This window comes from Manis javanica, chromosome 15 (genome assembly GCF_040802235.1).
Source record: "Manis javanica isolate MJ-LG chromosome 15, MJ_LKY, whole genome shotgun sequence".
Taxonomy (NCBI): domain Eukaryota; kingdom Metazoa; phylum Chordata; class Mammalia; order Pholidota; family Manidae; genus Manis; species Manis javanica.
The window spans coordinates 54988401-55059841 of NC_133170.1; the positions used below are offsets into that span (position 1 = coordinate 54988401).

The following is a 71441-nucleotide window of genomic DNA, read 5'->3' on the forward strand; positions in this document are numbered from 1 at the left end:
CTTATGTCCACCAAAAAACCTTACCAGAATGTTCGCTACAGCTTTATTGGGAACAACAGGATGAATCTCAGATGCATTTTGTTGGATGTTTTGTTCGTGAAAACAGCAACAATGAAAAAGAAACAAAGGCTTTTACTTGGAGTCTCAGAATTGCCATTCCCAGAGCACAGATCTGGCACAACCAGAAAACGTGTCCTGTCTGTATGGAAAAAGCAAGGGTTTTTTATGGGGTAGGGGGCAATACATGATTTGGGTAGAGGAGGAGGAGAAAAAGAATTATGGATTGGTCCTAACACGCTGAGCTGTTTGGTTTATACTATACTTTGTTGAACTAATTCATTATTATTATCAAACGAACTGCACTTCATAAAGTTCATGGTGACAGTCTTTTATGATTCCAACATCAGTTGCCCTGTTGGTTTTGTGAGCAATCACTTTTAAAATAATTGCCATTTCTGGCCCAGTTCAAATGGCCTTTTAGCCCAGTTCAAAAGTTCATTAGTCAGAAAGGAAATAGGAGCTTCAAAGTGGAATGGTCCCATACCCAGAAAATTTACACGCCAGTGAAAGAAGCCAGATGCAAATGAAAAATTCTTGATTTCTTCAAGTATATCAAGTCCAAGAACAGGCAAAACTGATCTATACTGACAGAAAGCAGAATGTAGTGGTTGCCTGCGGCTTGGGGGCAGGGGGTGCCGTGAGGTAAGGCAGATTGGGGAGCAGCACGAGCGAACGTTTGGGGTTCTGGCACGTTCTATGTGGCGATCCGGTGGTGGTTACACAGGTGTACACAAAGAAAAATCAGTGGAGCCAAAGACGGACGGTTAGGGCACTTTAGTGTACGTAAGTTATTTTTCAACAACGTACTCAGCACACATACGCAGCCACACCCACACGCGACCCCACAAGGCTCAGATCCAGCTGCGGTCCGGCCGTGCCACTTCGGGGAGGCCACGGCCCGCGGCCCACTGTCCTCCGCCCTCGGGGCCCACTTCCGCGCGTCGCCCAGGGCGGGGACTGAGCCGGCACGGCCCATTTCGGCCCGGCCCCGCCGCCGGCGCGTGTCCAGCGATCAGGGGACGCCTGCCCACCTCGGGCCGCCCCCGCCGCCTTCCCGGCCCGGCCCCGCCCACTCGCAACCTAGCCCCGCCCCCGGCGCCCAGCGCCCCTGCCTTGCTGCTGCCCCTCCCGACGTCCCTGACGCCCACCGCTTCCCGGCCCCGCCCCGTCCTGCCCCGCCCCGCCCCCGCCCGCCCGACACCACCGCCCCTTATCTAGCCCGTCGGCCGCGGCCCCGCGAGGCGGCCGGCGGCGGGCAGCGGCCGCGCGATGTCGCCTGGAGCCGGGCTTGTCCGCACCTCGAGCAGCAGCGGCAGCGTGCTCGGACCCGGGGCCAGCGCGGGGCAGCCGGGCGCGGGCCCCTCGGAGGGGCTGCTGGACCCCGTGTACCCCCGCACCCACGCGGCCCTGCTGAAAGTGGCGCAGATGGTAAGAGAGGCCCGGGGTGCAGGAAGGGGTCCCAGGAGGTGACGCGCCAGGCGCCGGAGCATCACGCCGCGGGCGGGGCGGGTACCGCGCCGCGAAGTCAAGTTGGAGGAAGACGTCAGGCAGGGTGCCCGGGCACCCCGAGCTGTAACCCAGCCGCCAGCCCTGCTCTCCGGGGTCCCAGGTTTGTCCAGGCACCTCTCTCTGGGGCCTGGCCCAACGTCTGACAGAAACCGCAGGCAAACGTTCTTTTCGTCTTCCTTCCTCTTTGAGCCGCGCCGCCCTGACCCGAGCGGGGGTGGGAGAGTCGCCCCGCGCCGAGCTGAGGCAGCGCAGCCGAACTCCCCGCCCTGCGGCCTCTGCTGTGCTCCGAACGCGGGGGCCCTCCTGCTGTGGGGCGGTGTCCCCCGGAGAGGAGGGCCCAACTCCAGCCCTGTGGGGAAAAGAACGGGGTCCCCGGGCAGCCGTCGGTGTCCCTGTCCTCCCAAGTTCCAAGGGAGGGCCCAGGCGATCAGTGGCGAAGGTCTGTTTAGACGGGCTAGTTTTTGCCCCTTCCCCGAGGGATGCTGTTGAAGTCCCCCAGTGGAAGCCTGACACCCCGGCTTTACAAGCCCTGTATATACTGCTTTTTCTATTTATACGTACCTGTGATAAATTTTAATTTATGAACTAGGCATAGTAAGAGACTGACAATAATAAAATAGAACAATTCTAACAATATATTGTAATAAAAGTTGTGAATGTGGTCTCTTGCTTTCTCAAAATACCTTTGCTGTACTATATTCACCCTTCTTCCACTTGAGATGATGTGAGATTATAAAATGCCAAGGTGAAGACATGGAGTGAGGGGAGCGACTGAGCATTGATTGTCACTTAGCTTTAGGCTGCTATTGACTTTCAGGCGATTTATCAAGGGGATCATCTGCATCCGGACCTTGGAGCTCAGATAACTGAAACCACAGATAAGGAGGTACTACTACTGTACTTATTTTGGGGAGGCAGAGTTGCCTGAGTGGGGGTCAGCTCCAGAGACAGGCAGGTGACAGCCTGGGCTCTGAGTGTGACCAGCGTGGTGCAGGAGCTTCTCAGGGCAGACACTCTCTGGCCTGTTGTCTTGTCTGCCATTCATTTCTTTTCTCCCTTCTCATTTTTTTCCCTCTTTAAACAGTCTTACTCTCAAACACCTTTTCCCATTTGTCTGATGTGTTTTGAAACTGGGTTGGGCTGTTTGTAACTCTCCATTCATTGTAATGTTTGCAGCAAGAGTAGTGGATGGGGAAGTGATAGTTTTGAAAAGGGATGTGGACATAGGAATGTGGGGAGAGGAGCGAGGAAGGTTCCAGACCCAGAAGCTGGGGCCTGCTGAGGTGGACCAGCCCCAGGGTCTGGACCCCTGGCACCGTCATGCTGTGTGTAGAGGGGGCTCTTATTTCCTGTTTGGCCTAGATACGAAGGGAAACGGGACCGAGTTCCCTTTTCTCTATGGAGGGTGTCCAGATGGACCAAAAACTAGGAAGCAGAGGCATGTTAGCTACTACTAACAAAAAAAAATTGTGCTGACCAATGTTGACTTGAGCAAGGCATTTTTTGACTCAGGCTAAGACCGCTGATCAGCCAGGTAGAGGGGACCAGCCTACCTACCCATCCTTAAAAGGCGGGTTGGGGTGAGATCCTGCCTGAGTCGATGAGTATAGTGGACAAAGATCTGAATCAGAAACCTTCATTTGGTCCATGAGTTTGAGACAAAGGTAATGGGAGTGAGAAGGTTTCAGGTTGGTCCATGAGGTTGGTGGACAAAGATTGTGGAGAAGAGAAACCTCCATTTCATTTTAAGCTCCTCAGCTAGCCTCTTGTCTGTGGCCCTTGTGCCAAGTTGCAGGTGACAGTGATGGGGCCTGGATGTTTCAAAGAGAGAACAAAAACTTGGAGAATTGCTTCTCTGTGTGACCCTCTTAAAACCATTCCCAGAGGTTTCTTACACCTTCTTCCTTCCCTGGGGAACCCCCTGTGGCTGCAGGCTGGTTTGAGCAGAGCCCCGGGAGTGAACTTGCCCTTGCAGGGTGGTCATATTACAAAAGAGAGACTGTCACAAAATAGGGCTGTCTGCTCGGGCCCCTTGTGTACCTCTTCCCCATTCTCCTCTCCTCCTCTCTTCCGGGATGCCTGTTTGGGCATTTGCTGTTCTCTTGTATCCTTGGCTGGAAAACAATCACATAGTCAAGTTCTAACACTGGGGAAGCAGAAGCCGCTAAAGTGGTGCCACCCTTTGGGCACTCTATCTGTGGGTCTCTTGATTTTGAGCACTGATGTCTTATTTGCATCCTAAACAGACTGACCCTTATGTCCTAGACTTCCCATAAAGTTTTCATCATCATCTGATCAACAGACCTGTCAAAATATTACCTTAAAAAATCATTGCAAAGGATGTTCCCTTGGAGAACAACTTCTTTGCTTTGAGTTCCTCCTGAGTCCACCACTATCAGAGAAATGAGAAGGTGAGAAAGCAGGAAGAATTTCTATATTGTCATTCTACTTGTCATTTTAACAAATCCTTATAATCCTGTGGCCCTGGTGACTTAGTTTCTTTGGTCTTGCTCTTCAGACTAGACACAGTCACAGTTTTTGACCCCCAGGGACTAGTTTTGTGTGTGTGTGGTTTATAGCTATGTTTTTTGATCCCTGCTATTGTTTATGAAAATGTGCTAGGAATTGTATACTATATACCATGTATGTGCCATGAAATGTTTTTAAAAATCCAGCAAAGTAATATGTTTGGCAAATGAGGAAACTGGCTACTAAAGTCACACAGCTGTCAGCGGCAGGGGTGGGGCCAACCCAGGCCTCCCTGGCCTGGTGTGCCAGAAGACCCAGAGTTGTTGCTTGTTAAGAGATTCAGGGAAATTAGTGTCACAGCAAGACACCACTTCACACCCAGTAGGATGGCAACAGCATAAAAAATAAAGCAGCAAGCCTAAGGATGTGGAGGATCTAAAGAAATCAGACCCTCCTACACTGCCAGTGTGAACGTAAAGTAGGGTAGCCACTTTGGTGACTAGTCCGGCAGTTCCTCAAACCATTCAACAGAGAGCTGCTGTATGATGCAGCAGTTCCACTCCTTATTGTGTACTCAAGAGTAAATGACAGCATATGTCCACGCAAACATGTCCATCAAGGTCCATAGCAGCATTATTCCTGATTGCCAAAAAGTGGAAAGGGCCCAAATGTGATAGATAAAACATGGCACATCCATATAATGGAATGTTATTCAGCAGAAACAGGACTGAAGTACTGATCATGTCATGCTATAACTGAATGAACCTTGAAACATGGTAAGTGCAAGAAGCCAGATGCAAAAGACCATATACTGTATGATCCCATTTGCATGAAATGTCCACAGCAGGCAGATGAGTAGATAGTGGCTGCTTTGGGCTGGAGACTGAGGAGCAATGGGGAGTGGCTATTCATGGGTATAAGGTGTCTTTCTGGGGTGATGAAGATTCTACAATTGGTTGTGGTGGTGGTTGCCCAACTCAGTGACTAGACTAAAAACCACTGAATTGAACACTTTAAATATGTGAATTAAATCTCAATAAAGTGTTAGAAATAGATCCGGGCAAGAGTTGGGGATGGGGGGAACTACTTTGCATGAAGCCACTGGGTGTGGGAGGGCCACACCATACTTCTCTCTTGGTGACCCCCCACATCCACGGCTAGAGGAAGGAATGTCCACCTGCAAGCCTCAGTGGAAACTGCAAGTCTGAGCTGGAGAGCTGGTCTCCTGGCGTCATCTGGGTGCCTGAGGGGCCTGAGCTGGAAAGGATGTTCTGAGGTCTGAAGGGTACCTGAAGCCCTTGCTTGTGGCCTCACCAGCAACATTCCTCGTCAGTCTGTTTGTTCAGCAGACATTCATGAGGGCCACGTCCACCTCCATCTCTGCAGAAGCAGATGGCTGTGACAGAGCCCTTGCCTTTAGGAAGGCTTTAGTTCCACTGAGAAAACAGACAAGTCCCAAATTGTCAGGGACATAAAAGCCCTGATTGTTGACCGCATTAGGGAGGAAGGATGGAGGGAAAACGAAGGTATCATTTGAGTTAAATCTTCAGAGATGAGTGTGGTTTGTCAGCTTAGGAGTGCCCTGTTTACCTCACCAAGCCTTTATTCAGGGTGTGTGAGCTGGAGAGAAGTGATATGTTGCAGGTGGTGGACTGGAAGAAGATACAGCATGAGCCAATATCCGGGCAGTTCCTAACCTTCCTTCCCACGACATTGAGAGAGGCTTTCATCTCATTTATTGAGCATCTGCTGCATTCCTGTGGGAGGTATGTGCTGTGCAGCAGTTAACAAGAGAGACCCTTTCTGCCTGTGCAGGAAAGCAGAGACTGTGACATCTGCAGAACCATATGGAAAGAGAATCAGAATGTTGTTTCATACACAGCAAAGATGGAAGCCTAAATGTGTTCCAGAAGGTTAAGTTTTTTTTTTTTTTTTTTGAGAGGGCATCTCTCATATTTATTGATCAAATGGTTGTTAACAACAATAAAATTCAGTATAGGGGGGTCAACGCTCAATGTACAATCATTAATCCATCTCAAGCCTAATTCTCGTCAGTCTCCAATCTTCTGAAGCATACAGAAGGTTAAGTTTTTTATTCAGCAAATGTTTGAGCACCTATTGTATGCTAGGACACTTTGGAAACAAAAGGAAGCAAGACAGATCAGCCCCTGTCCTCATACTCCAATAGGGAACATAAACATTAATAAAATGATTGCTGATACATAACTATACAGTGGGACAAAAGCTAGGAAAGAGAAATATTCCATACCACAGAGAACTAATGAGGGCATCTGACTTGTCTGGGAGGTAAGAGGAATACTGAAGGATGAGGGAACAGCATTACTGGGAGAAGAGCACAGATAGTGGCTCTGAGACTGGAGGAAGGAGTATTGCTAGGGTTGGAGGGGAGGGGACAACCTTGTGTGGGTGAGAATGGAGAAACATGCAGGGACAAGAACCCACCATCTGCCAGATCCTGATGAGGGTCTGGTCCTTAATCAAAGAATATCAGGGAAGCATCATGTTAGTATCAACCCTCCGTTGACATAGTGGTTCTCTCTCAACTTGGGGCTGAACTGCCTGCAAGGGGTTATTTTGGAATTTCATGGAAGCATTTTTGGTTGTCACAGGGATTAAGATCAGATTGTGCATACATTTTATTTCAGGATAGTAATGGGGGCTTTGCAAATATTTAATATCCTAAAGAGATGCTTTGTGTGAAGTAGAACTGAAGGAGCCTACCCCAGCTGGATGCGCCCTGAGCGGATGTGAGTCTGGTGGGGAGCACAATGTTTTCTGGCAGGGAGGACATCCTCAAGTCCCTCCTGGAGGTCAGGGCAATTAGGGGCTTCACTTCAGGAATTCACAGCCCCGTTCCCAAACCGAATTAGACCACAGGGAGTCTCAGCCCCTCGTACAGCTGTAAATAGACCTGTGAGTGGAAAACGACCAGCCTAACCCAGAATGGTCCATCCCTCTGCGCTCTGATTTAGATCTGGGTCAGGCCATCCAAAGCAATGTGCACACCCAGCTCCTGTTTCCTGGAAGCTGGAGAGTTAAAGGCAGCAAAGAAACTCACTGCCAGGATTCTCTTGAGCCCAACCCAACCCTGATCCAAGAACGAGAAACTACTGTTTCTATCAATGGTAAAACAAAATGAAAATAATGAAACATCATAAGTATGGGCTTTATATCCAGTAACAGAAGTAATGTTTGTTCCTTGTAGAAATTTTGAGAAACACCTAGAGGAAGGTATACGCTCCCAAACTCCTCTCCCTGAGATTAATATTTAAAGTAAAATGTTATACTGTTTCATAGTAGACATGCATAATTTGGGAGTGTGTGTTTTACAAAATGAAGATCTATACATATTTTATGAAGTGCTTTTTTTGCTTTATATGTGATGAATGTTTTCTCATGTCACTTAACATTCATCTGCAATTTGGTTTTTAATAGTGTTACTGTATCCAGTCCTGGATGTACTGTGGTCTCTGTGACCAGCTCCTCTCCCTTACTGTGGCCCAAGGAGCTTCTGGTTCTGCCCAAGGCTGTGATGAACTTCCTTGTAAGAACTCCTAGTGTACAGATCTATAAAGAACTTCCTCAGGATACATGAGGTGACCTCTTACAGAGAGAGAAATGAAGTTCTTCTTGCCCTTCAGAGCATGGTGGCATTAAACAGTTATCTAAACTTTTAGCATCTAGAAATACAGGTATCTCTTTATCATCCAGAAATTTCAAGGAGCCAAATGTGATAGCAATATTTTAAGTTGTAATAGTGTTTTTGGTGTCTGAGAGTTTGGAAAAGGAACAATGAAATTGACAGGCTGGAGAATTCTGCAGTGCTTTTAAATGCACTTGCACTTCAGTCATGGCAATAGCATGTGCCTATGTTTAAAGAATCGTAGTTCTACACAGGTGTGAGGGCTTATTTATTCTGCCTGCAGAGTATGTGGATCTTAACTACTGGCAAGAAGTCCCCTCCAGGCCACCCCGAATAACTACCTGCCCCCAGATTGGTAACCACTGGCCAGAGGAGATGGTACTGATGAAGACACCAGCTGAAGGGTCCGCCAGGCTGCAGGGGCTGGGGTGGAGTGGGGTTCTGGAGAGAGTCCCATGGGTTTCTGTCATTAGAGTGGGTCCTAGAGACCCTCCAGGGCAGTCCTACGCCTCACTTGGGGGACTCCCTGTGTGGGTCAGTGTGTTTATTTAAGTTCTTGTGTTAGGGAGGCCCTCCTCTGCACCCCCTTCCTCCCTCCCCCGCTTCTCAGCACCACAAGAAGTCCATCTGTTTCCTCCCTGCTGCCATCTGCCTGCTCAGCTGGCCGGCATGCTGCCCACAGAGGCCTCTCTCTGACCTGCCGCCTGCCACATGCTCACTGTCTTTGTCACCAGCTCGGCTCAGTGGTTCTCTCACCCGCTGCTCACTCCCTGGCCATTCCACACTGGGGTCCTTAGCAACTCCTGGCATCAGCAGCCTGGCTCAAGGCCTGGCTCTGGCTGCCAGTTGCTCAGCAGCTCCGCTCTGGCCCTGGCAACAGGAGGATGGGTGGGAATCTGTCCCTCCTCCCTGCCCCCGCCCATCCCACGCTCCCTGGCGGAAATCATTAACAGAAGCTTCTTGGCCTCCTGCAGAGAAAGCCTTGCACCTGGCATGGCATGGACATGGCCCTTCCATTTCCTGGGGCAGTCACACTCATTTTAAAATTGTTATTTTGCTGCAAATAGATAGGATAAATTGAGTGATAAAGAGAAATTGCCTGTGAAGCAGTTTCCACATATTATCCACAGAAAGGATTGTTGTGAAACTTAAGAGAAAAACAGTATCATCCTGACTTTTAAAGATGGAGAAAATGAAACTCCTTCAGAGGGGAATGGGAAGTGGGAAAAGGAGAAAATAATTAAATGCTTTCAGGTACAGAGTAAATTGGAACCTTCTGGAAAATAGAATTAGGTCTAGTATGACCTCAATATGTTTTTACTCATTTCTTCCTCTTTGATTTTCTTTATTTCCCTCAGAAGGTAGAAACAACATTAATATTGTTTACAAAGAACTCTTTCTTGAACTTTCCTCTCAAATGATGGAAGTGTTATTTAATAATAATAAGGGCACCTATCACTGAGTTCCCATCAGGTGATAGCCACTGCACTAGGTGCTTTACATAGTCACTTCATTTAATCCTCCTAATAGGTAGGGCATTATCTGCATTTTACAGATGAGGGAACAGGTGCAGAGAGGTTAGGTATTTTGCCCAAAGTCACAGAGCCATAAATACTGAAGTTGGGTTTTGGGCCAGGCAGTTTGAGTCCAGATCCTGAGCTCATAAAAGGACAGTTTGGGGTCATTTCTTTTTCATTATCAATAAGCCATATGTATTTTCACATATCACTTAAACTTGCTTGGAGACAATGTTGTAATAACTGCATATGCGTCCAGTATTTGGTTGCACTATAATTTATCCATTTGGCTCCTCATTGGTGGGCAGGCTTCAGCAGACCTGAAAGGAGGTGCAGTGAGATAAGACAGCAGGTGCAAGTGACAATTTCACCCTTTGCCAGAGATGAAATCAGTAGGAGTGCGGAAAACCCCTCACCAGGGTATCAAACAGTGTGTGTATGGTATTTTAGAAAGTGTGCACGTTACCCACAGAGCTGCTGGAAGGCTTAAGAGGAAACCATCATTATTAATCCTCATTTTTAAGTTCTGAGTTCTGGAAGGATTGGAAAGAGAAATGGGAACTAAGGTTTAGTGTCTGCTCTACTATGTTAGGTGATTTTTATGTGCAGTTTTCCTTGGTTTAGCCCTTCTAGTGATTCTGTATGTTATTTATTTTCCCCTTCTTTTGGTTGAACAGGAGCTGGGAGGTTTTGTAACTTGCCCAAAGTTCAAAGTATCCATTCAATTCTAGAGCCAGCACTTGAACCCAGGTGTGGCCAAGCCTAGCCTTTTCCCACCGTGGTCTGCCATCTTTCCAAGTGTGGTGAGCAGGCTCTTAGGCTCACCCAAGATAGCAGACACCCTAGGGTGACCCCCAATGAGTTACAACCTGTGTAATTCCAGCCTCTTGAAAAGTGGGAGGGGTCATGTGACTTGCTTCTAACCAATAAAATAGAGCAAAGGTGAGGGGTATCGTTCCAATGATACGTTGCAGATGTAATTCAGGTCCCACATCAGTTGATTCTGAGTTCATCAAAAGGAGATTACCTTCCAGTGGGCCTTGTTCCATCAGATAAAGTCTTTAAGGAGGTACTGGGTTCTTCCCAAAGAGGGATATTCTCCTGCTGGCCCTGAAGGCATAACTCCTTGCTGGGAAAGGCCTAGCAGAAGGCCATGTGGCATGCACCTATGGGCCATATCTAGAGCAGCTCTCAGCTGACAGCAAGAAAACAGGGACCTCAGTCCTTCACCTGCAAGGAATTGAATTCTACCCACAACCATGTAAGTCCAGAAGAGGACCTCAAGGCTCAGATGAAACCCCCAACCTGGACAACATCTTGCTTGCAGCCTTGTGAGACCCTGGGCAGAAGACTCCTGGCCAGGGCTCCTGACCCTTGGATATTGTGAGAATGACAAATGAATGTTGTTTTAAGCTCCTTAGTTTGTGGTAATTTGTTACACAGTAGTAGATAACATCCCCAGAAGCCCCTGTATTCTTCATCAGCTCTGGCTGCCATGTGGCTGCTCCTCAGCAAGGAAAGATGGGGCAACAGTAGTGCAGGAGCCAGAAGGTGCTATGCCATTTTTATAGTGATAAAATTTTTATAGTCATATGTCATTGAATTCCTGTGGAGCAAATCTGTTGAGTTCTTGGTCTGGGCAGTGTACTGAAGGCATTATTTGCAAGAACTCACCTGTCATTATGACATCCCTCAGAGGTGCCGTATCCCCATTTTACAGATGAGGAAGCTGGTGTGTGGCCCTGTCTGCAGCCACTAGGCTTGTGAGAGCTGCCTCCATCTCCCAGCTGTCCCAGCTCTCCTCCACAGTCGCTTCCAAGAGCCGTTCTAAAAAACAATGGTTTTACAGTTGTTAACATTGTATTTACCTTCAAAAAATAGATAACATTCCCATGATCAAGATTTTAAAAGTACAAAAGACCCCCAGTTCTCACTTTCCCTCCCCAGAGGTTACCAGTGACACTAATTTCTTATATTTCCTTGAGGAATTACTTTGTGCATGTGTGTGTGTGTGTGTGTGTGTGTGTGTGTGTCTGTCCCCCACCCCAGTGAGAGCATACTTATCCTCGCTTCTCTGTATTTGCATTACTGAACTTTTCCAGCATGGAGAGAATTCCATATCCATTCAGAAAGAGTATTCTCATTCTCCCCATTCTCTTTAACAGCAGCATTGTTGTTCCAGAGAATGGATTTACCGTAATTTATTTGCCCAGCGCCTAGTGATAGCATTTAGGTTATTTCCCATCTCCTGTTATCTCACGGTGCTCTAATGTATACCCCTGCACATATCCTAGTTTCATGTGTGCTCAAGAATATCAGGAGAAATTCCTAGAAGTAGAATTCCTGGGCCATTTGTTGCCTGCTGTTGGAAATTTTTTCTTATGTTCTAAAACACAGATTCCCAAACATCACCTTGTGACCTCCACGAGGGCGTCAGGGGTCTTCCACATCACTGCCATTGGGAAAGACTAGTGTTCAGACGGTGTTGAGTTCCCCTGCTCTGGTCTCCCACTTTGCTTTAAGATACTAGGAACCAAGGTCTGGAAACATGACCAGGATTTTTCTTAGAATTTCCGAGCGTCCATCACAGGGAGTGTTGGAGTCAGCTTCCCTAGAAGTAGAACTAGAGACCAGGATTCTTGTGCAACTGGTTTGAGAGCAGGAAGTAGGCCAGGGCAGAAGGGGCTAGACAAAGGCTGGGTTTTGAAGTCTAGCCTCAGCCTGATCTTTCAGGGGACTCTGGAAAGTGTGGCACACCAGACAGTCTCCTGTTAGGAGGCAGTGAAGCTGGGATTTTGTATCCTTCATCGGCTACGGACCAGGGAAGGGAGCAGATAAACTCTTAGGGACCTCCCAGCCGGACAGGGGCAGCAGTCCCGGGGAAATTAGGTGGGAGGAGCTGGCGCAGCGCCCCCTGCAGGAGCTGGGGAGGGATGCACTGAGCTGGTGAAGCCCCAAGAGCAGGACACCAGTGGACTGCTGTGTTCCGCAGGAGCCGCTGGGATTGTTTCCGGCCTTTCTGGGCTCTGCTGAGGCTCGAAGCTTACACCCTCCGGGGACATACAAACCTGACTGCAGCCTCCTTCCACCCGCAAAACTGGTTTATCGGTATTCTTGTCCAGGCACACACACACACCCCCAGCTCTGCAATGCCAGGCAGCTGCCTGACAGACCCACAGGATTTTGGTGTTACCTTTTCCTGTCTACTTAAACAGTGATGTTATTTTTTTCAACTCCTATTTGAAACAGGGGAGAGGAAAACAATGTTTACTGAGTGAAAAATAAAATCAGTAAGGAGCAAAATTATTTCTGTAATCTTTTACAGGGAATTAGAAGCAGTATCACTGTAGCATAAATAATTTGTTTTAACTCTTCAGAAGGAGCTAAGATCATAACCACAGAAAAAGTTTCCTGGAGAACAATATTTTATTTCACAGATGGGGCTATATTGACACATACTGTTAAGAGTTTCACTCACACTTGGAAAAGGTAAAAGAGGACCACTGACATTCATTTTATGAGGGTTCCTGGAGTGTCACCTTTATTGAACAGTGTGTTCTGTTTACTGATTGTCACTTGAGGCAGAAGAAAGAGCTAATGCAGCCCCTGGGCCCGATAGGGGTCTCCTTGCCGACAGTCTACCATCACAGTTTGTGGGGACATCAGTCCTGTATTTAGAGATGAGATCGCTGCTTCAATATACAGTTGACTTAGTATGGCTTAGGGATGAAGAATTGCTTTTCAGTTGTAGAGGGTTGAATGGTAGCCTCCCAAAGATATATCCACACCCTAATCCTGAGAACCCGTGAATGTTACTTTATTTGCAACAAGGGTCTTTCCAGATGAAATTAAGCTGAGGGTCTTGAAATGATTATCTGGGAGGCCCCTAAATCCAATGACAGGTGTTTTTGTGACAGACACCCAAGGGAGGAGAAGGCGATGGTGCTGTGGAGTGTGGCAGAGTGCAGTGGTGCAGCCATGAGCCCAGGAATATCGGGACAGCCACCCGAGGCTGGAAGAAGCAAGGAGAGGTTCTCCCGAGAGATTCAGTTCTGTGGTGCCTTGACTTCAGCCCAGTGGTACTCATCTCAGATGTCTGACCTCCAGAAGTGTGAAAGAATAAATTCCTGTTATTTTTAAGCCACCAAGTTTATTGTAATATGTCACAGCAGCCACAGGAAACTAATACAACCAATTCAAGACTTCCCATTGCAGTCAGATGCTAAAAATCTATAGCATAGTAGACTGTGGACATTTAATGTCATCTTCTTTAAAAAGCACTTTGCTAATTTCCAGGAATGATGTTTCAGAGAGGTGATGGCCACTCTCTGCCACTCTGGATAGCGGTTACATCTCTGTCTTCTTTATTTTGCTACATCTTTTTCCTTAAGTGCTTATTCAAAGAGAGAATCAGTCATGAATTTCTGCTGAGAACAGCAGAACCATAAAGACAGCGCAAAAGTGAACAGGACATCAGAGTCATTCTCAGATGGCAGGGTGGACACAAACGATAAGATGCTGCAGCTCAAAATACATGTATTAAGGTGATCAAACTAGCCCTGCTTAATCTACTGCTAGTGAAATAGTTACTGTTTTTTTCATGGTTTGTAGAAGAGCCTGGTGATTTAAGTCTCTAAATTATAGATACTTTTATAACTTTTTATTTATGAATAATTCCAGATTTACAGACACTTGGCAGAAGCAGTGCCAAGAACTCTCCCTTTACCTTTCCCCCAAGTTCTCAACTGTTCTCCTTTTACCGCATTTGTTCATAATCACTTTCCATTTATAGACATACTGTTTTTCCTCTGAACCATTTGAGCGTAAGTTGGCAGACATAATGCCCTTTTGCACAGTGGTACCTCAGAGTGTATTTCCTAAGAAGAGGGACCTTCTCGTGTATAACTGCAGTACACTTACTTAAATCGGTAAATTCACAGCACCACGCCCCTGTTTAATCTACCAGCCTTATTCAGATTTCATCAGTTGACCCACTATTGTCCTTTTCCTGGCCTAGGATCCCATCCCAGATCACGAGTTGCATTCAGTTGTCAGATATCTTTAATCACTTTCAATCCGGAGCAGCTTTTCTTGTCTTTCATGACCTTGACATTTGTGCAGAGCCTAGGACAAAGCAGTACCACTGTGGGATATTGAAGTCGGTTTGGCAGGACCCTCTGATTCTCAGCATTTTGTAGCTACAAGGGAGGCAGAAGAGAAATGAAAGAGAAGTCCGGTTTGCATTATGAACACTTTATCTCAGTTTCAGTGCCTTCGTTTTTACAAAAGACCCTTCTGCAAACTTCCTATCTGAGGTTAATATTTAATAGTTCATGTTGAGCTTAACTGCATGTCCTGTCTTCAAAAAAATAAAAGTCTTAGCTCAAACGTCACATCCTTGGGATAATGGCTAAAATGTCTGGAGGGCTTATACCCCACCAAGTCCTATTCTGTAAACAACGACGTGAAGTACCTCATGTAATCCTCTGTCATTTAGGGACTCTGTCATTTAGGTATTTTATGCCAAGCATATGAACTCACGGCAATCATGCAGCCAGATTCTGCTGTACAGGGTTTAACTCCATGGCAGGGGTGTTTAGCTGTTCACCAAAAACTCGTGCTCTCTCTTCACAGTGTGGGGTTGTCTCTGGTTGGCAGCTGTGCGGCCACAGGCATTTCCTGCAGTCTTTTGTTTAAGGAGGGTCGTGCAGCTCGTTCTCACCAATGGAGTGAGAGTAGAAGTGACACTTGTCACTTCCTGTCTGAGGCTTTTCAAAGGCAGGATTCTCTTTCCTTTTCTGTCAGCTATATGCAGAAGATTGTAAGCCCCTATTTTTCATGTGTTATAGATAAGGAAACAGAATCACACCCAGGTCTAGCAAGTGCCTGCTGCCTGTCTGCAGCTCCCAGTCCTGCCTTCAGGGCCATGCCTTCTCCAGCACCCCCCCAACTAAAGTGTCCCCCAGCTCCACCCAACCCCATCACCCTCCCCTGTTGCCACTCTGCCTTCTTCACAGAAGAAGTCTGTAAATCTGCCTTCTTCTCTAGCTGACACCCCCTTGTTCACTTCTCTGTGATGTATTTTCAGTGGTCTTCTCCCCCAGGACCTGCACTGCAGAGGGGCAGCAGCCCTTCTCTGGGTTACTGCAGGGCCATGCCTCCAGGTCCCGACCTGGTGCCAGAACATGGAAAGCCCTCACAATATATCTTTCTTTCTTTTTTTTTTAATGAATGAAAGCATATTTTCTTTGCCAAAACCTCTGGTAATAGCACTCCTTTCAAAAAAGTCAGCCTGGATGGAATGCTTAAGAGACTTGGACCTTCCTCAGAAGATGTGAAAATGCCGAGTGTGGGCCACGGGCCCAGAAGGTGCGGTGGGCCTGGGGCACGGAAGTCCAGGCCTGCAGGCCAGGAAGCTGGGAGTCCCCGCAGAGCGGTGAGCGGCCAGACAAGATGCAGGGGACCCAGTGAGGAGAGGCTAGGATGTCCATCCTGGAGCTTCTGATTACGATACAGCTTCTGTGCCATTGCCAGTGCGAGGGCACCTTTCTGCTTTATTTAGTTGAGCTGACAAGTTGCCATAAACTGACTGTCAAAATAGCAGTTTATTGTGCCAAAGCAAATGGAGGCAAGCCAAGGGTGAGGGTGTGCTTGTCAGGTTGTCGGCTGTCAGGACACGGTTCCTAGTTTAAAACACCACCAGGAGGCACTGAAAAGTTGCATTACTGTATTGGATTAGAGGCCGAAAGAATTGAATGCCAGAGGTGGCAAGCTCACTTTGGGATTCCTATTTCTGGCTCAGGTGCTAACCCTCTGGTGTGATCCTGGTCACAGACCTTTGCCTGGCAGACCCTCCTTCAAGTCACTTCAATGGATAAGTGTTCAGTGCCTACTCTGTTCCTGCACTGTGCCAGCTGCTGGGGGTACAGTAAGGAACAAGGCAGATCCAGCCCCTCCCCTGTGGGCAGAAAATCTAGATACTGAGCGGGGGTCATTTCATCATCTCTAAGGTGCTACTGTTGTAGGCATTGCTAAGAAAAAGAAAACATTAATTATATATAACACAAATCTCTTTCAACCCTTAGAATTATCATTTGATGCTCATGGAAAGAATCCCTTTAGACTTAATTAAACAGATTTTTTTATACTCTTGTGAATACATAAAAAGAAAAATTGATGAAGGAAAATAAATTTGTTTGGATACTCCTAAAACTTCTTTATAGTCTGAGCTTTCCTCTTCTTTTTTTTTTTTTAATAGTTTAACACATGCTGTTATCTTCTGTTCCATCAAAGATGTGAGCAATGCAGCCATTCCTTAGGAGAATCCATAAAAACTGAAAGCCACTGGTGCTGGGCTCAGGAGCTGGCTTTTGACTCCCATGACAGGAATGATGCTAAATGTGCCACATTCACCAGCCCGCCATCTCAGCCCCACAAGCTTCTGGTTCCAAGGGCTTGTCTCTGGGATTTTCTTCCACACTGCTGACACCCACACCACAAGTTTTGACACTAGCACATTAGCACGTGGCAGGCGGAGGTAACCACTTTACAACTGCTGTCTGGTCTGACAACAGCAACCATAAGATTCATGCCTGACTGAGGGAAGTAAAAATGTGCATGAATGAGCATCTTTGAATCAGTTAAGTGTAGTCAGTACGAGGGTGCTAAGTATCACGAAGGAGGAAGAGCAGGATGCTGTGGGCACAGACAGTGGGTCCTCCTGCCTAGGACAGACCTTCATGGGGAAAGAGCCTCCAGGCTGAGACCTGAGTGTGGGAGGGGGCAGGGCAGGAGGAACAGGCAGGAGGAGTGTTCTGGAGGAGGGAACGGCCTGTGCAAGTGCCCAGAATGGAGAGAGAAGGTAGACAATTTGAAAACTTGGTCAGTTCACAAAATGGGCTTTTTGGTAGTGGTAGAGGCGGAAAGAGCTGTAGCCACAGGAATAAGTTAGTGGTGGGTCCGTTAGGCTTTGACAACTTCTCAGTCACTGTCAACTGTCTCATAGAAACTGTTAGAGAAATTAGTGATGCAGTGAGCATGTTAATTTACCTGTTTCACCTGAGTCTTCCACTGAAGACATGTTATAGTTTTGGCATTTAATTTTTGTTTTGGGGATTCTATTATTACACAAATGTGATTAGAGTGTGATTAATTTAATTAGACCCAACAAATTAATTTTTTTTTAAATTCACCACTGGGCCCACCATCCCACAGATTCCACAGATCAATTATTTTGGGCCTTGTCTAAGTGTCTGCCTGAAGTTTGCAGAGCTCTAATCCTACTGAGTACAATCAGGAATTCTCCTTTTATTTTTTCATTGCAAAATACAGTATTTAGTAACATATCTCTTTTGCTGTAAGTCTTCATAATTATTCATATTATGTACAATCATCTAAGTGGATATTCTTTAATTTAACCATTCTCTTTTGAACATGCAGGTTGTTTTTGAGCTATTAGCTACTATAAATGATACTATGTTGATCATTTGCAGGGGTTGGCAAACTATAGCCCACTGTCCAAATCTGGCCTGCCACCTGTTTTTATAAATAAAGTTTCATTGGAAACAGCCAAATGGGATTATTTATGTTTGCACATGGTTGCTTTATTACAAAGGCAGAGCTGAATAGTTTTAGTAGAGCTTATATGGCCCCCAAAGCCTAAAATACTTACTCTCTGGTCCTTTACAAAAAAAGTTAGCCAACCTACTTTACAGTGTGTAGTAGAGCTTTCTGACTAGTGTTATTTTCCTTAAGATAAACTCTGAGATGGGATTATTCATTCAATGGATATATACATTATTTTGTTGATTTCAAAATAATTTCCAGTTTACAGCTTGAATATGGTCCATATAGATAGTGAAATATCATGAGAACAAATGAATGAGCCAGTTCATCGACTATTAGGAGATAATAGTAACTGGAAGCTGTTAAAGCAACTTTGGTCCATTTTGTTTCTGTTCATAGTTTGCCAGTTTACATCTTCATTATACCCCTGTCCACCCCAGCAGCACCCAGTTCTTTCATTTGCAGCTGTTCTCATAGTTCTTACTGTATTAGTGTAATGCTAGCTGCTGTCACAAACACACCCTCACGTTTCAATTCAACACTCTAGCCTTTCCTCTTCCTAGTTCCCTGGCTAGGCACCAACCACTACTCGGCTACAGGTTTGTGCTTTGGAAGGAGGAGCACAGATTTTAATATCACTTAGCCTTTCCCTGCTACAATTACAATTAATTTTAATTTTAAATTATTTATAAAATAGATACTATGTATTGTATAATACTCAATAGATAATAGATATATAATGATATATATTCACATAGTTCAGTTCAAAATTCACAAAGTCTAAAAGGGTAAACTGGAAAAATTTTCCCCCACCTCTGTTCCAGCCAGTCTCTGGTGGCAACATTGTTTCCAGGACTTGCTTATACTTGCTGTTCTGTACCCTTGCTTTTTAAAGTTTTTATTATGGGCCATTTTCAACGTAAGTGTACTGAGATTATAATGACCCCACACCTACCCATCATCTAGCTAAAACAGTTATCAACACATGGCCCATCTTGTTTCATCTATGTCTGCCCTTTACTGCATGGCTTATTTTGAAAGCAAATTCTAGGCTCCATATTTCAGAATGCATTGTTCTTAATAATGACCACTATTATATCATATCTTATTTTACTATTGTCACAACTTAACTAACAATAATTCCTTAGCATCATCAAATATCCAGGCTGTTCAGTGTTTTCCAGTTGTGGGTGTGTGTATGTTTTTAAACAGTTGGTTTGTTCTAATCAGGATCCAAACAAAAAACACACGTATTTCACCCATGTCTCTCTCAAATCTCTTTATCTATGAGTCCCTCCCCACTTTTTTCCTTATAATTTATTTCTTGAATAAATCAGGTTCTTCATTCCTGTGGTTCATTCCCACTGAGTAGATGTGCCCGAGTGCTGCCTTGTGTCACTAACAAGTTCTCCAGTTCTCGTATTTCCCACAAATTGGCAATTAGACCTAGAGTTTCATCAGATTCACATCTGTTTATTGTAAAACCACAACCTGGGTGGTGATGTGTATTTCCATCAGGAGATACCTGATGTCTGTTATCTTTGCGTTCATGGTGTTGAGACTGGTCTTGGGCACGGTGTTGGTCAGCCTGATCCCTCCATTATACAATGGGCACCTTGTGTTTTTCATGATTTTTCACCTTGCTGTTTTTATTTAACAGTATATATTAGAAATCATAACATGGGGTTCTGTAATTTGTAATTATTTATTTGCTTCTTCCCTCCCTTAATGTCTGCCCCGTAACTATCATGAGGGCTGGGAACATGTTTCAGAGTCTATTTTCAGGGAAATTCCTCCCCACTCCCCATCCCATATTGTGAGCTCCAAACAAAAGTTTCTTGGTTCAGTTTTCATTGTTAATGCTACACTCACCTTGAAAGTTTGCACTTTCTTTGTTGATCTTCATAATGTTACTTCAGCACTGCATTCACAGCTCCTGTTTGGTGCAGATCTCTGCTCCTCTCTTCATCTTTGACATTTCTTATTAAGTCTCCTTTAATCCCTTCTAACTTGAGGGAGAGGTGAGAGGTAAAGTACCAGTTACTAAGATAATAAATATTCAAATTGCACAGACCATCTGTCCCTGAACAGACGTCTACTTTACGTCAGTCTGAATCCTTTGTGCCTCAGAGCCAGGGGGAAAGGTGAAGAAAAATAAAGGCAGGAAGGGCCCTCTTCACTGGGGGAAGAGAGGCCGATGAGGTGGTGGCTTCAATTTGGTTTTTAATTCATACACAAAAAGAAACTCCTTCCAGAAAATTCAGTTAAGGAAGAGCAATGGTAACACAAGAATGTTATGTTATGGGGCCTGTAGATTGTTTACAATCATAGAATTGTTCTGTGGACCTAATGAAGGTTTATTTTGCCTTTAGTACATGTGGAGCATGTAATATGTGCCAGGCACTCTGCTTGGTGCTTTTCAGGTATAATCTCAGATGAGGTGCCCCCTAAGTGGGTTACTATTTGTCATCTCCACTTTCCCAATGGGAAAGCTGAGGCTTTGGGGAGGTTATGTAGCTTTTCCAAGTCACACAGCTGTAGTCAGAGGTAGTGGGATTCCCATTGCTTGAGTGAGATCATGGGTAAGTCACCTAACTGCTCTGGGCCTCAGCTGTGAAATGGGGCTGATATTACATGGTTCTGAGGGTTACTGTGTAAATCCTATATGCAGTGTTTGAGCCTTGAATAACTGTTAGTTACTATTCTGTTACCTCCCTTTAGTGCCCTAGTGAGATCTTTCATCTTTTCTCCAGAAATTGACTGGATATATTCTTAATATGCATGATAGTCCTATTTCCTCCCAGGTCTTCATCCTCTCTCCCCTTTGCATGTCCCCATCTCATTTGGTCCTTTTACTAGAAGTGTTAGATGGGCACAGGTCAGTGTCTGGGTGAGGAGAGAATTCACCTTCATTCAGGGTTTAGCAGAGCTTCTGTTTTGCACTTTGCTATTAAAGTATAGAGCGTGTAATACATGCCCCATATTTTTGACCTAGCAGAAAGGTGTCGAGGTGACGAAGAGAGAACATAGCCTTAGCTCTTGCCTCTATTTCCCATCACCTAAGTGATTCTGGGTAAATCATGTCCCTTTTCTTGGTCTCAAATTTCTTTCCTGTAAAGTAGGAGGAAAATGTTCAAGATCACTGTTGTTCTAGTTGGTATATATACTGGGTCATACTGAATTGCTGGGCAAGTTCAAGAATGCCTGGGCACTGGCACAGAGGAGCTGGGAGTGCTGGGGGCTGTGCCATTCCTATACTGGGCATTATTAAGAAGCTCACCTGTTGGTATCAAGAAATTCCAGGGCAGAGAAAGTTCGAGTTCTGAAAAATGGCTGTGGAACTGCTTCCATGAGGTTTTGACCAAAGTGCTATGAGGGCTGAGCCTGTAAATGTTTGCTTATCTCAACCCCTCAGTCTGTGGTTTGATGGTATCATCACCTCTCTACAGGTGTCTTTTTTTTGCTTTTGTTTTTGTTTTTGTTTTAAGGTCTTTTCTGGTAACCATTTCACTGAGATAAATTTCACATACCAACAGTTCATCCATTTCAATTGTATAATTCAGTGATTTTTAATATATCCACAGAATATGTGCCACCATCACCACAAATAATTTCAGAGCTTTATAATAGTTCTGTGTGTGTTGGCAAATGCATGAAGTCAGGTATCTATCACCCACCCCATCACCCAAAAAGCTTACTGGATTTCGTTGGGATTGTGTTGAATCTGTATATCTGTTAGGGGAGAATTGGCATGCCAACAATATTGCCTCTTCCAGTCCACAAACATGTTATACCTCTGTAGTTTTATCCTACTCTAAAGTTAGATTTACAACTGATAAAGATTTCCTTTTTTTTTTTTTGCTGCTATTGTGAATAGTCCTATTTGATTCTAATATTTAATTTCAGTTGTTCACTGCTAAAATATAGAATTTGTTGGTTTTTGTATACTGATCATGCAACCTGTGACATTGCTATACTAATTTATTAGCTCTAGAATCTTTTTATATTGATTCCTTGGCATTTTCTACATAAGTAGTCATGTCTACAAATAAAAAAGTTTTGTCTCTTCCTTTTCAATCTATAGGTCTTTTCTTTTTCATACCTTACTGCAACTTCCAGCAGTGTGTTAAGTAAGAACAGTGAGAAATGACAGCCCTTCCTTGTTCCCTATCTTAGAGATAGATTTCACTAAGTGTTAGGTTAGCTGTAGTTTTGTTTTGTTTTGTTTTTTGTAGAAGCCCTTTATCAGGTCACAGAGGTTCCTGCTATTCTAGTTCACTTAAAGTTTTCATTGTTAATGAATTTTGTCAAATGCTTTTCTTGCATCAGTCCATAAGAATATCTGGTTTGTCTTCTTTGGTCTGTTAATATGGTGTATTCATTGATTTTCAAATGTTGAGCCAGCCACACATTCCTGGAATAAAGTTACTTGTGCATTTATGTATTTTTTATATATTGTTGGACTCCAAATGCTAATATTTTGTTGAGGGTTTTGATAGCCTGGAAAAAGTTTATCTGTAAGCTTGCTAATGACCCAGCCCACTTTCAGGCTTGCCTTTTGAGACATTCATAAGTCTAGTGTGAGTTATTCAAATCCATATCTCTCTTTCCTTTTCCTCTAGTTGCCATTCTTTTTGGCTTTACTTATTTCTCACTTCTGCCCACATGTTAGAAAAGCATGAATTTATGAAACTCAATTGAGAAACAGGTTTTAGGAGGAAGCATTTGAGATCAGAAGCTAGATTCTGATTGATCTGCCTCACCTGATTCCTGGCCCCATACTGCCCTGGAGGACTGTACTTGTGCTGGATTTATCTGAGAGGCCCGTCCCTGTTGCAGGTGCATGAGAGGCGGCTTTGTTTAGGACAAACCTTTTGTTTGTGTCTGTTTCATGTTCACATTCTCCTTGCTTCCTCCAAAGGCATCCAGACCCAGGGCAGGAGCCAGCTGCTTAGTGGGGATTGAAAGGCCCTCTTTGTCTCACCACCAGGCAGCTTTTGCCCCAGCAGGAGGCTTCAGGGTGACACTGCAGGCCAGGTGAGGGGAATGCAGGGAGGGGCTGGGTTCCAGCCTTACAGGGTTATTTTTAATAAGTTATTTTTACAGGGTTATTTTTATTTTATATTTCTCTACCCAGGGGTAGAGAACCTTCTGAAGGGAGGTCTGTATTTTTACCTGGCATGCAGATAACTCAAAAGTGAGAGAGCAAAGGAGAATACAGGCTTCAGAGAAGGTCCTACCCACGCCTCCCTTCTGAAAGGACCTCACTGAACCGCTGGGGACAGAGGTCACAGTGATTGTGCCTTTGACCTGAAGACAGGGTAGCTGGAGGAGAGGGGGACAGTGGGGAGGTGGTCACACCACAGCCCCCACAGTGTTGCCTGTCTGAAGGGGGTGGTTCAGCTTGGCAGGCTTTCTGCTCCCTGGAAGCACAGGCAGCCAGAGGGCAGGGGAGAGAGGTCTGCTCTGGGGGCTGTTCTCCAGAACTGGCTCAGAGAGCAGGAGAGGGGGCACAGCGGATGGCCTGAAGCTGGGAGGAGGCCTGGTGCATTTTGCTCCGATCTGTGGTTTCCTGTGTGGAAGTGTTTGGACAGACGGAATTACCCACTCATTTTGAGCATGTTGTCAGCACTCTGAGGAGTCCAAGGCAGCCACCTCCCTCCTGAGCCAGCAAGGGGAGAGTCCTGTAGGAACAGGCCCTGTGGCCAGAGGTGGCCTGCTCCCCCATCACCGTGCAGCCTTGATCCTCGGAGGCTCCCTGGGACACCCCTGCCCTCTGCACCCCCTTTTTCTCCCCATCTCTGCTGGCTGGGCTCTCATTCTCATCCCCATTGCCTTGCTAGGACCAGCACAGCCACCTTCTGCGTGGTCTCTGCGTCCCTTCTGCTGCCCATCTCCTTCTGGAGTGTGGTTCTGCCTGGGGCTCTTCTCTCCTCAGTAATACTCTCGGGCTCCCCGCTGCCCACCCATAATGTTGGCTTCCTCAGCCCGGAACCACATGCCCGCACCTCCCTGCCAGCTCTGTTCTCACCACACTCCTTCACACGCATGTGGGGTTTGCCTACAACGGCCAACTCACCTATTCCCAAATATTCCCACTGCTCTTCCACACCATGCCTTCCCTTGCTGTGTTCCCTCTGCTGGAAGTTCCAGTGTCACCTCCCGCCTCCTACAGGCCCCACACACAGGCCCCATCTACTCCTCACAGGACAGGCCTGATCTTCTCCCTCCTCCAAGCATCCTTCCTCACAAACTTTACCTCCCTGACGGCATTTATCCCGTTTTCTTTTGAGTTACTTGGTCTGGGTCTGAACCCCCTTGCCCGTCAGCACAGGGCCTGTTGTCTAAGCTGTCTCTCTCTTGTGCTCATCTCCTGCCTACAGCTTCCTGCACCGACAGACTCACCAGCAAGGGCTACGCTGCCCTGAGAGTTTCTCAGGCATCCCATGTAGTCCTCCCAGCAAACCTGAGTGGGGTGTAATGCCTAACTTTTGTTGAGTGTTTACTAAGCAGTACCAGGCTGTTATGAATTGCTCAAAGGAGCTCATTTAATGCTCATATCAACTCTGGCAGGTTTTATTATCCCCATTTTAAAGATGAGGAAGCTGAGGCCTAGGGTGGTTAACTGACATTGTGTTTGCTAAATGACTATTTGACCTGTCGGGGGTTGCTAGCCAGACTCTGTTGCTCCCATCAGTCCTGCTTATTCTGATTGGAGGCCAGCCTTTGGCCAACACTCAGACTCCCTTCTCCTTCCACGGGGTACCATATGATGAGCTCATGTCATTAGTAACTGTGGTTTTCCATCAGTGACTCATGCCTACAGTTCCTTAATGGTTCTTATGTACTGGCTTTGTTATTTTTTGCCCCAGACTAATTTCTCTCCTCCAGGCTGGCACTCTTCTGTCATTCTGCTGCCTGGGTTTTTAATCAAGGCATCCCACACCCACATTCTCAAATTCAAAACCACTTACTTATGGCACATGCCCAGGGCAGGATGCCAGGCCTCCTGCTGGGACTGGCCCCACAGCTTCTCCAAATATTTACTTCCCCAGGAGAGTGCCCAAAGTACTGAGCAGCATAATTATTTCTCCTGCATCAAGGTTTCCTTAAATTGGCAGAGTGGAAAGCAATGCGTAGTGCTGAGCACAGAGCTGGGAACATGGTTTGTACTCAGCCAGTCATCAGTGGATAAATAACTTTGTTCTTTCTGCTTTGAAAACTAGGACTGCCTGACCGGGAAACCAGGACATTCTGAAAACAGATGTATCAGTTAGCTTTTGCTGTGTGATGTAGTCATAAAACGGTGGCATATGACAATAAGTGTTTGTTGCTCATATGGCTGGTCAGCTGGGATTGGCACTGCTGATCATGACCTAGGCTCACCTCCCTGTCTGTGGGTTGGCTTCTGCCATCTGCCCCGGGCTGGGCTCAGCTCGGGTAACTGGACTGACTCAGCACTGTCCACAGGTCTCATCCTTCTGGAAGCAGAAGGCTAGTAGCTTGAGAAAAGTGGTAGGAGGATTGTGTTGTCGCAAAGCACACATCAGGCCATGGCAGAGCTCACCCAACTACAAAGAACCTTCTGGGCTGCAGCCCTGGAGAGTTGCCCCTATTTAATCTACAGAAAATCATTATGTAGATATATTTGGTAGTAGGATCCTCTTTGCAAATGAAAGCTTACCAGGAAGCATAAATATATGATTCTTGCAAGCTATAAAAATGATTCTTATAGGCGTCAGGTCTTTGTCCTCCTCCTTCTCCCTCTTGGATTGCAAGGCTGATGGGAAGCCAAAACCAGGAACTGTGGGAAGTTGCCTCTGTCACTGGCATTTCTCACTTGCCTAAAGCGAGCTCAGAGCCTCCTGGCCCAGCAGTTTTAGCCCATGTGAGTCTGTGGATGAATTCAGAATGAGTATCCACTCAGTGATGTGGGGCCCGGGGGTTAGGGGGATTTATGGAGCCATTCTCCCGTCATCCCCACCATGATGGTTTCATTGTATGTTTGGTGACAAGACTCTCGGAGGCAACAGCTGCCTTTCAGTTGAGCCTGCCTCAAGAGCATCTCTTTTGAGGGGCCATTTTTAAGCCAAAGTCCCAGGTGTGGGTCACAGATGTCTCTCTCACTTGGACCCATCACTTCCCTCTGGACAGATCTCAGCTTCCCCATGCAAAGAATCAAAACATGAAACCCAGAACAATTCATATGCTACTTTCAAAACAGATCGAGTAGGGCCTTTTTTTATTCAAGTGCCTGCCCCAGCTATTATGGTTGCATATCCGGTTACCCCAAAATTGAGTGGTATAAAACAACACCTATTCTCACAAATTCTGTGGGTCAGGAATTTGGGCAGGGCTTGGAAGAGGGCTTGTCTTTGCTCTGTAAGGACTGGGCCTCAGCTGGGAAGACTTGAAAGCTGGGCTGGGATGAGCTGAAGGAGCATTCCTCACCTGGCATGGTTGATGCTGGCTACTGAACGGGGCCCTTCGCCAGGCAGCTGGCTGCATGCCCACACATGTTCTCTCCAAGTGGTCTGAGCTTCCTCATAGCATGGTGGCAGGGTCCTGAGGGGGAGCGTCCTGAGCCAGTGGGCCAGAAGGAAGTCGTGCGGACCTGTGACCCAGCCTGGGCAGTCATGCAGTGTCTTTTTCACCACATTCTAGGTGACCACCAAGGCTGGCAGGTGCACAGAGAGGGGAAATAGGTTCTGCTCTTGATGGGGAATAGCAAGGTTCTGGAAGAGCCAGTGGGACTGGAAATGGTGCTATGGCCATTTTTGGGAAACACAACAACAGCGCACTAATAGGGTAGTGGGTGTTCTTTTTGTACCTCATCACTGAGGCCATAGGAATCAGAATCCTGGCTGCAGGAAGCTTGTTGAAACCTCTTGTGCCAGTCCCACCCCTCACCTCCACACCACTGAGCCCTCGGAGAAACCTTTACAGGTAAGGCTTCGCTGATGAATTCATCTGCACAGTTTCACAGCTTAGGAAAAATGTAAAAGAGGCAAGAAGCAGTGTCCTATGGTTGAGAACCACATTCTGGAGCCAGATGGAGAAGATGAATCCCATCTCTGCACATATAGCTCTATGGCCTGGGGCAGGTGCCTCTCTCAGGTCTCAGTTTGCTTGTCTGTAGAATGGGGAGAGTAATAGCACTTACCCCCCAAGGTTGTTGTAATCATTTGACAAGACTATGCCTGGCACATGATAAGTGCCTAATGAAATTAGCCATTCATGAAAACAATGATCATTATCAGTGTTATTTCAACACCTTATAAAAGCTCATGTCCCAGCAAGGGTCATAGGCCCTACACCTGCTCCCACCAGTCCTAGAGAAAATTTTATTTTGTTAATCACCTCATCCGGGAACCTCTGAGAAACACTAGCTTCTACTTCCAGTAAGACCCTGACTGAGTTACAGGGGAGGTTATCAGTCTGATTTTATCCAGTTCTCTAGGTCTTAGGATCTTAAAAAAGAGTATTTAATATATTTTCTCTGTTTTCCCATTTCTAAATGAATATGTTGTGTTTCCTCAATTCTAAGGTCCTACTGACCGTAAGACCCACCACTGATTTTAGAACCTGGGGTGGGTGGGGAGGGAGGTCAAGAGCACTAGTCTGTTGTAAATTACATTCCATTCTCAGCAACATTAAAATGCATTGGGGGTGGGGGGAGTATAAATTAGAATTAAGGAAACACATTAGGTTCATTAGAATTTAGAAATACAGAAAAACACAAATGGGCAAACGAGAGCCTTCTGTAATTAGGTCGAGTGTATAATTTAGCAGGATGCTTTTGAGAGCAAGGGGGATGCCAGTGGGCCAGCTAAACCAACATAATCCTGAACAAGTTAGAACAAGTCAGAACACCTGCTCCCTTAGCCGGAAGCCCAAAGTTAGAGTACGTATGCACCACCGTTCACATTCTGGGCACCTAAGGCTTCCATTTTTTTTCTTGGCATATATGCAGATATATTCTCACATTGCAAATCTTCCCTGGGATCTTTTTTGTACTTATTACTATGCGGCGACTGTCATCCCCTGTTATTAAACCAAGATTGTTTAAAGCTATGTTTTCATAATTAAGAAAGTAATAACACATTCGAAACAGATGTTTAGAAAAGCATGTAGGGGAAAAAATCTCTCTTGATGCCATCACCACAAAATATTCACAGTTAGCATTTTGTCTATGGTAGTTTCCTTGAAAAATATATTGTCCATAGTTTTGTTAGGTAGTGCGTAGTGGGAGGAGTTACAGCTTTTTTATTTCTCTTAGTTTGGTGAACATTTTTATTAATGGCTATGTAGTTTTTTGTCATAAAGATAAGTCATAACTTATTAAACCCACATATACTACTTTGTATTTAGGTTTTTCCTATCCTACTTTTATAATACTCCCTGGTAACTATTCTTGTAAATAAATCTTGGCTTACATCTGTGAATATTTCAATAGGATAATTTACTAGCGATGATATCACTGGGTCAAAGGATATACATTTTCTTTGTGGATAATTGATAATTTGATGTTAAGTCCCGAGGTGCCCCAGTTCAACCACCAACCCTTACATTGTTAGTTGGCTGCTATAATTTCACTGTTTATTACATACTTACTGGGTCAAACACAACACTGTACACGTGTTAACTGATTTATCCTCATGGCACCCTTGTATATTATACTATTATCTCTACTAATCTGGATGAGGAAATTGAGGCATGGGAAAGCAGGGCCACATAGCTAGAAAGTGCTACCAGCCAGTAGCCACTGAGCTGAGCCACATGCACCAAAGGTAAGCTGCCATCAGGAGTAAAATTGGGTGTACGTAGGAAAGAGCCGATGGCTGGAGCATCCACTCCCTGGCCAGTATCTGTGGGGAGTCACCATCTCTCCAGAACAGCCATTCCCAGAAACCCGGTACTCAGTCCAAGCGGGATCCAGGGTCCCCACTGAACAGGCCAAGCCCTTGGTGAGTTCTTTCACTAAGTAGTTGTTTTGTGAGACTGTCTGGACCTGCAAAGAAGTTTCTTCTCCTGAGGGGTATGGAAGGGGAACCTTCCATCTGGCAGGTTTTATTATCCCCATTTTAAAGATGAGGAAGCTGAGGCCTAGGGTGGTTAACTGACATTGTGTTTGCTAAATGACTATTTGACCTGTCGGGGGTTGCTAGCCAGACTCTGGAAGATGCTAGAAAAGGGGTGGGAGTGAAATGCTGGAAGAGGGAGAGGTCTCTTCAGTGTGGAGAACAGAAGGGCAGAGACGTGTTTCGTGGATGATCTAGAACTGTATAAGACGGTAGCCACCAGCCACACGTGGCTATTTAAATTTAAGTTAATTGAGATTAAATTAAGAATTTAATTCTTCAGTCACACCAGCCACATTTCTAGGGCTCAGTGGCCACATGTGGCCATTGGCTACCATATTGCACAGCACAGGGAGAAAATATTTCCATTGCCACAGAAAGTTCTACTGGGCATGGCTGGTCTCCAGGCAGGAGTTTGGCAGAGGGAATGGAAGTAAAGGATGGAAACGGCCAGTAGTCTGCCTCGATTTGAACATGGGTGTGCATAAGGAAGTAGAGGTAGACGTGCGAAAGAGAGCTTGGAGCTTCTTCTTGGCGTGACCCACAAGCCTCATTATAAATAGGGACTTTATGTTAGACCTCTTTTGTGTTTAAGATAGGCAAGTGATGGTAAGAAGGCATCCTCATCAGATCATGAATCTCTTAAGCATCCATCATGCCTGTGGCCTTTTGTTGGGAGGAAGCTGTCCGTTGTTCTGAGGAAGCTGCCTGTTGCGTCGCCACCCGGCTCCAATCACACTGGCTGAAGCAGAGGCTGCTGCGTGCATGTGACGGAAGGGCGAGGCAGCCTGGTTCCGGGAGGTGACTGGTTAACGCAGTGCTCCCTGTGGACAATGCAGTGGGAGAGGGGCTCAGTCCAGGGCACGTGGCAGGGACTAGAGAGGATACCCACCTGTGGGCTGGACCCTGAGTGTAAGAAACGCTGCCAGCTGCCCCCAGGCCTGCTGAGGTGACCTGAGCGGGTGGCCTGCTCCCTGCAGCCTCAGGGTCTGGCTGCCCTGGAGCCACCTGCCTTGCCTGGAGATTTCCCTTCTCTTCCTCACCTCAGTACCAACCCGGTAAAGGTGCCTTAAGGGAGGAGAAAAATAAATAAACAAACAGGAGTTCAGACAAATTGTCCATTTGTAAAGGGTTTAAGTGGCTGCTCAGCCTCTAGAGAGCAAACTTCTAGAAGTCAAGGGTGTCTGTGAGATGCAAGCCAAGAAAAAGTTTAAAAAGGAATGAAGCTGAGGCCATGTGGGGCAGCTGACCTGACCGGGTTTAGCTGGCTGGGTTTTGGCTGAAAGGAACCAGTCTCACGTTCAGTGATTCACTTCTTTCTCTGCTGGAAAAGGATCTTTGTTTGGCTTGCAAAATCATACCAGGCATTTCTGGACATCTCAGGGTCTTGGATATGCTTTCCACAGCCCCCTGCCAAGTTGATTAAGCGCCCTGGGTGTTTTTCTAGTCAATCCTGGAAAAACATTGCTCCAGAATGTTCTTTCTGTTCTTCTCTGAGGGGCAAGCTATGTTCAGCTTGCCTTGCACTGAGAGTTGTGAAAAGCTGCGGGCAGCCCCCGTCCACCTGGGGCCCACCTGGGCCCATTCAGACACCAGCATACTTGACTGCACCAGACACACACCCCCTAAGTCCTTGCACTGGTGACTTTTGTGAATGTAGATCCTGGTTGCTTGGGCTGCCTGTGATTGTGCACTTTCATTCAGTTTATTGGAGAGAACCAAAAATCGCTGGCTACACTTGGATGAAGGCCCATGACATCACACTGCCTGAATTGCTAATGAAATGGAATTACTGTCGTCCTGTTTTTAAGGTAAACCTAACGATCTCCTAAATTCCACCTGTGCCTTTATGGTAAGAACAATGACTGAAAATCTTAATTCACTTTTTCCTTCCATCCCCTTCCTTGTTATTAGCTGTTTCCCAGAGTTTATTGGGCATTATATTTTGAATTTTTTATAATGGCAGATTTCAAACCCCTCCCTGGCTGCAACAATGGCCAGTTCATGGCCAGTCCTGCTGAACTTATCCCCACCCACTTAATACCCCACATTATTTTTGTAGTAGCTTTACTGAGGTATAATGTAACATCTACTCATTTTAAATGCACAATTCAATGATTGTCAGTAAGTGGACAGAGTAGTGCAGTGTCCAGTTTTAGGACATTTCCATCATCCCCAAAAGACCCCTCATGTCCATGTACTCCCATCTTTTTGTGCAGCAAACCCTGTGCTGAGGGGTTCTACAGTCACAAAAGTCACCAGTGCAAATTCCAGAGCAGAGACTTGGGGGGAGTGTGTCTGATGCAGTCAGGCACACCCAGGTGGGGCCCAGGTGGGTTTATCACGTCCGTAAATATTCCAGTGTGTGTCTGCCTTGCCGGGCATTCTGTTTGCTCGTCAGGGAGGTGCCTGCTCAGGCATCCCCTCTTCTGCTGATGCCTAAGGAGAGCAAACCCCACATTCAGAGCTGCCTCCCCAGAGCCTCTGAGAGGCCGAGAGGAAATGCATACAGAAAAGAGGATGCATTATTACACTGGGGGTGCTGTTGAGAATCCAGTTTAACCCCAAATTCAGTATAAATTCTACATACGTTATTGAAGGTCTACTCTGTGCTGGGCACCAGGGATGCCCAGGGAATTAGTCGTGATCCCTGTGTGCCCAGAGGTAAACTGTGCACACAGGATGGCAGGGGGCAGAGGTGGCCTCGGCTAGGACATGAGCTTAATGATCAGCTTGTCTCAAACCAAAGCATCTCCCTGGCCTGATGTGCATCTGAACGTGTGGGTGGGTGTTTTACACTGCTTTCCTGATGACCCCTTGCCTCTGGGTTTAAAGCCACTACTTGGTTCAGGATGGACAGGAGAGCGAGCGTCCTGGTCTCGTCCCACATGTTAAACATAAGAACCCTCCCCTGGGATGGCTTTCTCTCCCTGTACTTGCCTGTCTCTCTCTCCTTTAGACACCGGGCAGAAGTGACAGGAATGTGGCCCACCACAGTGCCCAGAAAAGAGAAGGCCCTTAGGAATGGGTATAAAATTGCATTCATTCATTTGTTCTTTTTTTTTTAAATTCAACAAATATCTATAGAGAACCCATTCAGGCTTCCAGGCAACTGGAGAAACAACAGTGAACAAATATATGTGGAAAGGAAATACTCCAGAATGCAAGGATGGTGGTAATCTCTGAGAAAAAAGATCATGAGTGATTTTTGTTTTCTTAAATACTTTCATGACCTAATTTTCTATAATGAAGAAGTATTGATTGTATGATTAGAGTAACTTTTATTTAAGCGGGACACTTGTCATGAATACCATTTCTAATAGGCCCTCCCTGGATTTGAGTCCCAGAGTCCTGTTCTCCAGCACGTGGGGAACCTGAGGCAGGGCAGGCCTTCCCTTCTCTCATCTGGACACCCAGGGGCTCCCAGAGAAGGTGAGAGAAGGGGCTGTGAAGAGAAACAAGCAGGTCCTGCAGGCAAAGCAGTATTGTGAGGAGCAGAGACCACAGCAGCCTGCCCAGTTGGCTCCTCTGCCTGCCTGTGTGACTCTGAGCAAATTGCTTAAACCCTCTATGCCATTTTCCTTGTAAAAGGACAATGATAATCGTACTCACCTGCTGGGACTTGTGTGAGGATGAACTGGGTGAAAGTAGCAGCGCACTTTCTAGCTCCTCTGGCCCGGTGACTGGATGCAGGCAGCATTCCCAAGGGTAACAGCCACATCTGTACAGCTTCCAGTGGAGGAGGGCAAACACATCATCATAGAATTGTCCCCATCTCTGATTTTTGAACAAGCTTGGCTTTCATCTCTTCGGCTTTTCCAGAAAAGCCTCCTAGAGTTGGGTCTGAGGCCCTTTGATGTTGGCGTCCATCAGCTGCTTCCCCTCGTCCTGTCTCACTGAAACAGTACTCCAAGGTCAGAATAAAAACCCCCACGAGAGGGTGGGGCTGGGTGACCTACTGGCACCCACCCTGGGGTTCTCAAACAAAAGGCATCTGGTGCCATCTCCAGCCAAAGAGGCACCCTCAGTGGGCCAGGTGTGGCAGGGGCATGCAGAGGTCAGGCCTGCTGAGGGAAGGTTCCCAGGGCACAGACAGGCAGCAGATGACAGGGGCCCCCAGCTCAGAAGGCGTCTCTGCGAACTGCCTCTTGAGTCTTCTCCAGAAGTATTCCATCTTAGACACTAACATTTTATTTGCTCCTTGAGGGACACCCACCCAGGCTGAGAACCTGGCTGGCTGTGTGGCTCCTGGCTGTGGGGTGAGGACCAGGCTGTTGTAGTCCTGCAGTTCTCAGGGGACCGTCCTTTCTCTCAAGTCACACCAGCTTGCCTGATCTGCTGTGAAACTGACACCCAGTGCTGCCTTTACAAAAATCATCTCTTTTCTAGAAGAATTCTGCTAGAATGGAGTCAGAAAGGACACAGTGGGATGGAGAGGGGGGTGCTTTCTGATCTGAGGTCATGCCAGTGACTCTAAACAGCACCATGGCTGGTCTGTGAGACCCTTGCTTTGAGTTGAGGCTCTTGCAACATTACTTTTAAACCCCTGGACACTTATGTTAGCTGTTGTATTTTCAGTGTTCATGACAGGTCAATGTAAAAGAACAAACCTTTATGAGAGGAGCCAGAAGTACCAGGAAAAACAGGTTAGTCCTTTGGACAAACCGCATTAAAGTTGCTCTAAACAGAACCTCCATCTCCCAGAAATCCCCAGCATCCTTCACACAGTCCTGAAATCAGAACCCCCACTTTAGTTTCTCTGAATTCAGTCATATTTGTTGATTGGCTTTTCTAACTGGGAACAAGAAGAGGTCCTAGAGCCAGGTTGGGGGTTGGGGGAGGGGTGGGGTCAGCACCCCAGGGCATTTTCTCCACTATTGTCTTGCTCATTCTTTCTTTGGCTTTGCCTTTCTGGCTGCCCCCAGAGTATTGATGTAAAGCATTTAGGGGTCTCCAGCATTTGCAGAGGTTACCTAGAAAAGTCCCAGAAAAATTTAATGTCAGTTAAATCTTTTTTTTTTTTTTAGGTGCACTAGCTAAGATGCTGGCCATTTAAAGTAGAAATGAATGAATTAATGGGCAGAAATGGAGCTTTCAGTAGTATTCATTAGTACGTACCCGCTGCTGTCCAGATGAGATTTCCCAAAATCAGCCTTCCCCAAAAAATAGCACACAGTAGGAGGCCTAGACCAAACAGACAGAATTCGGGAAGTCCTATTTCACAAGGCAGTTTCCCAGAGAGGTTTGAGACGGTTTGTGGTAGAGCAATATGGACTTACCGCTACACAGGACTCAGGTCTGGGAGCTCAGAGGGGAAGACCTGCCCTGGCCCCTTTCATTCATTGGGAAACTCCCACATCTCTGTGCCACCACGAGAAAGAGCTGACTTCTGTCACAGATGAAGAATTGTACAAATTATTCTAATTTTTGCATTAAATAGGTATAAAATTGCTTCTCCACCTAGGGATCATGCTGCATAATCCTGAGTTATCTGCATTTTAAGACAGGCCTTGAATAAAAATTCCCCAGTGCATGAAGCGGGGAAGAGGTCAGCTCAGGACTGGGGAGAGCCAGAGTGTTTCCAGGTAGAGGAGGCCTGGAAGGGGGACTGAGGAGGCAACGAAGCTCTGGCAGTCACGGCACCCCCTGTGTGAGGCAGAGGCTCCCCTCAGAGGTTTCAGACAACCTCAAGGCCTGAATCATTGTATTACCAGGGCTGACTGGCTTGAGAGGAACCGAAAAAATGAAAATACGCACGTTGCTCATTAGCAAAGGGAAATAGGCAAATGTTGAGGGTCCCTTTGTGTCAGAGCCACACTCTTCCACTTCAGTCTGCTAAGCAGAGCCCTCTTCATGCCTGCGTGAAGCGTCAAGCAGAGTTCTTCTCTAGCTGTCATTACCTTTGACTGAGGCCCTTGCCAGTGTGCTAGAAATGAGGGGCTTTAGAAAATAAAGTATTTTGAGCATTGATCACTCTAACTGCCATTAGACCCATTTTGTGACTTGATCTCATTATAGACTCACATTTTTACAGCTGGGTTTCTCCACAGAGCACAAGAGTTTGGGCCACATTTGAGACCAGATAATTCTTTGTTATGGGGCCTGCCTCTTGTGGGGTGCTTAGCAGCACCCTGGGTGTCTACTCACTAAATGCCAGGAGAAGCCCCCTGCCCAGCTGTGGCAATCAGAAATGTATCCAGACATTGCCAAACATCCCATAGGACAGAAAATTGCACACACACACCCTTGAGTCACTGTTCCATAGGGAAGAGGCAGAGTAAAATAACCTTTGTCCTAAATTAGTTGTGCTTTTAAAATAAATCCTAAGGTTTTATACACATTTAGCATCTGTGTGCTGTTGGCTTGTTCCCTTGGTGGAGCCCACAAGATTCTGCTCTCTGAGTGACCTTCACAAAAACGACTTACTCTCCCACAGTGTTCATATGTTACTGCTAATTTACCTGACCTGTTAATGCATTGAGAGGTCACTAGCTGATGAATCCTGCAATTCATTCGCTTATTCATGCAGCAGTATACTCAGCCATCTCTCACCACATGCCCAGTGGTGAGCAAGTTCCCCGTGTAACTGGGAGTCCCACTCGTTTGAGAACGTCCACCGCCCACAGCTTGTGTATAATGAGAGCTTACATTTTTGGAAAGTAAAGCTGCATCTGACAGGGAGGAATATGGCTCCTGGAGTCAAATGGACTTGGGTTCAGATTCCACCTCTGAGGCTTACATGCTGGGTAGCCTTAGACTACTTATGGAATCTGTGTGCCTTGGTTTCCCCCATATGAACATGGGGTGATTTTTGTCTACCTGGCAGAGTTCTGTGAGGCCTCCATGAGATCATGTACATCAGGCATCAGTAAATGGTAACGTACTGTCTGCCAACTGGTAGTTGTAACGTATGAATCACCATATTTGTGGGTCTGTAAAACTAGCCAAATATTGGCAACTTCCTATATGTGATTTCAACCTAAGAGGTAGACCCAAGTCTAGTATCTTTGCCCTGTGGAGGTCTGACTGGTACTCTGTGGTTCTTACCCTGCACTTCTGCCCTCTCTGAGGAAGCATCCTGCGTGCACAACATAATGGGCTCCAGAGAGGACAAAGCCACCCTCTGCATTCACCACCGGCATGTATCTAAATAGCTTGAACTGTGGGAAATTGCACTCTTCCAGCTTCTGGCCAGTGTGTGAGGAAGTAACCAGAACTATAGCAGTTCCTCAATTCTCTGTGGCAGTTTGTGTTTCTGCTATTTTGTTTGTGCCCTGAGAGCAACATTTTATAAATATAAAAAGGTTTATTCTGATGAAATCGAATTGTTTGATTTATCTTTGCCTGGGGCAGACCCTTCTCTGACGTCTCTGTCTGTGTGTCAGGTCACCCTGCTGATTGCCCTCATCTGCGTGAGGAGTTCCGTGTGGACCAGCTACAGTGCCTACAGCTACTTTGAAGTGGTCACCATTTGCAACTTGATCATGATCCTCGTCTTTTACTTGGTCCACCTCTTCCGCCTCTACCGAATGCTCACCTGCATCAGCTGGCCCCTGTCGGTAAGGGAGAGACCTGACAGAAGTCCACCTGGCAGGTGGGGTCCTGACGCCCGTCTGCCCACCGGCCTCTTTCAGTATCCCTTGCTGCCCCAGCCCTGAATTCCCTTCTGTGGGGTGGACATCTCTGCCTGGGGTCCCACGGATTTCTAAAACTCACCTCCAGCTACAAGAAGGCTGTGCCTCCTACCTCAGCGTTTATTTTCTCAGTGACAGAAAATGGGCTGTGTGAGTTGGCAGGAAGAAGGAAGGATGGAAGGAATGGGAGGAAGAAGCTGATCAAAGGGATGGATGTTACACAGTCACGGATACTGAATGATAAGGCTCATCAGCTGAAATGGACTAGCAGAGTCTGAGAAACCAATGTCCTAAGTTGCTGGGGTAGTTTTTCTTCCTACCGTATTATTTTTAAAGAGAGCTTTATTGATACATCATTCATTCACATGCCGTGCAATTACTCATTTAAAGTCTACAATTCAGTGGATTTCAGTGTATTCTCAGAGTCGAGCAGCCATTCACCACAGTCAATTTTAGGACATTTTCATCACCTCAAAAAGAAACCCTGTGCCTTTTAGCTGCCACCTATCCCTCATCCCCTCCAGGCCAGAGCGACCACCAGTCTGTTTTCTGTCTCCGTAAATTTTCCTATTCTGACATTTCGTGTAAATGGAGTCATGCATGTGGTCTTCTGTGACTGGCTTCTTTCCCGTAGCAGAGTGCTCTCATGGTTTATCCATGTTGTAGAATTTATCAGTACTTCATTCCTTCTTATAGCCAAGTAATATTCCACTGAGAGGCTCTACCACATTTTGTTTATTCATTCATCATTGATGAACATGTGGTTTGTTCCCACTTCTTAGCTATTTTGATTAATACTGCTATGAACATTTATGTACAAGTTTTCTCATATAGACATGTCTTCACTTCACTTAGGAATATACCTAAGAGTGAAATTGCACAGTCATACAGTAACTTTGTTTAATTGTTTGAGGAACTGCCAGACTATTTTCCAAAATGACTGCACCATTTTGCATTCCGTAAGCAGTGTATGAGCGTTCCAGTTTTTCCACATCTTTGTCAATACTTGCTTTCCAACGATTTTAGTCATTCTAGTGAGTCTGAAGTGATACCTCATGGTTTTATTTGCATTTCTCTGATGGCTAATGATGGTAATCATCTTTTCATGTGCTTTTTTGCCATTTTTATATTTTCTTTGGAAAAACGTCTGTTGAGATCCTTTGCCCTTTTTTTGATTAGGTTGTCTTACTGAGTTGTAGGAGTTCTTTGTATATCTTTATCAGATATATGGTTTGCCATATTTTCTCTCCTTCTCTTGGTTGTTTTTCACTTTCATGATAGTGTTCATTAAAGCACAAGCTTTTATTTTTGTGAAATCTAATTATGTATTTTTCTTTTGCTGGCTCATGTTTTTGGTATAAATCTAAAAAGCCATTGCCAAATCCAAGACTGTGAAGATTTATTTTCTTCTAAGAGTTTCATGGTTTTAGCCCTTCCATTTAGGTGTTTGATCTATTTTGAGTTAATTTTTGCACATAGTGTGAGGTATGGATTTAACTCCATTCTTTTGTATGTGAGTATCATTGTCCCAACACCATCTGTTGATTGTTTTTGAAAAGACTGTTTTTTCCCATTGAATTGTCTTGGCACCCTTATTCAAAATTAGTCAACCATAAATACATGGATCTATTTCTGGACTCTCAATCCTACTGCATAGACCTTACCATAGTGTCATGATTACTGTAGATTTGTAGTAAATTTTGAAATTAGGAATTGTGAGTCTTATTGGTTTTTCTTTTTCAAGATTATTTTGGACTTTTGCAATTCCATATGAATTTTAGAATCAGCTTTTAAGTTTCGACAAAGAAGTCAACTGGATTATAACAGGAATTGCATTGAACCTGTTCATCAGTGTGGAGAATATTGCCATTTTAACCATATTAAGTCTTGTAATCCATGAACATAGGAGACTTTCCCATTTATTTAGATCATTTTTCTTTCAACAATGTTTTATAGTTATCAGAGTTGGACTTTTTGTTAATTTGTTCTATCTTAGTCTTTTTTATGCTATTTCAAATGTAATTCTTTTCTTAATCTCATTTTTGGATTATTCATTGTAAATGGATAGAAATACAATAGATTTTTTATATTAGTCTTGTATCCTCAACCTAGTTGAACTCCTTTATTAGATTAATAGATTGTTAGTGGATTTCCTTAGGATTTTGTAAACTGAAGATCATGCCATCTCTGAATAGAGATAGTTTTACATTTCTTTCCAATTTGGATGACTTTCATTTCATTTTCCTGCCTTATTAAAGAAATTAATTGAATGTTGAATTGAAGTGGCAGGAGCAGACGTCATTACTTTGTTTCTGATCTTATGAGGAAAGCTTTCCATCTTTCATCATTAAATATGATGTTAACTGTGGGTGTTTTGTAGATGCCGTTTATCAGGTTGAAGAAGTTGCCTTCCAGTCATACTTTGTTGAGTTTTTTTTTTTAACATGAAAGCGTGTTAGATTTTGTCAAATCCTTTTTCTTTGTCTATTAAGATAATCACGTGGGTTCCCTCCCCCTGCCATATTCTACTAATATATGATGTATTATATCAATTTGCATATGTGGAACCAACCTTGCCTTCCTGGGGTAAATTCTGTTTGGTCATGTTCTATAATTCAGTTTATATGTAGCTGGATTTGGTTTGCTAATATTTATTGAGGATTTTTGTATTTGTATTCAAAAGAGATATTATTGGTCTATGGTTTTCTTGTTACATCTGTCTGGTTTTGTTATCAGAGTAATTCTGGATGCAGAGTACTTTGGAAAGTGTTCCCTTCTATTTTTTAGAAGACTTGGTGAAAAGTTGATTCTTTAAATGTTTGGTAGAATTCCACAGTGAAGCCATCTGGTATGGGATTTTCTTGTAATTTTTTTATTTTTAATTCAAATTCTACTTGTTGTAGATGTATTTCATATTGCTTATTTCTATGTGAGTCATTTTCAGTAGCATGTGTTTCTAGGAATATGTCCATTTCAGCTAAGTTATCTAATTTATTGACATACAGTTATTCATAGTATTCCTTTAAAATCCTTTTTATTTCTGTAAGATTGTAATGATGGCCCCTCTTTCATTGCTGATTTTGATCATTTGAATCATTTCTTTTTTTTTCTTGACCCATTTAGCCAAAGGTTTGTCAATTTGTTGATCTCTTCAACAAACCAGCTGTTGGTTTCATTGATTTTCTCTATTGTTTTTGTGTTCTCTATGTCAGTTCTCTGTATCACTAATTTCTGTTCCAATCTTTATTTCCTTTCTTCTTGCTGTAGTTTTAGTTTGCTCTTCTTTTTTCTTGTGTCTTAAGGTAGGCTATAGTTTGAAATTTTTCTTATTTTTTAATATACACATTTACAGATATGTTTCTCTCTGAGTACTGCATTAGTTGCATGCCTTAATTTTGGTATGTTGTGTCTTCATTTTCATTCATTTCCAAGTATTTTCTAATTTCCCTCATTATTTCTTCTTTGACCCAGTAGTCAGTTAGGAATGTGTTGTTAAATTTCTATGTATTTGTGAGTTTACCAAATTTCTTTCTGCTCTTGATTTCTAATTTCATTCTGTTATAGTTGGAAAACATACTTCATATTATCTTGGTCCATTCACATTTATTGAGGTTTGTTTTATGGTTTTGTATGTGGTCTATCCTTGAGAATGTTTTGTGTGTTTGAGATTTATATTCTACTGTTGCTGGGTAGAGTGTTTTATAGGTGTCTGTTAAGTCTCACTGTGTTGTAGTATTGTTTGAGTCTTCTGTGTACTTGTTGATCTTTGCCCTAGTTGTTCCATACATTATTGAAAGTGGGGTATTGAAGCCTCCAACTATTATTTTTTAATTTTCTGTTTCTCCCTTCACTTTGAGGTTTTGCTTCATGTATTTTGTTGCTGTGTTTTTAGGTGCATAGAAGTTTTAATTGTGACATCTTCCTCATGGATTGATATTCTCATCACTATAAAATGTTCCTCTTTATCTCTGGTTACATTTTTTTATTTTAAAATCTATTTTGTCTGATACTAATATAGCCACTCTAGCTTTCTGTTGGTTGGTGTTTGAATGACGTATTTTCCCATCATTCTACTTCAGTTTATTTGTATCTTTGAATATAAAATATGTCCCCTGTAGACAGCATATAGTGGGGTCTTTTTTTTTTTAATCTGATCTGATAACCTCTGCTTCTTGATTGGATTATTTAATCATCCACATTTAATGTTCTTACCTACTATGTTATTTTGGGAAAAATTTCCTTTGTGTTCCTAAGTTGTAAGTCCCCTTTCAAATTATGGTGCCTTTCTGCTTCCTTTGAGGAGTCTCCTCTGGGCTTCTCTGATGCTGATAATGAACAAGCAAAGGAGAGAATAAAAGTAGGGGCACAAGAATGAGGGTGGCCTGGAAGGGGAGTGGAAGTTGGGAGCTGTGCATTTTTGGCAGAGTGCTAGTTAGGTGCCTTCCATTCAAGACTCTCTCAAGGCCATTTTCTCGCTCCCGAGTCTTTTCCCTATCTCATACTGCTCTTTTTTTGTGGGTAAGACTCTTGGAGGTAGGGAACTTCCAGTTACTAATCTGCTCTTTGTGGTGTACCTTGTGATACACCTTTCTAGTCACTAAGGGAGAAATCAGGGTCTTTGATTTTGCACAGCTTTGAGAGGAGCTGCAGCTTAAAAGTGGAATGCTTTTCTAAAATTTAATAGCTGCCTGCCTGACAGGCAGGACTTCATGAAGGAATAATTTCCTAATTCTCACAGACAATAACTGAAAATGAATACAGTCTGGATTCAGAGTGAGTACTCAGTGGCCCTAAGGCCCATTCTCCTCTGATTTGGGGTTAACGGAGAGGAGGGAGGAGGTGGAAGTGTCACCATGCTGAGTGCAGAGGCTCTGCCTCTTCCAGGGCCCGCAGAGATGCCATTTCTGTCTGGAGAGTGAGTGGGGTGGGCATGGATGGCCCCATGGACCAAAGGGAGATGCAAAGGCGGGTCAGCTGTGCTAGTAGACTCGTTGGCAGAGCTTGGCCTGAGGAGACACTTCTGGAGAGAAAAGGAGAGGGAAGCCAAAATGACAACAAAATCAGGAGGACTTAGGAGGGAGAAAGCCAGCTCCCTCCACACACTCACAGCATGTCACTGAGGGCTGCAGACCTTCCCATAGGCCCTGGCACCGAGTCTGGGGCGACCACGCACCTCTCAAGTCCACAGTTATTCACAGAGTGGGCAGGCACTCCAGGCAGCCACCAAAGCCAGCACAGTGTTAGCCCAGAACTTCCTCCGCAGCAGAAGCCAAAGGCGCACACCTCTTTGAGGGGCTTTCCTCCCCAAGCTGAAGCTCCACTCAGACTCCCCAGCCTGGGGCTGTGAGACACTCGTCTGCTTTTAGCTCTGCTAGAGGTCAGGGTGCTGTCCACACGATCTCAGGAGTGAAGCAGTGCTGGGGGCAGCACTCTCCCCACAGAGAAGCCACCTTTCCCTTCATCTGCTCTCTTCTCTCCCGCCAGGCCTCATGCTGGCCAGCCCTGCACCTCTGCTCCTTGAACCGCGCCACTCTCGCGCATCTCGCAGGGAGAGGAGGGAGCACCACTGCCCCCGCTTCTGCTCATCGCTTCCAATGCCCGCCGCTCTCGGAACCCAGGGTGGACCTCCCCACCCACTGCTCTGCTCTGTTTTGTCCCCAGGAACTTCTGCACTATTTAATTGGTACCCTGCTCCTCCTGATCGCCTCCATCGTGGCAGCCTCCAAGAGTTACAGCCAGAGCGGACTGGTCGCTGGAGCGGTGAGGACGCTCTCGGGGAGCCTTCCGGAATGAATTCATTTCGATGCTTGTTCTTCCTCACGGGGGCAGTGAAGGGATTGTCCTCGAGGGCCTTTCTTTCGCAGAATCAGTACCCACCTTGATCCGGCCTGCAGCAGTTCCCAAAGGGCCTTAAACATGGGCCCACAGCAGAGGGTCTCAGAAGACGGATCCCCAGAGCTGTTGGCAAATTCAGACGGCCCCAGCGGCCCAGGCCTCTCTCTTACAGGCCCCTACTTCAATGGGACAAACAGGTTTTAATTCGTATGCCCATTCTAGTCATTTGCTCAGCACTATGCAGAGAAAGATTCCGAGGCCCTTTTGGGGCCCAGGAGCAAAGTACTGTGTCAGTTAGTGATATCCACCATGAGGCCTTGCTTTGCAAGTTCTGATTTTGAACAGCATTCAGGCCAGGAAATTATATTCTATACCTTTCACATCTGAGAGCCTGAATAGAAGTAGCGTGGAAATGCATAAAATTACAGTGCCATGAAGCTCTTTATATTTATCACACATATGTACATATGTGTATATACATATAGATGTAGTTATTATTATTTGAAGATCCATAGGTTCCTGTCATCTGATCTCTGATTTAGCTGATAGTTTAGTTTGGTGGCCTATGGGCCAGTACTGATTTGCCTCACTGATGAGCATCCTAGATTTTGTAAATGAGTTTTAAGAAGAGTTCGTATGTGTGACAGTTACTCTTCCATTTATTTACACACTTCACCCAGATTCTCCAGACTTCAGGCTGGGAGTGGGTTAGCGCCAGCATTCCCGAGAGGTGGACCCTCTCCTCCACAGGGCAGCGTGAGGCAGAATTTCACTGCAGAGAGGCAGCCAAGCCTGTAAGCCCTCCTGGGCCTTAAGCACCTCCCCCAACTCCCCCCACAGCCCCCAACCCCACCCTTCAGTCTAAGGAGTGGGGTGGTTCCCACCTATAGGTTGTCAACTGCCCAACTACAGGCAGGCTGCTGGAAGAAGCATAGGGAGAACTGTGCCTGACACACTGCATTTATGATTCAGGCTGCTGTGCATAACCGTGTTAGCCCTGGAATCCCAGTAAACCCCACATCGCATACACTGTCTTTGGTGCCTAGGACAAAGTCTGGGCCATGCAGGAGCCAGAAAAAATAAAAAGATATGGTCCCTGCTTATGAGAAAATGGTGTTCTAGCTTAGGAGTCGAGGCCGAGGCGCATGGAACAATAAGCGCTCAGCTGGCATTATGTGGCCGTGGAATAGACTGCTGGGCTCTGCAGTGCAGACAGTTGGAGAGACTGGGGTGGCATATAGTGTGCTAATTGTTCAGCATAGACAATGAGAGGCCAGGACAGGCTCCAATGGCTCATTATGTGGTGCAGACAATCGGTACAAAAGGAGCCAAGGAAAGGGACCTGGGGGAGGGGACGGTGGGTGTGGGCCAGCAGGGGCAGCCGCTATGTAAACCAGGAGCCAGGCTTGAACAGAAACCAAGCCCTGCCCTGGCTGCTCCTGGACCATTCCTACTGGACGCTGGCCAGTGGTTTGGGCCATGCACGTGGCAGCATGGGCTGCCCAAGGCCCTTGGAGAGGCTGGGAGCAGCTGGGCAACAAGGGGAGAGAGCATGGGCTCCAGAGCCAGACCCCCGGCTCCCGTCCTGTGTCTGGCCTGTGCTGGCTCTGTGGCCCTGGGCAAAATAGTTGATTTTCTGTCCTTCCATTTCTTCACCTGCAAAATGAGGGGGGAGAAGGAGGGAACCTGGCAGAGTGGTGAGCATTAAGGGGACCACCGCAGCTACAGGGCTTAGCACATGGGGGGCCACGGTGAGTGCCCAAAGAATTTTAGCTGCTCTAGCTGCCAGTGTTGTCCACAGCAAGGAACAGGGCTTCAGGCCTCGAAGTTGCAGACAGAGACACCAGAACGGGTACCTGCTCCTCTCCCGACCGTCTGATGAGCCAGCACCAGGCACTCTCCCTCTCTGCACCCTGTCCTCGTCTGCAGAGGAGGAGGCTGGCCTGGGCTGGGGCATGCGTCCTGAGCACAGCCTGGGTGGAGCCTCCGGAAGGAGCACTGCCTTCACTTGCTTTAGTCTAATGTTATTTAAATATGTGCAAATATAAAACTTGGTATCAAGGCCTCAGCTTCTGGCTCCCAAACAGCTGTAAAGCCAGAAAGAACAAATGCCATGCAGACAAGAATACCACACCAATACAATCCATTTGAACATTAAAATATTTAGAACTAAAATTAAAATCTACAGTTCCAGCCTTTTCTCTTTCATTAGTACAGAGGCTTGGCCCCAGCCCAGCTCTAAACCTAAAGCAGAACTTGGGTGCTGAAGTCGCCAAGAGTGAGAAGAGCCCAGAGGGGATGCCCTCGAGGCCCGGCTGCTGCCTGCCCGGGGTCCCAGCCTAGCCTGGCACCTGAGCCAGACAGGAGCTTGGGTCAAAGGATTCCCCAGCGCCCTTGGGCCATTGTTCAAGCAGGGGACAGCCAGGACTGCCTGAGAGCAGCCCTGGGAACCTCCTCCCCTCTCTCCTGTGCAGATCTTCGGCTTCATGGCCACCTTCCTCTGCCTGGCGAGTGTGTGGCTCTCCTACAAGATCTCGTGTGTGACCCAGTCAACAGGTGAGTTCCGGTGTCTGAACACAGATGATCCCAGAAGGTTCCCTCTGCTACAGGTACCACAGCTGCAGGGCTTAGCACATGGGAACGGGAGGGAGGCCCACTCTGGACTTCAGCAGTGGGGAACGGTCCTGCTGTTGGGGAGGTGGTGAGAGCACGGGGCCTGGGAGGAAAGCCATACCCAGGACCCCTGTCTCCACCACACCCAGGGACCCCTCATGTTTCAGCCTCTGATGTGAAGCATTTTCTTTACATAAGTTTCCTAATGACAAGAATAAAATGTAGAGCATTTAGAAAATACAAATAAGAAAAAAGTTGTTTTAATAAAAACCATCTATCATCATGTTATCCAGAAATAGCACCTGCTAGGCATCTGTCCTTCTGTATTTCGTCCGTCTGAATAGATGATAGCTAGCTAGTTAGCTAGATATAGAAATACAGAGATAGGTGTATAGATACGTATATTGCTTTTATCAAAAAGATCAGACTGTGTAATCTTGTAACCTGATCCTTTTCTCCTACTTAACCCACTTACAGTGCAGATATTGCCCCACGTTGTTAGCTGTTCTTCATTGCTAATCACTCATAGGCTTGAAGTAACTCCATTGTACATCTGTGCCATAGTTCACTTAATGTGTCTCCTATTTAGGGGCAGTGCATTTTATTTTTTGTTTTCTTTTTTTAGTTCCTTGCTACTAAACACTGCTCTCATGAACATCATTGTAAACACATGCCTACTCTTTTTTTACCTTTAGAATAAATTTCTAGAACTAAAATTGCCGAAGGCTTGAACCAATTATTTTGATTCCTCCACTTCTTTGATCCAGCACTTCCTTTCTTTGCTGTTTCTGTCTTTTTAAAAAATGCATTAAAATTATCAAAGCATGGACATCATATTGATTGAGTTGCCCTGCAGAAAGGTTGTCACATGAGAACTTCAGTTCCCTTCCAGTCCTCTGGCAAAAACTTACCAGGATGCTGAGTGAAAAAAGCCAGTCATAAAAGACCACAGAGTGTAGGAACCTGCTGATACAAAGTCTAGGATCAGCAAATCCAGAGACGGAAAGTGGACTAGCAGTTGCCTAGGGCTGGGGGAGGTGGGGTGTGGGTGACTGCTAATGGGTAGGGGGTTTCTTTTCAAAGTGATGAAATGTTCAAAATTGTGGTGACACTGGCACAAATGCTCTGAATAAGTTGAAAACCATGGAGATGTATACTTTAAACAAGTGAATTGCATGGTGAATTCTATCTCTGTAAAGCTGTTTAAGAAAAAAAATGAATGATGAAAAAATTAGAGAAAGTAAGAAAAAACAGGTTACTGGTAATGTCGAAAGGTGATAAATGTATAAACATTGGCATAAATATATTACTTCACATTCCAGGGAAGGGGCCGAAAGAAACAGCCAAAGGAGTAGGAGCATGTCTGTGGGGTCAGCCTGGCTGGGAGGAGGAAGTGGGGAGGCCCCTCTGCACCGTGACTTTTTTTCTTCTTTTTTAGAAAAGTATTCAAAAAGAATAAAATAGCCACAGTGACAGTTGGCTGGGGCAGGAAGGACACTGAGCAGAGCCTGGCTCAGCCCTCGTGTGGCTTCTGGGTGGGCCCTGCCCTGGCAAGTCGTCCTGACTTTGCCATTTCCTTCCCCAGACGCAACTGCCTGATGACCAGAGCCCGTCCCCAACCGCAGGAGGCCCCGCCCCGCAGGAGGCGTGGCCAGCATACCCGAGGATCTTAGAGCGGGCCCGAGGAAACACTTTAGAACCTGTGTTAATGTGCCAAAGTTCTGCTCAGGCTGGTGGGTACAGGAGGGGCCTTCGCCTTCCTCCTGGGCTCCTGGGCTGGTCTGAGCCCCTCTCTCCAGGCTTCCTTGGGGAAGAAAGCAGCCTCCAGGGAAATCCGGACTCTCCCTCTTGCTTTTAGAACTGCCTCAGGGACTGTGACCACACTGAGCACCACAGTGGAGGGGTTTCTGAAACTCCTGCATACATGAGCTTCTACTTCACATTCCTCAGGGGAGTGAAGCTGCCTTAAATCCTCTCTTCAAAAACAAAGCCATCCTAATTTATCTAGCTCAGAAACCTGGCCTTGAAGATACCCTCTTTCTTAAGTGAGGAGTGCCTGTTAGGAGCGCTATGTGGTCAGTCTGTCTCCAAACAGGAGAGCTAGCATCTCCTTCCCCATTTCTCCCTTTGTTACTGTCGTGTGCTTGTGTTTGTGTGTTTTTAAATAAAATATTGGCCAATTGCAGCAGGATTTCTTATTCAACTAGAAGGCTGTAAAACCAGGAATGAAGTGAAGGGGCCCACAAAGCTAGCACTCGACGCTCCCTGGGGGCACCTGGGTGTATGTGCCCCACTGAAGGTGAGGGGGTAAAGGATGCACTAGATGCTGGCCGTCAAGATCTGCATATTTTCAACGTAAATTGTTATTAAGGGTGGAAGGCAGTATTGTTCACACAAGACATAAAACTACTCACAAGCAACTGAGGCCACCTAGAAAAGAAGGATGTGGGCGGTCTGCCCACATCGCCCAACATGAATGAACCCAAAGACGTTAGGTGAAGTGAGCCAGACACAAAAGGGCAGATACTGTATGATTCCACTTTCAGGAGGGCCCAGGAGTAGAGATGGAGAGGGGAGAGCTGGCTGCCAGGGTCGGTGGGGAGGGAAAGGGGCAGTTAGTGCTGAGTGGGCACAGTTTCCGTTTGGGGTGATGAAAGTCCTGGAGGTGCATGGTGGTGACAGTTGCACAACAGTGTGAATGTGTGTAATGCCACTGCACTGTACACCAGAAATTGTTCAAACAGTAACTTTGATGTACTTTCTACCACAATTTTTTTTAAAGCAATGCATACCTTCTTTCTAGGCACCTAAGTAGCTGAAAAAACTATTTGGGGGATGCAGGGAGACAGAGACCCAATCACACCCAAACCGGAGTAGGCATCGCAGCCCAACAGAGGCGGGGGCCATCATCTAACCGCTCTGCATTCGGTCCTGGAATACAAGCTATGGGATGTGTCTGTCTTCTCTAAATCAGGCCCTCACCCCGGGAGCAGTGCCCATGTGTAGCCCACACTCTCCCCACACCGCCCCAGCTCCCAGAACAGGGAGGTGGCTCCCTGAGCTGCTGCAGCCAAGCAGGACTGTGCAAAGATGGGAGAGGGGGGAAGACTGGGTGCATGGGAGACAGGGGCTGTGCCGAGGGCAACCTGAGGCCCCGGGAAAGGGTGTCAGCACCTGTGATTGCAAGGGGCACGGAGAGAGGAGGCCACAGCCGGTCTGCCCACGTTGCCCAAGAGCAGCCAGCCGCAGGCCAGAGCCTCCCACAGCTGGCCTTGCCCTTGGGGAGGAAAGGAAGCTGGAAGGTGACGCTCTTCCTCAGACAGTCCTCTGCCACAGATGTTTTCCCACAAGAAAGACTGCTTGTCCCAGAGGCGCTAGACAGCGGCTTTGGTGTGATTTCCTCCCTGTGGTGGGTGGTGTGTAGCCATAGAACTGCCCTACAGGGAAGTCCGCCTACCCTGGGCGCATTGGCAGGGCAGCAGGGAGGCCCCAGGAGGGAGCCGAGGGGAAGGTTACAGACAGAGCTGGACTGGAGTCGAGTCCAGGTCTGCCTGTCTTCTGGGCCTGGCCTGTGAGCTCCCCACCAGGGCCTCTGGGATGGCAAGGCCAGAGCCAGCCCGTGCCAGCTGGAGCCATCCACAAGCAGTTGGCCCTGATGTCTACAGACAGCTCCAGGGAAGGAGACAAGCGTGGTCCTGCAGGAGGCCCTGGTGTCACAGCCGCATGCTAGAGGCTTCTCTTCCAGACAGCTTCCCTCTTAGCCCTCAGCCGGGCGTCCAGCCGGGCACCAGTGACCCAGAGCTGGCCCTCTCCCCCACCACCACCTCGCAGGCCATTTCCTTAGCGTGAAAGGCTAACTTAAGTTGCCATGGGAACGCAGAAGGTCTCAGGACTCTACCTCGGCCACTGCCACATCCCCCCTGGGTGGTGGTTTCTGAACTGCATCCTGTGAATTCCCAGAGGTGCTTCAGGGGGCTCACAGATGTCTGATTTTATGCACAAAATACATGCTGACACCTTAAAACACGCCCTCTGGCCGGCAAGGGCAAACCCTGAGGCCTGCCGCACCTCTCACCCCACCTCCCGCACAGGCAGCCCGGCCTCAGGCAGCCCTGGGGAAGGCTGCCTCGCCTAGCGGCCTCCGAATCCGAGTTAGGGAAGCCCAAGAGCAAGGCCGCCAGAAAGCGCGCTGCCTTCGGGGCGCGGGGATGCCTCCGTCCTGCGCTACCAAGACAGAGGGATGAATCCAAAGATATCTCCTTATCCAAGCTGTGAGCTTTGCAAATTAATTCCATTATTTTTATGGGCTTTTATAATAAGAAAATGTTATAAATTTATCATTTATGTTAATGTATTTCCTGATGTATCTAATGGGGTTTCATATGATTAAGTTTGAAAAAAGGGATTTCTCTGCTTAAAAAGAAAAGGAAACCCGAGAGATGAAGGGCGCTGCCAGGCTGGCCACTGCGCAGCAGATGGCTTCAAGGGCCACCGGCCCAGGTCGGAGGGGGCAGACAGCTGGGGGACTCCCTCATGAGGACCTCGGTGAGAACAAACACCTGGAGCCTTGGGCGCTTGGAAGGAGACTGAAGCAACTGCTGGACTGTGAGGGATTTACTGTAATTTTCATTATACATAGAAAACTATGCAAATTTAAAAAAAGACCACCTTGAACTCCATAGAGCTGTACAAAAAAGTAAATGTCATGGTATGAGGCGTACGACTGGCTCAGTTCTGAATAGCGATGACCGCCATGAAACTATTTTTAAAACCCTCCCTCCCCCCTCAAGGGCTGCGTGTGGAGGGGCAGCTGACCCGGTGTCGTCTGCTGGGCTGGCCGCCAAGTGCTGCCAAATGTCCCAAGTGACACCGGCCAGTGGAAATCTGGATTTCTTAGACAACACATTTTCTGTTTTTAATGTTGCCAGATAAACTTAATTTTAAAAGATACACTTGAGGCCAAACAAAACCTGTGCGAGGGCTCATTGCGGCCCCCCGGCCTTGCGGTTGTGAGAAGGCGCGGTAAGCCCGGGAGGCGTGGGCGGGGACACTAGGCCTTCCCCGGGAAGCCCAGGACCCTGCCGGGGGCCGCCCAGCCTGCAGGCCGCGCCGCTACCCCTCCGCCCCGCACACCGTCCTGGTGCGAAATACCAGCCGAGCCACAGGGGACGCAGAGGCCCGGCCCCGCCCCCTCACCCTGCGCCGCGCGGGCCCTCTTGTGGCCAGCGGGGAGCCCTGCCGCCCTTCGGCCCGGAAGGCCCCGAAATCCCAGCACGGACGAGCAGCACATTTTGTTTGGACCTCAGCAGCACAGATTAATCATAATCCTGGCTTCATGACACTCTCACACTCCGATCATTGGTCCATGACAATTTTATACCTTAGCTACCTTTATTCTTCCCCTCTCATCACCCTGCCCCATTTCCCCTCTCCCGCTCCCATGATAACCTCCTAAATCTTTCATTCACCGCATCATTGCTCCTGTTATGTATAGTTCCATTGTAGCTACATGTATGCAATTATGGTAGTTATTTATAATTAAATGGCAGGGACACCACGCTGTATGTAACCTTTTGGGACTTTATTCACTGACCACTATATTGCTGTAACAGACATCCCCTTTATGCAACAGTTTACATCCCCTTGGCCTCGCTGATTTCTTGATTCAGCTACCGCTGCACAGCCAGCCCTGCAAGGACTGACACCCTGCTTCAGGCCTCCAGGGACACCTCCTGACTGTTATGCTTGGCTGTAGATGCTGCCATAGGAGGCACTCAGCCCGCACACGTGGGCAGCTGGAAAGTGGGGGAGAGTGCCTGCCTTGTGCAGTAATATTGGCCAATGGGACACAGGAATCAGTGGGGACATTTGTCCCCCTCTCCTGGGGCAGGATGTCCTGAGGTGGGTTTTATATAGCCTCTCTAAGGGTATTCCTACAGGACCAGCAGGGAATCACTTCCCCAGTAGGGAAGTGGTGGCCAGCTCAGTGACGCATCCTTGTATTGGCTCACTCTCCTTTCCTGTTTCACTCCACACAGGTGGCTCAGCTGGATACGAGGGGTAAGCTGAAAATGAGGTGGCCTGCACTGATGGCCTTACTCAGGCCAGAAGACAGCAGTGAAGGGAAATAATGCCCAGGGTCAAAGCTCTGGGTGGTACATCTGGTCGCCCACTCTGGTGGCAGTGGCCCAAGGAAAGAAAACACACAGCCTGGGGGAGAGGTGAAAGGCAAGGGGCCTGAAGGAGAGAGACCTGTAGCCCCTGAGAGGGTGGGAGTGGGGGGCAGAAAGCTACTAGAACTCTAACAGACAAGTCATTTGAACAGGAAGTGGATTCCCTACAAAATTAAAATTCTGGGTAATGAGGCCACTGAATGCCAGAGAAAAGGTATCCCAGGAAAAAACGCATCACAGACGCATGTATTTTTATGATTAAAAGCCAAGGGAGTGATGGGCATGCATCGCTGGGAGAGCAGGGCCAGCGAGGGGGCTCTGAGTAGCAGCCACCAAACCCTAGAGCGGATTCCCCTGCTCCTGTGGAGCCAGAACCTGAGGCTGAGCTGATTCGACTCAGGCTGGACAATTACAGTGGTGGGACAAGCAGGGACTGGAACCAGGCATGGGACTGGGTCTGCAGTTCAACCCCACCCTGGAGGCAGCCCCAAATGTTCCTAAACTTACCAGAGAGCAGTTGTACTTTGTGGTTCTGTGAAAATTTGGTCGGTCAGTCTAGACTCTGCTTGCTGTTCTTTTGCAAGAATTTGCTCACAGGATCCATTCATTGGACATTTGTCGGGACCCCGTTGGGGGCTCATGTAAGTGTCAGTCAGATGCAGAGGAGATTGGTGTTTACCCATAAAGCCAGCCAAGCCCAACCATTGAAACAATGCCTCTTCCTGGGACAAGAAAAGGTGCATGGTCCTCTCACACCAGGGTTTGTTTTGGTCAGGCAGCATGCTACGCAAAGTTCAAAGCTCCCTTTAAGTTGAGCACTCTTGTCAGGCCAGTGGGAGCTGGGACATTACAGTAGACTATGGAAGCTTAAAGAACATGGTCATTCATTTCCACAGGGCCCAACATCAAAGTGAACGAGTGTCCTGGTTTACAGCCTAGTGTATTGCCAACACTTTCTTTTTTAGATCCCTGGGGGTGGGCTAGGGGCGTGGGGATCAGTTTGCCTTCCCCTGACATAGTATCTGGTACACAGTTTTATCACCCTGAATTCTCCTGTGATAGAGCATCAGAGGACTGGACCCACCTGGTATAATGTGACCTGTTGGGGGATATGCAGACATTTCCATGATGGCTCCACAGGGAAAACTGCCTTCGCTGCAGCACATGCCCCCCGAGCACAGCTGACAAAAGACAGATGGGCCCCAAATGAGGACGACACCCAAGTAAACTGCATCCCAAGTGGCTGTCTCTGGAAGCTGAGTCACAATACAAGGAGTTATTTCATCAACAAATACACAAACTTTGTAGTGGCCACCAAGTGCAAAAGAAGCGGTCCCACACCCAAACTGGCTGCTTTGCATTATGGCTATTAGGGACAGTACATCCCAAACCTGCCAATATTCCTACAGTCCCCACCCCATGCCATCAGCCATGTGGCACATTTGAGTAAAGGCCCTAACAAATATTCTGGAAGCGGTCAGGCTGCAGTAAGACACCTTACCCAGAGCCTCTGCTTTCAGCCCGCAAGGAAGTGCAGGTGCCCAGGATTGAATGCAGTTGACTGGGGCCTCTAGCAAGGCCCTCTGACCTCTGAGCCTTTGAATGTGAGGACTTCCTCCGGCTGTTAAGAGGCAAGTGCTGAGCCCTAACTGAAACGAGTCTCCAACTGGACATTCTCATCCTGCAATTCTGCACTAAATTCCATAGAAGGGACAAGCTCCAGAAAGCCCTCTGATGAGGAGAAAAATGGATCTTCCAAGTAAGAGCCAAACTCAGCCTCTAAGCCTTCAGCCATCTTCACAAACAGGCTGCCCATCCATTAGATAGAAATTGTGTCTTCCCTAATAAACTGCTGGCTTAGTAACAGTCTCACGTACAAAATAGGCCAGCTGACGAGAACCACTTATGAAAGAGCCCACTGGCCTCCAACGTGAGCAGGTCCTGTGCGATGCTACAGCCGCCCAGTGATGGCTGATGGCCAGTGGCCCACAGCAGCAGACCCCCATACAGTGGGCTGGACATGTGGGACTTCCAGCCAGAGTGCACCATTCCCGAATGACTGAATAATATCTGCATATAGGCTCATGGCCTGTCACTCACAGCCTATCTGTATGGTCAGGTATTTGAACCACCTGGCAATGGACTAGAAGAGACATACCACATATTTGGTGCACTCCCACCACCCATGAGACATATAACTATTTAATTACAGACTCAATATTTATGTTACATATATGGTTACATGAAGCAACCATATCTAGAAAAAAAAAAGCATTTATATAAACTTACATGAGAAAAAAAAAGCCAATAAACATACAGTCATCATCTCTCCCTACAGGCCAGTGGGCTGTGCTTAAATGCACCATGTGTATGCAAGGACCGTAAAGGACTGAGATGCCCAGTACGAAACTACAGAAGCCATTCTTAACTGCAAAGACTCTATTACGTGCCACCTGTACCAGACTCTTTGATGACCTCGCCAAGGCCAGCTGACTCTATTACATGCCACCTGTACCAGACTCTTCGATGACCTCTCCAAGGCCAGCTGGTCTGTCTTCACCTATAGCCAAGTTGCATGTGATAATCCGCTCTGCTTCCCTGAGCTGCTAGGCACTCACGGGCTTTTGCACCTGATTTGACCTCAACAGACCAATGGATGGGTAGTTCATTTTGTTCACATCTGTGTAGACAAACTCAGGCACTTTGTCTCAGGTATTCTAGGCCACCCTTCTCTGCTCAGTTTATTGGTAACAAAGTGGCAACTCCTGGGTCCAGAAAGGAGGACAATGTGGCTCATCCCTAAGGGGACAACAGATCTCATCAGGTACGAGTGTGTCTGACTCCAGGAAGTACAGAGGCCAAGGGGAAGTGAGCAGCTCTCTTTTCCTATTACAAATATGGACAACCTGTCCCAAATGTCCTTGTTCTCTCCTCTAGTTGCCATGATAAATATGTCACCCCACCTAACCGAGCTGTAGGACCCCAAGGGACAGGGATGGGTTAAGAAAAATCTGGATGACTCTGCAGGTTCATTTCCTCCCTCATTTTAGTAGCTTATTGGAGAGATGACTCCAAAGATCTGAGTTAGCACAATGGAGAAATATATTGATTCTGGCCCATGAGCTCTTGAGGGTCCCTTTTCTACTAAGGCCACTCCTTTACAGAGAGCTTCCTTTCTTACATATTTGCATAACTCCCCTGTCGCTGCTTCCAACTTCCTTACATACGTGTGGAGCACTGTGGGACAGGGCTCCTCTCTGCATGGAGTCCATTTATGTCCAGCACAGATTACAGGGTAATGAAGGTTCAGGGAACTACACACACTCGACTTCTAATTTGCCTAGTTTCCCCCAATAAGTCTTGCTTTATATCTGTACCAAGAGGCACAATGTGTTAAACTGGACAGCTCCACATCTACAGAGAACATCTATATTCCACTGGGTGAACATCTGTCCCCACTAATTTACACTCAAGTAAAAGTATCATTTCATCAGAGAATGCTCATCAACGCCTGGAGCTACCACTGGAAAGCGCCCTTTGGGGCCTGTCCCACTTGCCTCTGTGCCGCCGCGAGAACATGCTGAGGCCACCTGCTGGGGGTCCTGAGGAACGTGTGGAGGACCTTGTTCCCCAGCTGACAATAGGCTGCCCCAGAAGAATGAGCTTCCCGCCAACAGCAAGCCTGTGCCTAGGTGGCAAGCCTCACCTAGACCAGAAGAGCCACTAACTACAGCCAAGACCCACAGTACTCAAGTACTTTTAAGTCACTGAGTTTTGGGGTTACTGGCACGCATCATTATTGGTGGCAGTGGAGAGAGCGGGGACCAAGGTGATTTAAAACTTCAGGGTCTCCATCTAGAACACCAATGCCAGAGGCTGGTTTTATTAAGAGCTGGTTTCTTCTGTTGCCCATGTACGTTTTAGGTTAAACCCGATTTATGACGATTCCAAGGGCAGGAGCACGGGGCTGACATTGGTTTGTCCAGCACCAATAGCAGGTTCCAGTTCGCCCCCAGTGCAACAATCTTTCTGTAGATGCTAGATCCTCTAAACACAGATGAGAGGAGGGTAACTGGTGGCTGGGAGAAGCACCCAGAAGGCAGGCCATGAGCGCAGGTGGCGGGGTCAGAACCTGAGGATCAAATAAAAAGGGCTGAGCCACTGGAAACCTAGAGCTCACACTCCCGAATGAGAACATGGAACCAACATGAGGAAGATTCAGTAAACACAACAAACAGGGAAATTAGCACCAAAAGAACTTAAGATCTTAGTAGAATCATCTGAAAGAAAATGTAGTAAATGAAGTTAAAAACTCAATGAAGCTGCTGAACAGAAAATTAGAGTTACAATTTAATGAATAGGTTAAATACAGCTTTGAGAAAAAAATTAGTGTTTCAGGCTCCCATCCAGAACATGGCACATAAAGAAGCAGAAGATATTAAAGGGAGGTTAAATGTCATAGTGGATAGAATGAGAAAGTCCCACATACATATAATAGGGGCACTAGATTCAGATGGAGAGTAAGTGAAGCCAACTTCAAAGTAAAAACTAAGTTTTTCAGAAATGAAGAACGTCAATCCTCACACCACAGCATTCTTCATCCCTACCCAGTTAAATACAAATAAACCCACCTTGACATCTTCCAGTGGAACTCAATACCAGATGCCAAGATAAAGCCTTAAAAGAACCAAATATCATCTACTATGAATGCAGACTGACAGCAGACTTCTGCAATGTTAGGGCTCAAAGGACAATGGACTCTCTTTGAAGTGATAAGGAAAAATAACCGTCAATCTGGAATTCTACATCCAGCTTAGCTTTACATCCTTTTAAAAAGTAAGGGCAAAATAAACACATTTTTAGACTCCTGTCTAAATGAAAACCAACACTGAGTTAGAAGAAAATGGAATTCAACAATAAGGGGTACACTGCAAAGAAGCAATGGTGAGCAAAAGAGAAAATATTTTATCAGCAAATCTAAAAAGCAGTAACAGCATTAAGACAATGACAATGGCCAACTTGACAGGGTAAGATAAATTTAAACCACTGGGCAAAAACACACAATAAGTGGGAAAAACTTATAGGCATTAATTCTAAGGTCTTAGTATGTTAAATGGATGGGTAGGAGGACCAATTAACTTTGCAAATTTTTATGAAGTCAAAATGTAAGAGTATTACTGAAGAATTCTAGCTAATAGAAGTGGAAGAAACGACAGACTTTTGCAGTCACCATTTGCAACTCCTAATAAAATAACAGACTTAGACAAAGATTAATGGGTGGAACTTCTGAGCTAAAACCTGGTGGACAACTTTACAGTGGGAAGGATCAGGCTGTCAGCACCTGACCCACTGATCAAATGGCCATGGTGTGTGGTTCTGCTCCACCTGGTCAAATACACGGCATCACCTATAAGAAGCCTTGAAAAAAAGAAAAAGACTAACCTGAATTTAAGCAAGCTAATTTTAGAGCTATCTTCCAGTTTAGGGGGAATATTGTGACTAGAGGAAAGAAACACAAGAACACAAATAAACCCAGACTGTGAAATACCCAACAGGGATCCACAGTTAGAGGTAACAGAGGACACCAGCAACATTGCTGAATACAAGATCAACAAAAACCAATCACATTCCTATTCCACTAACCATGTAACACGCAATTTTAAAGTAAAGATCCCATTCTGGGTAGCTACACAAATAAAGAATCTAGGATAAATCAGACAAAAGACATGTAAGACCTTTATGAAGAAAACTGTAGAACTTAACTGAAAGACAATAAAAGCCTTAATTCAGCGGAGATCCCATGTTCATGACTGTGAAATTCAATCATAAATTCTTTCCCCCAAAATTAACCCATAAATCCAATGCAATTCAAAAAAAATCAACAAGGGTTTTTAACTTGCCAAAATAACCTTAAAATTTTATAGTAAAAGGTGAAGTGCTTCTGTTACCTTCCTCTTGATTTTATTGTAAACCTAAAACTGTTCTAGTCTCTAAAATGAAAAGAAAATGAGGTGTCAAATACAGAACACTTTTGAACTTGCCTTATCAGATACTAAGATTTTATTAAGTCTGTAGTATTAGCACTGGTATAGAAAAATAGCCCAAGCCAGCACCAGACTCATAACATGTACATAAACTTGGCAACACTACTAGTCACTTGCTGAAACAATAAATCAGATGGTATGAGGTAATCACACCATACATAAAAATCAAGGTAAAATCAAGTACTAACTATAAAAGGTAGAACTCTTTAAAATATTTTAGAAAGTAAGAACATCTCTGACGTTGAGCTAACCATAGAAACAAAGTTAAAACATAGACCAATGACTTTGTGAAGGTATTTCTAAGATGTATTACTAACAAAAGATAATATCCACAATATGTCAAGAACTCTCAAATGAGAAAGGAAAAATTCAGTATGACAAAAATAAAAGAGGGCAAAGGATATGAACAAACAACTCACAGATGTGTGGAAGCCTAAGCAGTCAACAAACAAATGAAGAGATGAACAGGCTCACCAGTAATATGGGGAACCTAAAACAAAATGACACGCTCTCAGCCCCAGGCTGGCAACGTGCTGAGTTGAACTAGTATTAAGCACAAGCCAAGAATGGGGAAAGCAGCACACTCGCTCGCTGCTGGTGAGCCCTCCTCCCCTTTGGCAGACCCACTGGGAAACACTGAGCCACACTGAGACCCTCTGCCCCACAATTTCCGTTCTAAGTACACACCTGACAAACTCTCACACATGTGCACGAGACATTCACGTATGTCTGCCCACTGTAACACTGGGTGAGACAGTCAAAAACAAAACTGTGTTAAAATTTTTCTATCCACAGGGGAATGGTAATTGTGGCATAGTCATACAATGTTATATCAAATAGTTAAAATGAATGAACTAGAGTTACTTGTTATCAGATAAATTTCAAAACACTGGATTGAAAATTTCAAGTTATGAAAGGATACATATAGCACAAACACCATGTTATACATTGTTTTATCTGCATTTATAGTACAAATAAAAACAGGAAAGATAACAAAATTAGAGGTGGTGGTACGTCATTTTTTTTATAGCTTCATTTTGTCTTTTAAACAAAGACCCTTGGAACAAATATGGCAAATGTTAAGATCTACTGAAGCTGAGTGCTGTACAATAGGTGTTATTTTCTGTATTTCCAGTGCTTTACATGTTTCAATAATTAAAAATAGAAGAAATGGAAAGACATCATGGGAAGAACACCACCTCCCTCTTTGAGGAAACCAGTTTTACATTATTTATAGCATTGTAATTTAGTCTAAAAAAAGTTAGCTCTTCTATTTTTAATTGTTTGGGGGTAGTCAGGTCTACAAAAGTTTCTTAAACTGGGAATTTTATGTCTCCTAGCTGGGGAACAATCCATAGCATGCTTATAACAGCTCCCGCTGATTCCCAGCCCAGTGGCCCTTTCTCATGCCAACGGAACTGATTTTGTACAGGTGTCAGAAGCCAGCCAAATGCTTCCACGGCTATCACAACCTAAGGTGGAGTCTCAGTTACTTTAGTCAACTACAGTAATTCCATTCCTCATGTAATTTAGAAATGGGCATTTAATGTCTTCTAGTAAGACATGTAGGTGAAGTCCACTGAGGGCCTTATGTGAAAAGGAAACACCTTAGAGAAACTCAAGACAATAAATCATCTCTTCCTTCTGGCCTTCAGACATTGTAGTGCACAGGGCTGACGTCTGTAGACGTTTACACCGATCCAAGGGCAAACTCACACGGCAGAAGGTGGAGGGGCAAGAAAACGGAAAGAACATGGATCCTAGATGACACCACCAAGCCACGGAGTTTGCCAGCTGTGGAATTACCTGACCCATACTTCTTGTGAAATAAATTTTCCTTACCATTTAAGACCCACTTAATTAGGTTTCCTGCTCCTTGCAGTCAACTGCACACTGATACAATGCTCTTTATAGAACCTAAACTATGAAAAATGTACAAATTCCAGTGAGTTTTTGATGACTATAAAGATCTTGTTATTCTCATACAGGCTGGAGGCAGGAATTTTGCAAACGATTCAAATAGTTGTAGTTGTACTGCAACCACCCTAGTTTTGCTTCACTTTCCCCATCACTGAACAGTCTGAAAGACAATGGGCCTCTTTTGTTTTCAGCTTTGTTAGTCACATCAAGAATTGTGATGGAGAGTCAATATTTGTTTCTTTGGAAGTATTTAAAGATGTTTAGTCCATAACAATCCTTGGTAACTCTTTATACATGGCTCCCTAAAAATGCTGTCTCTATGTGTATTTCACCTTTCCAACAAGAGGGACAGCCCATGGGTAGGAAACAGATTTCTTTTCTACCCATGTCCCAAAATCTGGATAAACCCACAGTCCAGTATTCCAGATAGGGACTCACCAAGGTTGTAGAGCCAACTCCTAGAACTCTGGACAAAGTTTTCATTTAAACATCACGCTTCTGTAATAACTAAACAACTACAAAGGTATGGACAATAAAATGAATTTATTTAAAAAGAAGACTACAAAATTTGACACTGAGAGAGCTAAAAAGACCCACAGGATTTAAATTGATAAATACAAAAATGATTCGCTATAAACAATGTAAAAATACATTTCCCAGTCCCCATACAGAATATAATTTAAGTAAAACAGTTACAAAATTTTTGGACTTGTAAGTGCATTTCCCTTATAATTTTTAATAACTATTCTAAACAATTTGTATAAAATATAACAAATTAAATTTACCATAGCTGTTAATTAAAAATTGAGTTTCCCCTTTTCTGTACATAATAGGGTTTGGTCCCAAGTGCTCCTTGAACTTTCTTATTTACCACAATGGTCTTTTTACTTCTAATTCCTTCTACAATAGAAGAGGAAGGATAATCAGTCATGGGTCCCACAAAAGACAGAATGAAGAGTTTCTAGAATGACCCCAGATTACCAGGAAACATATTATCTTTCTGAAAAGGAAATGACTAAGTGACCAGCTAAGAGAACTACTTCTATACCAACAACAAATGGAAGTGGAATCTCAGACAAGGAGAGCTTTATTAAGCTCGATGCCAACATGCATACACGTGAGGCCAGCTGAGGGTCTATCCATCCAACTCCCCAATGCATGTGCAGGGACCCTGAAGTAGCTCAGATGTTTGCTGTGAATCCCAGCTGAGTCTGTATGGTATTTAAAATGACAATGGTACAGTTTGATGTGAAATCGCAGAACTTGCCTACCATAAGCTGGTCATCTTTGAACCAGTCTTTATTCTCGAACCCAAGACCCAGGCTATTTCTCCTCTCTTAGATGGCATGTCAGAGTAAAAAGAGCATTCATTATCTCCCAAGTAAGTAGTAGTGCTGATATCCAGACTCTAAGTCAGTAAGACAGAAGAGAAGCTGTATCTCGCCATTATGACCAATTTTTGAGAGACACATGCACCACATACATGCAGGCGAAACTCATCTACAACACATACATATGGCAGATAAGAAATTTTAAAAGGATGGGGTCACTAAATTGTCTCATTTTAAATCTGATTCCACTCCTCAGGTAGAACGCCTCAGCCTCAGCCACCCCCCGAGGAGACCTCCACCAAAGTACCTAAGGAGCTGGTGTGTGGGCTCGCCATCTTAACAAGAGGGGCTCCAGTCAGTCAAAAATCTAGTATGAGGACAAGAAAGGTCTCATCTATGAACCACTTGGTCAGAACGGTCCTACCCAGGGCTCTAAGATGGCCTGCCAGCACACTCAGCTCTTCCAAATCATCAGAACTGGCTATAAAGGGTCTGGTTTGACTACTCTCTTACACCATCAACCATACTAACCTGGGCAGATTCTCTAGAAATTCCTTTCTTAAGAAGGTCTCCTCCAAAGAGACACCAGAGCCCCACCTGTGTGGGAACAAGTGCCCTCAAGGTCCTGCCATATACTCTATGCAATGGGAAGGGCCCCGGATACTGGCCAGCTGGCCGGAAGACAACTGCTATTAAGAAAGTCAGAGCTGGGGGCCACCTCTGCTGGATGACGAAGCAGGGTGTGGGCCATTCTGATAAGACAGCAAATGGAGTCTCTCAAGTAGATGAAAAATTGAAAGGTGGGATTTTAAAAAGAAAATTGGTGCCAAAGAAGACATGGAACAGGACCTGCAGAGCTATATTAATCTGAGCAGTAATCTTATGTCAGTAAGATTAAGGTGAATAAGGGGAACAGACCATCTTCTAACTCACAACATGAACTCATCTCTTCAGACACTTAGCAAGTGGTGGAAGCCTGCTTTTGTAATTACTTTCACTATATTGCACAAAAAGTGTATCTTTCTTGTCTTTGGTCATTAGGTATGGTATTAGTTTTTCCCGTTTTTCTATGTGTTATATGTAAAAAAAAATTTTTTTTTACTAGGTATCAACCACCACCAAAGTGTGGTATAAACACAGGGCTCCTGATGTTGCTGCTTTTATACTTATAAAATACCAACATCTCCCATACATTTTCCATTAGGCTACAAAAGGTTTCAGAGTTAAGAATAATTATCCTAAAATGTTACCATATAATTTTAAAGCTGAGTTAGATACAGTAAAGCCTGGGTATTATATTTTCAGGAAAGAAGTTTAGACCAACATTTTGACTACTGGTCCCTTAAATATACATTAAATTTTATCTAATCACCAAAAAACAAACTCATGGCTACGTAAATTAATTTAAAAAGAAATAATTTCTAAATGGATAAACTTAATCATGCTGTTCATACAGCGCTAAAGCATAAATCTGAAATTAGGATTAGCAATGACAACAGAATAATGCATCATCAGTTCAGCTAAATGATTTAAGGAAATAACTGCCTTCACCTCCAAATCATAAAAAACCAAACTTCATTTGACCATTTTCAACCATTTTAATGTTTTGACCATTATAAAAAAAATTTCAGGGAACAAAAAAACCCTCTGGCCAAATTTGTGATGACTGATACACAGTCCAATGTTAATAAAAATGCCTTCCTGCACTTCTCTTTGCTCTCCGGAAGTGGCTTAGCAATTACACAAATCCTACAAGAGCATCTGCCTGTCTCAGGCAGAATGCAGCCGCCACACTGTGCTAGCATTTGCTCCCTGGCGTCTCTAAGCATTAAGTGGCTCAGTGACGGCCTCTCCCCTCGTCACACCCTCAGGTTTTCTTGGCTCAGGCTCATGGTGTTTCTCACAGAGCATACTGACAAAGTCAAACAGGAACATAAAACTTGCTAGAAATCCAAATACCTGAGAAGGAAAAAGGGGCAAAGATTAGAATGAGTAATTCTGGGACAGAATCTCACATTTCCTACTTGGCTCTGAGAGTGTTTTATACTAGCAAGATGATTCATCCATTTTATCATTCACACATTATTCTTAACTTTAGTGATAAAAAAGTTTTTTAAGGTCATCAAAAAATGGAAAGAAGTTACACACAAAAAATTCCAGAATGATGGCTATTAATCAAAGTCTTTTAAAATACAAATATTCTGTCTTATATATGTATGTGTGTATGTGTGGGTTACCAATCTATGAGACTGAGAGTATAAAAACTAAAATCCTATAAAATAATACAGGATTATTAGCAATGGTTAGATTGACCCACAGATGAGAAAGGGAAATACATGATTAGGAAGCTGAAAATGGAAAAGTTATTAAATATCAAAACAGAAATTCTATTTTGAAGATACTTTTAAATTACCTAAAACATATTTGCCAGACTGTAATGACACAGCAACATGACGCCACTACCTACTTCCTCTTTCTTAAATCACTTCCTCATTGTTCTCTTCTCCCATATGATAAACATTCTGAGAATTCTGTCAAGAGACAGAAGACCATGCTTCAAATTTAGCTTCTTCACTAGCAAAGCCCTTAAGGAAATGGGGACCTAAGAAGTGCTCATAAGACAACTTATGTAGGTGATGGCTAAAGTTCCTTCCAGGTCTAACACTCTATCTCCATGATTTTTAATACTTTGTTATAGTCTGCAGCAGGCTCTTGTCCCTTCATGCCCAACCCCTCCACGCTAAACATACGCATTCTGCTACTGCTTGGTGAAAAGCAAAGTCATTAACTCACCTGGGTGTCCCCAACAAATCCAACCTATATTTATCAGTCCCACCCCTGAAACCCCACATCGTATCTCCCTTCTGCAGTCTTTATTTTGGCTTGATGGCATCTATCCCGATTTGACTAACAAATTTCCTGAATACTCTGAAGGCGGACCAGATGTCACTTTGTCTGTGACATCACCTCTGACACCTCAGAGAACTCCAGTCCACGTAGGGCCCTCTGTGCCATGTGATCGCAACAAATGATCTTCCAGCAATATTGCTCACATACTTCAACTTTTTAAAGGACTCCTTCACTCATTTAAGTCTATATAATTTTTCTTAATTTGAAAGTTTTAAAGGTAACTTCCAGCATATTATAAATATTGAGTTTTTAAAATGCCAATCACCCTTAAAAATATCCAATGAAATCTTAAATATTTTAAAAATCTAAGATGTCATCTAATTAAGATATAAATAATTTTTTAATACCTGGGATATCATGCCATGCTTTTTTCCCCTTAAATTCAACTTTTCCTCAACATCTTTTCACTTTCTTCACAGGATTTCATAATAATATATTTTTATACTCAGAAGTATTTTATTGGCCACCCTATAATGTGCCTAAGAAAAATACGCACATAAACTGAAATTAACCATAAGGCTCTACTAAACTGTAATTTTCTCTTCAATTGGTTCATATATCCATGGATAAATATCCCTTTGTTAACATGAGTCAAGTTCAGTATTAATTTTGTTTTGTTTTTGTTTGTGCATGTGCAAGTGCAAAGGAACTTTGCACACATGAATAGGTAGACACATGATAGCCCTGCAATTCTCTGAGCCCCTTTTGGGTTGTTCTACCACAAAAAGTAGTTTTAATGATCTATTAGCTGACAACTCATTAATTACAACTTCCATTTTGTCGAACAAAAGTATTAATTGGACACTAGCTGACATGCACAAGGATTTGTTATCTAGTCATGTTCCCACCTGTGCTGTATGACCCATTGTTTACAATTCTAAAATCCACAAAGCTACAAAAACTCACAGTTTTCAGGATAATTTGGTTCAAAATTAACACAAGGTAAAACCATTTAGTCTTTACCCATCCCTTTCTCTGTGAATACTCATACGCTTCAGAAATATTACTGTTAGATTACAAGGTGCTGCCCCAGGCCCTCCGAAGGTATTATGTAATATAGTATATGTATAGTATTACCTTCCTAAGTCAAAGAATATTCTGAATTCTAAAATAAAATCTGGCCCCCAAGGATTCCATATGAACATTTTACTTATCTATGTCTTAAATTAGACTGAGCCTTTGCGTCATTTCTCCTGTTTATTCTCTACACCTAGAACAGCACCTGGCATGTAGGTGTTCTTGTTGCTGAGATGTGGAGAAATACAAGGTTAGTCAATTCTACACTTTCACTAGCAATAACATGTTCAAATGTGGAGTAAATTGTTAACAAAATCCAGTCAAATTCTAAAGACAGGTTCTAGGTGTTTAAGGCTATTGTATTTATTTGCTTTTAGGTCTTCTATTCAAATTACACTAAAAAATAAGTTAAAAGACAAAGTACTCTCCCATGCTGTATAGCTTGTCATGTACTTCCATACTTCGTATTTGTAAGGAAACAAAAATAAGTAACGATAAAAATACACGGTACTCACAGTTGCAGCAAATTCAACTGAAGTCCTGTCATGTGTGGAAACGAAAATGATGGATGCCAACAAAAACACACATCCTGTTCCCAAAGTAATATAGAAATCCTATACATGCACATAAGGAACACAGTATGGTTAGTTTGATGGAAACAAATACTTTGGTTTTTAACTTTTGAAAAACTTTAATGACTTACTTTTTTTCTTAACCCAAACTTACATACTTCAATTTCTAGCTTTTCAGTAAGCCTGGTACTGGATAAATAACCTGTAAAGGAAACCCAGCTGCCCCTTGGATAGGGTATGTTCAGAAAGCACATCACAAGATAATCTTTTAATAAAAGCAGTTCCCCAAAATATTGTGTGTGTGTCTTTTTTTCTAGGACTTATTAAAATCAAAGCCAAAAGACTAATTGAATCGAATCTTATTTGCAGCAAATTTTTTTTTTAATGCTTTTGTTTTCCCTTTCAAAGTACCGACAGTCCCTGACTTATGGTTTGACTTAGGATTTTTCGACTTTACAACGGTGCAAAAGCATAATGCACTCAGCAGAAACCATGCTTCCCAGGCCGGTGATAGGCAGTTCAATCCTCCCTTGTGAGGCTGCGCGGTGGCAGCAAGGCAGGCCCCAGTTAGCTACGTGATCACAAGGGTCAGAGACCAAAACACAACCATTCTGAACCCAAAAGCCATCTGTTTCACGTTCAGTACAGCAGTCAATCAATTACACGAGATACTCTGCACTTTTTTTAACAGGCTTGTGTGAGGAGAATCTGCCCACTGCAGGCTAACAAGAGAATGCTGAGCAGGGCTGAGCTGGGGGGGTTGGAAAGTCAGACGTATTGCGTGCATTTTCAGTTTGTCATGGGTTTATTGGGCTATAACTCTATTTGTAAGTCAAGGAAGATCTGAATTCTATGCTAGGATGGCCTCTCTGAGGCTACTTTGGTGCTTTGAAAGCATTTTGGAAAAAGAATCAAAAGAACCACCCACATTAACTAAAAAAATGATGCGAATGGTATGTTTCTCAGACTTAAGCTCTCTGGAAAAACTCATTGTTTTCAATTGTTCCTAGTAGGTAATCCAAAATGAGACAGCTACCATATCTCAACATCAGGCAGTTTACAAGGATGAGGCTCTTTGTGGGTCTCCAAGGCTCTCAGGCACATGCCACCAGCACCTGGCACCCTCCTACACTCACTGCAAACAGCACTTAACATCCACATTTGATTTAGAGGAGAAACTGGTGAAGTGAGAGCCACGCCAAAGGATTTTAACTCTGGTACTTTCTGAGTTTTTGAAATGCAATCTCCCCTAAACTTAGTATCAGTAAAACTATCCAACATTGTTGATCATTCACTTTAACATTTCTAAAATATTTAGAGATTTTCTCCTTACTTCTAAGAGAGGTCACAGTACTTTGTTTTTTCTATTCCTCTGAATATTAGTTCAAATCTGTTACATACCAATATAAAACTCTAATATTTGTAGTACTTTCAAAGAGGTATTTAAACAAGGCAATCACTTTGAGACAGAATAATATAGTGCTCATTAATAAACATGGTTTCTAAAGCCAGACTGAGTTCAAATACCAGTTACACTACTTCCTAGCTATATATGATTTTGAATTAGTTACTCAACCTGTGTGCCTTTGCTTCTTCATTTGCAAAATGGGAGTAGTAACAGTAGCTTCTTTACAGCTGATTCTGAAGATTAGAATTAATCCATAGAAAGTGCTTAGATAGTGCCAGGTCTGTAGTAAATGTTCCATAAATGTCAGTTATTGTTATCCTTAATAGAATCTGCCCCCCAACAGCATGAGATAGAAAAGATTCTCTCTTCAAAAGGATTATCATTCCTCCCTAGACACGACCACCATCACACACTCAAAACATTTTCTCCAAAACAAAACCTCTACTGCATTAAAAAACCTTAAAGTTAAAGTACATTAGTATGCTGACAGTGAAGTAACTTTTAAACCTTTAAAAAAGACATGAAATCTCATGATGTCAAGTGAAAGTAGAATAATTATACTTTATGATTACAACTATTTTAAATGTTAAATACTGCCCAGGAATAGAAACAAATGACCCAAAGAAATATGGTAAATTTACAAAAGATGTTTCAGGATGAAATGACTGATTTGTTTTAATTTTTCCAATATTTACCCTAAAATAAATAACTTTCTAAATGCCCAAGTTTGACATAATAAATGTTTTACCTTTTTTTTTTAGTTCAGACCATTACACTACACTGGAAAATACTACAGTATTGTTCCTTTTCAAAAAGATCAAAGAGACTAGGAGACTAAAGCAAGCAGAGGCCTGATCTGAAAATCCTCTTCTACTGGCTTAAGGAATCTGGATTTTAAAGGTTTGATAGCAAAGGGATGCCATAATCAGGTTTACACGTGTAGTAGCACTAAAAAACTAAATATTTCTAAAAATATTTTTATGGGTGTTTTGCTGTTGATAAATTAGATGATGTAATATTCAGTCTTTAATGTTTAAAACATGATTTACACAAACTACAAATCAATCATTTCAAATACTAGTGAACTTTTTCACTGTCCAAATCTCATCACATATGAATCTGTAAAAAGGTAGAATTTTCAAAGATTACAAATACAATTAACAAGAAGTCTAAGGTATTCTCTGCATCCTCTTCTTAACATCTGCTTCGTAAAACAAATTTGTTGTCATCATTACATAGCCATTCTTGTGATGACAACACCTGCCATGGCATTGGTTCTAATAGGACCCTGCCCAGGCCCCATGGCAGAACGCAGGTGTGAGGACTCTCCTGGGGCCAACTCTCAGTTTACTTTACCCTAGCTGTGTGACTTTGGACTTAAACCATCCTGAACCTAAGTTCGCTCAACAGACAAATGGAGCATTAGGGTGTGAGGATTCTAGTCACAGCACATACAGTGATGGCACACAGTTGCACCACCAGCAGCTCGTATCAGGTGAGATCATGGAAGAGTCATATGTTGGCCATACCATGTCATACACCCAAGCTGCATGTATGCGCTCATCAAAGGCTTGATGGATTTGATTCAGACTCCACCTGTTCTTCCCAGTTATTTTTTTAACTGTTTGATATCAACTTCTGCCTTTTTAAGTTTTAAACTTAAAACAATTCTTTTAAAAGAAAGTAATAGATTCCCAAAGCACAAAATTTAAGTGGTACAAAAGGGTATAGAGAAAAAAGTAAATGTCTTAGGTGTATAATCAATGTATGACTCAATGCTTGCTTCTCATTAATTTAAAACAATAGAATCACACTACTTTGTATTTATCCTGTTGCCTCTTGTTCTTAATCGTTACGAATCTGTCTTAATTTTAATCTCTTCCCTCAGAGATGTTCAATCCTTCACATGTCAATCCTGACAGGTACACTTCTTCAAAAACCACCACAGACACTCAGATGCTACTGAAGAAGCAAACTGCTCAATTCTTTCTTCCTTTAATACAGTAACTTGTGAATTATCTGTCAACTCACAAATCCGTATTATTACTCAAATAAAAACACAGGGCCAGCAGACTGAATCTTCAGAAAGTTATGAGTCCCTAGTTCTGTGAAAATAGAATTCTCATGTACACTTTTATTAAAAGGGAAATTTCCAAACAATGAATTCAACAATTCTTTATCCATTTACAGGCAACTTTTTTTCATTGTAAAATCAAAACGAAGTAGAATTACATGCTGTTTCATTTAAAAGTTCCAGAAATATATCATAGTTGTTCATGACTTTGTCTCTACTGTCTAGTAGAATGCCTGGCACATAACAGGTACACAATAAATAATTGTAGAACCAATGACTGACACTCGGAAATGTGAGAAAGCTAAAGTAACAAAATCCTAGTTTAAAAAAAAATATCTTATGTGAATTAAAGCACCAATAACCATAAGCTCTGGGCAGCGTTTATCACTCTCACTGTAATTTTGCTTTCCCCATCGATCTACCATCCCGTTTGGCAGGTAAAACTGAGTTGCTTGGAGCCAGACGTGGCACACTGGATAGTGTCTCATGTTACTGAGTTTTGAAAGCATTACTATTTTGAACAATAAAACTATAGAAGACACCAAAGCAGCTCTGTTCCTAATACAGGGGTTGTGTTTTTTCATGCTTACCGATGACTTTACTTTTCCAGCGTCAACTCTGTCATAAACTGGGGTGCAGTACACGATCAGTATAAGGAGACTCAGAAGAAAGGCACTGCAGCTGACAAATTCAAAAAAGTAAAGTCCTCCACACAGAGTGCATTGCGATACAACCTCCTCACAGATAAAGGCCAGCAAAGAAAACACCTACAAAAGAAACAACGCATTACTTCAGTGTCTTCCAAAATGTACAGTATTCACCCACAGAAAACAACATCTATTCACCTAAACATGTATTAAGTGGGGACTGCAGCAAACAAGGTTATACTGAATGAACCTCACCTACCCAGAGCTTAGGCTGATTGCTAACTAAGTACCGTGTACTGCTAGACTAGGGGAAACGCCCACAGAAGAGGTGATCAGCCTGGGCTTCCAGAAAGGCTTCCTGAAGGAAAGCGGAACCCTGAAGGAGTGAGGTCACTTTGGGAGTGAAAGACAGGGGAAGAAGTTCCAGAGACAGCAGCAGTACACCAAAGGACCTAGAGTGAGAGATCACGGCACCCCCCACCTCAATGCACACACAGGTATCCCACCGCCCACCTGATCTGGGAAAGCAAGCTGAGTCAACATGGCTAAAGTGTGCACTTTGAAGGAAGCAAACAGCGGCCCAAAAATGATCCAATGAGACTAGGAGACTAAAGAGGCAAGCAGAGGCCTGATCTGAAAATCCTCTTCTACTGGCTTAAGGAATCTGGACTTTAAGGGTTTGAAAGCAAAGGGCTGCCATGATCAAGTTTACACTTGTAGTAGCTCTCTACAGCTTCGATACGGACAGAGGACTGGAGGGAGGGCAAAACTTGGGGCAGACATCCAGCTGGGGAGAAAATCAGAGGAAAGAGAGAGATCAAAGCAGCAGTAGAAGAGGGGAGGGGAGAAGTGTGGCTAATCACTGAAGATGCAGTAGAGCCCTGGGCAAAGGGTGAAGACAGAGTAGGAAACAGTAAACATGGCAACACTGTATTTTAATGTGAAACAAAAAAGGCCCATTCATCCACCAATCTTTTGAAGTGGGCCTTTCTTTGAGTATGACAGGAATTTCACATCATGTATTCTGCATTAATCACTTTCATCAGTTATAGCTACCACGTTCAGACTGCTGCTACTTAAAGAGGGGCAAGATCTCGGACACCTGGGAAACAGCGTGCAGAATCCTTCAGTTATTAGCCTCTCACAATGTTTTAGTAATCTGTTTTCCAATCTTTCCAAAGCACTCAAATTTAGTTTCAGAGAAATAATTCAACATTCAGTTTTGATGTGTGTGTAATATTTAATTGAATGTTTGACCATAACAATCGTAACTGTATCAACTAGTCTGGGACTAACACAAGTCAACTGATGACAGAGGTAAAAGGACTCAAGAGGGGCCTCCTCGCCAGGGTGTCTGTGACACGCAAGGGGTCAGAATGCCTCACACTGAATGCCTAAACTGCACTGGTAACCCTGGTCAATTGGGAACTCAATTAAATGCAAATGGGTTTTAACAGGCTCTCTCTGCTGTGTTTGTGGTATTGACATACTGGTGCCTCCTGGAGAAAGACTTTTTCCCTCTTTCCTTTTCATAAGGCAAGGTTGCTGGGGAGAGCATAAACGCAGTTTTAAGTACACTGTGTATGAGGGGTCTGTGGAAGAGTTAGGTAGAGATGGGCCTGGAGCCCAAGGAGAGGTCTAAGGTGGAGAAGAAATGTGGGAGTAAGGCAGTGAGAGCTCACCCAGAGAGCCAGCTATTGCACAGAACTCTGAGGAACCCCAAGATTTAAAGGATAAACAGAGGGGGAAGATACCAGCAAAGGACAATTAGGAGCAACAGTCCATGGGGCAAAAGACCAAGAAAAAAGTATCTCTCAAATGAGAAAGCGATCGAGGGCTGAATGCTACTTAAAGGTCTGGTAAGAATGGAACCGAAACACACTGGACTGAGCTACAAGAGAGCTGCTGGTGACATCAGCAAGACATTTTCAGTGTCGTCAGGTAGAGAATATTGTTGCTATTTAGTAACAACAGTAATATAGTAATTACAGTACTGCCTCTTGGAAAGTGACAGGAAGACAAGGCAGGGGAACAGAGACAGCAGAGTCAAGAAGTGTGGTCAGATAGGATACAGAGGATGAGGCTGAAGGGAACTTCAAGACCGGGGCAGGAAACTGAGCATGTTTAAATGCTTAGGCAGAAGCCATAAGATGTGTGGGTCTAAACACAGAGGGAGAAAAGAGGCTCCCTAAAGGTAGGATTTAGGGCTTAGGTTTGGGGTTGACTCTTCTTTAGAAATAGGAAGGAAGAGAGGGAAGAGAGTTCACTTGGGCAGTTTGTGTGGGTTTTGTAGAAGCTAAGGGAGTTTCCTTCTGATTGTTAAAAACATCAAAAAATGACTGATGATCCAAGTCGAAGCCTGTCAGGAAATGCCTCTCACCTGTCAGGCCAGTAGAAG

General features: G+C 44.7%; 2 protein-coding genes and 1 long non-coding RNA gene across 4 annotated transcripts in view; 1 reads left to right on the forward strand and 2 right to left on the reverse strand.

The window, feature by feature from the left end:
* The first annotated feature begins 1255 nt into the window (after positions 1-1255).
* Positions 1256-56597, forward strand: CMTM7 (CKLF like MARVEL transmembrane domain containing 7). 2 transcript variants are annotated; one of them, XM_037008634.2, is made up of 5 exons: positions 1256-1488; positions 36251-36424; positions 42161-42259; positions 44809-44890; positions 53459-56597. In XM_037008634.2, the coding sequence occupies exons 1-5, from the start codon at positions 1330-1332 to the stop codon at positions 53503-53505; spliced, it is 561 nt and encodes a 186-aa protein (XP_036864529.1). In that variant the 5' UTR covers positions 1256-1329; the 3' UTR covers positions 53506-56597. The 2 variants fall into 2 exon arrangements, with proteins under 2 accessions (XP_036864529.1, XP_036864530.1); XM_037008635.2 differs by lacking the exon at positions 53459-56597 and adding an exon at positions 46533-47132 and having other exon boundaries at positions 1259-1488.
* LOC118970575 (uncharacterized) lies at positions 1495-13125 on the reverse strand. The gene is made up of 3 exons (XR_012125766.1): positions 11632-13125; positions 10894-11046; positions 1495-9539 (listed from the first exon to the last, which is right to left on the reverse strand). It is a non-coding gene; the product is annotated as an uncharacterized lncRNA (long non-coding RNA).
* Positions 56598-59608: 3011 nt separating the features above from the next.
* Positions 59609-71441, reverse strand: part of CMTM6 (CKLF like MARVEL transmembrane domain containing 6) — an 18661-nt gene continuing 6828 nt past the window's right edge. The window contains exons 2-4 of the mRNA XM_017658114.3: positions 68987-69163; positions 64858-64956; positions 59609-62374 (exon numbers count right to left, since the gene is read on the reverse strand). Coding sequence (XP_017513603.1) covers positions 62237-62374; positions 64858-64956; positions 68987-69163 — 414 coding nt within the window. The 3' untranslated portion in view covers positions 59609-62236. The remainder of the gene's footprint in view (positions 62375-64857; positions 64957-68986; positions 69164-71441) is intronic.

Excerpts from the sequence above, each read along its gene's own strand:
- CMTM7 (XM_037008634.2), top strand. The coding sequence starts at position 1,330 with ATGTCGCCTGGAGCCGGGCTTGTCCGCACCTCGAGCAGCAGCGGCAGC. Across the intron at positions 36,425-42,160 it reads GCATCAGCTGGCCCCTGTCG|GAACTTCTGCACTATTTAAT; the intron begins GTAAGGGAGAGA and ends TTTTGTCCCCAG. Across the intron at positions 44,891-53,458 it reads GTGTGTGACCCAGTCAACAG|GCCAGTGGGCTGTGCTTAAA; the intron begins GTGAGTTCCGGT and ends CTCTCCCTACAG.